Here is a 62,913-nt window from a genome sequence, read left to right as displayed (position 1 = left end):
CACTACCATACAGCTTTACATTCCTAACACATGCTGCTTGCAAAGATCCCTTAGCACATAGGGGGAGCCTTCTCAATATCAGGAGAGGCAACAGCTCCCTGAACTTCCAGCCACTCTCACAGAGCTAGCTCCAGCCCCACCTCCAGCACATAACATGTCTCCCAAATAATAAAACTCTTCCACACACTTAAGAGACTCGCCAGCAAGATCAGTCCTTTCACGCCTGACACATTGCACACATGAAATTGCAGTCCAGCTCTAACACCACCACATATCTTATGCACCCTCTGATCATAAACACTGCACAAGATGGAATTACTTCCATGCCTTTGTGCCAAATCACACATGGCTACTCTCCCTCTTTGACAGTACTGCCACCAGTCCTAGATACCATTACTTTTGTTTTACCTGCATTTAATATTAAGCCCTGGTGCCCCATACCATCTCTTCACTTCCTCTGTCTTTCCTCCGCCTCCCTTGCATTCTGTGCAATCAGCACCAAATCATCAGCATACAACTTCTCCCACGAGAGTCCACTTCTGAAGCCATATGAGAGGTCTTCAAGTACTGTACCATGATAAACAATAAGGGGCTCAAGACTGACCCCTGATGCACACCAGCATTCACGGAAAACTCACCACTCAAATCTCCATTCACCCTTACCTGGGTGTGAGCACCCACAAACATAGCCATAACCACCCTTACCAGCTACTCCTCGATCTCAAGCTTTCTCATCGCCCACCTCACTGCCTTTCTAGAGACTGTCGAAGGCCTTCTCCAAATTTAAAAAAGCACAGATCCCCTTTTTTTTTTCTTTATATTTTTCCTGAAGCTGTCGAGCAATGAATATGGCGTCAATGGTCCCTTTGCCTGGCATAAATCCAAACTGCATATCATCAATATTCACTTCTTCTCTAATCATAACTTCTAGAACTCTCTCCATTACCTGGTCCAAAAGATTTATGCCTCCGTAATTTCCTCTTTCCATGGCATCACCCTTCCCCTTGCACACATTTACAGTTACACTCTTCAGCCAATCATCTGGGACAACATTCTCATATATAATTGTATTTATCAAGTCAGTGACTAACCCCACTCCTACATCTCCTGAGGATTTCAGCATTTCAACAGTCAACCCAGACACACCTCCTGCCTTCCCCATCTGCATCCTGCCTATTGCCCTGCTCTCAGTAGCAGCATCAGTCAGAGGCCAAGGGCCAAACACTGGATCTGCTGGCTCCAAGCCTTCCCTGTCCCGGTCAAACTCTTCATTCAACAACCAGTTATAATGCAATCTCCAGGCATCCTTAACATCTTCACTGTTGACCACTACCTTTCCTTTGTCATTCTTCACACACTGCGTGCCTATGATATCCTTGTTTTCCCACTTTGTTTGATTTGCCACCTTAAATATCATATTCTTCCTTTCCACAGTACAGTATTTATGTTAACAAGTAAAAGTCTCTGAGACTCAAAACTTTACCCTGTAAACCTCTTTTCTAGCCTTACACTTGGTTGCCAAGTATTCCTTTTTGTTACCACCCCTGTCCATTCCTGGAAAAGCCTTCTTTTCTCCTCAGCTGCAGCTTCTACATCCTCATCCCACCACCAGGTTACTTTATGTCTTGGGGGGGTTCCTTGTACATCCACTCACTGAATCAGTAACTCATAGGAGATTGTTCTTGAGAGCTCTACTGTTCATTAACACTTCTGTCAGTGGCTTCCTGTTCAGCCACCATTCTACTCATCTCGCTACAAAAGGCATCCCTTACTGCTTGTTTTTTCAACTTCCATACTTTCCTCCTAGGTGCATAAGTTCTCTTTTTTTGTCACCTCTCCCTAAGCACCATGTCACACATCAGTAACTTGTGTTACTGCACACACTCTTTACCCCCTGTAACTTAACATCCCTCACTTTCCACTTTAACATCCCTCACATACCTCCTATAAGCCCTCTTGACCAGGAAATAGTCTATCTGGCTGCTATTTCCTCCAGACTTGTATGAAATCAACCTACTCTCTTTTATCCTAAATTGTGTGTTGCACATGATCATGTTCATTGCCTCTCCAAAGTCAAGAATCCTTTCCCCTTCCTCATTTCATGTACCATATGCACATCCCCCATGTAGTCCTTCATATCCTTGAGCAGCGTCACCTACATGACCATTCAGGTCCCCTGCCAAAACTATAATCTCATCATCCATACCACTTACTACATGTGTAAAGTCATCTCAGAATCTATCCTCCTCTACCCCATCCAGACCTGCATGTGGAGCATATGGCGATGTAAATGCAAATATTATCCCCCAGAACAAAATTTTCATTACTATTATCCTTTCCCCTACTTTCATTACATTCATGACATGCAGAATTCCACCCATTTCTCCTTAATCAACACACCCACACCATCATATCCATCTGCCCTACTGTTCCAAAATACCTGTAACTTGTTACAATATATATATATATATATATATATATATATATATATATATATATATATATATATATAAACAGACTTACTGCAAACATACAGAGAGGAAATCAAGTATCTTCCAGAAATTTGGTGAATACTTCATGGATAATTCAAATCTGAGACACACATTAGCCTCATTGAGATCTACTTATGTTTTGCTAGTTTTAAATAATTGTGAGACCAAAATGGGATGATAGTTTTTGCCCTCTGTGTTTTTTGTCAGTTGTGAATATCCTTCAGACAAAACAGGGAAGGAGGTGGTTGACTACTGTATAAATTTTTTTTAAATAATCTTCAGACATAATGGATTTTATTTATTTATTTTTTAATTTTTTTTTTTAGTCAAAGTATCTACAGACGTATAGTGGGAAGACATTATGGTCTCTCACTGTACACGAAAGAATTATACACACACAACTATCATGGGTACATATAAATACACACTACACACAGTTATGTATCATAAACATACATATGCACATATCATGGGTTCCTTCACACGTACAGGTACAGTATACACCTGCAATGGAAACACATATTCTTTTAATATTCCTTCCCTTATCACATACATTGCACTTGTATTCTCCCACAGTCAGGATTTGTTCCGTTTTAATTTATTTGTGGGTATAGTACTATGTTCCTAGAGATGTATGGTGTTTTAGGACACTGGCTGTATGTACATTTGTGAGCCATAATTTCTTTGCTCACGCTCCACTACATTCCATACAGAAAGGAAGTTGTAGCGAGAGTTTCACACCAATTTACTAAGGAGAGTTTGCAGCACCTCTTCCTTAGTGATTTATTCTGCACATTAAATTTGAGTATCGTTTTTAAAATTGTTGATAGAAACTATTTCAATATTAAAGCATCAAATAACATCCAGTGCAAGAGAATGTTAAGGTGTAATATGCAAAATAAATCACGTCTTCCTTAACAGTTTTTTTTGGTACATCACACCTCAGTATCCTTTTGTAAGACATTGATTCAGTCTGTGTGAATATTAAGGCAGTATGAAATACAGTACATGTAAGAGAATGGTAAGGTATGAAATGTAGAGTAAATCGCTAAGGAAGAAGTACCAAGAATCCCTCCCTGCCACCTTACATCTCATGAGTGTTCCAGTATGAAATGTTTACACTAGTCTGTGATCATTTATTATAAGGATGTACACACGGCAAGAAAAATACTGTCATCTCTCCACTTTCCCTCTCCAAGGGCTTTGAAAATCAGTCTCATCATTCTACAGCGCCTGACAATTATTTCTTTATTTGACCATAGATCAGTGTCGTCCGTGTCATTTGTATTGGATTCAAGAGACTAAATTTGAAGGATCTTGGAGGGAAAGACAGGAGAGGTAACAAGACAGAAGTTGTTGAGAGTACCATAGCATACTTAACTATTGATGTAGAGTATTATTCTTTGTATTACTGTTTGTGATATAGGACCTTTTTTTTTTTTTTTTTTTTTTTTTTCTTAAGACCATTTTAAAATTATCTCTGTCAGTTGTTGGATTTATGTCTGTGTTGAAATTGTCTCTGTTGGATGTCAGTTCTGTGTCTGAATTGATGTGGTATATTATTTTCATGGGTGTTTATTTATTGTTTGCTAGGGGTATTATGGTATTAGCTGTTATTGCCACCATATTTTGATTATTGTATTTATTTCCCTTAATGTGTATAAGAGTTCTTGCTACATTAATCCTCATCTAGAGTGTGTAGTTTCATCCATAACCCCCTTGAATCCAGGTGATGTCCTTTTAGTGTATTCTTGCATCTACCAGAATACTGTACTTCCATCAACTTAGGAAGGCATCTCATATTGAAGAAGTATTTTCTTTCAGCTTGAGAAAGACCTCTCATATTTAAGGAGCTTATAAAGCTATTGAGTGCACAATTAGCCACCCCAAGAGCCACGTCAGTGCAGATTTGAAATGCAAGTTTGTTTGGCAGAGTCTGAGCTATGACTATTCTCCTGTAATGCAAAACAGTTAAACCATCCATACAGAAGTATACATGATTGGTTTAGAGGAAGGGGTGGTATGAGTAAAGAACATCCATGTGTTTAAAAGTAAATATAATTAAAAATAAAATTTATATGTTTAAAGGCTGATACAGGGGCTGGACAACTCAAGTTTAGCTTAAATCCTGCATGCTACAACTGGGTAAATAGAGTTCGTCATGAATCAGATGCCATGGATTAAGGCTAAATCTAACTTCTGGAGTGTAAAAAAATATCTCCAAAGCTGAATAATATATATCTGGTGGTGGCAAAAATGCAACATAGAATACATCATCGGACTGAAGGAATTAAAAACTGCTTTGAACAAGAATATTTAACCAGAATTGCCTGTGATCCAAGGCCTTAATGAATCAAAAACCATTTGCCTTAATCATATATTTTTAGTAGTGGCTTCCCTTTATTTGTGAAAAAATATAGCTGTGAAATATTTGTTTATTGAGTGAAAAGAGAAGAGGTACGTTTGTAGTTTTGATAACAGGAAATCTGGCTTTTGTGTAGCAAGTATTATTATTATTATTTTTTTTTTAGAACTGGCACTTTTGAAAAACAAAAGACCATTATTATTATTATTATTATTAGTATTATTATTATTATTATTATTCCATCTATCTATCTATCTATTGCCAGACACCTCAATCCAGTTTGGGGTGGCCACAAACAAATCGCCTCCATGTCGTCCTGTCCCCTGCCATTTCACTGCCCTGCTCCCAACTCACACCCTCCTCTCTCATATACCTCTCCACCCCATTCCTCCATCTCATCCTCGGCCTCCCCCTCCCTCTTCCCCCCTCCACCTCACTCACATACACTCTCTTCGTCAGTCTTTCACCCTCCATCCTCTCCACATGGCCAAACCACCTCAGTGTGTTCCTCATAACACTTCCTATCACATCCACATCCACACCACAACACTCCTTTATATCCTCATTCGTCAGCCTGTCTCTCCATGTGACTCCACAGGCTCCTCTTAAATAACTCATTTCCACTGCTGTCACTCTTGACTTGTGTCCTTCCAATTATTATTATTATTATTATTATTTTATTATTTATTTATTTATTTATTTATTTATTTATTTATTATTATTACTTATTTTTTTAGCCATTTCCCTATGATGTCGGTATATTTTAGCTTGTTTTTGCTATCCCACAGACAGTTTTATGTAGCATAGAGAAGATCACTTGTGGTTTAATGAAGATTGTACTGAAACCTCCAGAGGTTTTATCTAAGCATAATATAATTGTCTAGTGGGATAAAAAAAATAAAAATAAAATGCAATAGACATCCTTGTAGTAAAAGGGTTTAGGACCTTGGCAGATGTGGTAGAAATATCTGTACTGTATATGTAACTCCTTGCTGAGGATATTTCTCCCATTTTCGTACTTTATCTTTCCGTGTCTTTGGATCCTACCTCACCCCATACTGTAGTGATTAGGATGATGGCGATGATGATGTCAGTGTTCTGTCCTGAACTTGTTTTATTTACAGTATTTCCATGTTGGGTATAGAAACAGCTGTTTTTTTTTTTTTTTTTTTTTTTTTTTTTTTTTTTTTTTTAAACCAAGGAATCATTCAATTAGCATATATTTTACATAGAATTTATTACATCATCAGCTAGTATTTAAAAACATGAAATCAGCAAATCAACACTAAGAATCTTCATTTAATAACTGAATATTTCCCATGAGCTGTCATGTTACATACCTAAAGATGCCGCAGGCACAAACCAGCTACACATAATACAGTTTGAGGATTCATACTATATGCATAAAAAGAAGAAGGAGAAGTGTACATTATTGCAAGTAAGGTATTTATTTTTACCCAATATTTATAGCATATATAGAGCTGTGATTAAATCTGGCACGCTGAAGGGTCTCTCCTGAGCTGTATTAAATGGTTTGGCACGAACCAGAATACTGTATTGTATATACTTTGTAATACAAAATATGCCCTTGTGCTGAAGGGGTGTATAGAGGTTGTAATGATGATGTAACCCCTTCACTGTGAGGGGTCTGCCCTGGGCTGAATTAAATACAAAGTGTACAGCCTCATACTGAAGGGATTAACATTTATTTTTTATTTATTTATTTGTTTCCTGATTACTCCTTACAAAATTATTTGTCCTCACAATTCTGATGCACCAGTTTTTGATAAAGTACCTGATAAGAGTGTTTTTGCTACAGAACATTTCTTTGGCATGAAAAAGTACTAAGCTTATAACCACCATCCACCCATTATCCAATCCCATGTTGCCCCATGAGGAGCGTAGGAGCCCGGGACTAGGCAAGTTGGTCCCGACATTTAAAATGAGCGTGACCAGCCTCACTCATCCCTACTTTCTTTGGCATGAAAAAGTACTATGCTCATAACCACCATCCACCCATTATCCAATCGTATGTTGCCCCTTGAGGAGCCTAGGAGCCCGGGGCTAGGCAAGTTGGTCCCAACATTTAAGATGAGCGTGACCAGCCTCACTCATCCTGAAGTTCATGACAGTTATAATAATAAGCTCCATCCGCTCTTGTGCACAACAATAGTATTTTTAAAACCGATTGTGGACCAGAACTCAGAAGTGTGCAAAAAAGAGTTAAGAGAGTGTACATGAGTTGTTAGCACAATAGTGGTACCTGGTACTGTGGGTATAGATAATAGAAATGGTACTTTTTAGAAAATATGAAAAACCTATAAACCTCAGAGGAATGTGAAAAGGTGAAAATTTTGTCTTTGTCTCAGGACATTTAGTGTGGAAGTAGAGGTACCAAATGTTCTGTTTAATTGAATTATTTCACCTTTTGCTTTCTTGTTTCATACTTAGTTCTTTCACTGGTACAGTTGCACTCTGGTATTTATTTTGATTAATGCCAGATCATTTTCTCATCTGTGGGAATTCCTCACCACTCACAGAGTTAACAGCTATCACCTTAATTCTCTAACACTGGTGTAGTTGCATTAGGCGTTTTATTTTGGACAGTGCCAGATAGTTTTATTTTGCCTGTTAGAGGACTAAAGAGTGAAGTACAGTATATTTATCAGTAGAGATATCTCATACCAAATCACAGTTTTTTCCAGTTTACAATTACACTCAGGCAGGGTGCACATATTTTAACAATTGTCTGTACTCCCTCACTCTAATTCTATCGCCCATGACTATAATAATTTTAATTTGGAATGCACTGTAGTTACAAGTGATGATGTTAGGGTTAAGGAGTATGGCTAGGTGTGGAAGGCTGTGAGTTGTGACCAAATGCACTGTAAGAGTCTGTTCTCTGGTAACTAAAGTACATTGGCACAGTTATGATGTGACAGTGCAGTGTTTGGCATATTTTGAATAAACCAGCCAAAGCCTATAATTGATGTTGATGTTTGGAGCATGATCACTAAAATGTCCTTTCCTCTTATAACATCCCTCAGGAGTGATTAGGTCCTTGTGATGTGTCAGACTATTGTGATGCTTCATGGAATATGTCCAAATCATTCTTTAATATATTTAATTGCTATGCATAACTATTTCCAGGTATCAGTGATGTTTATAGTGGATGTAAAATACTATTGATATTTTCCAAATGGTTATTTCAGTGTTGTATCTCTAGCTGTACTGAGGAATTGCCTCATTGATCACTGTGTGTCAGAATAGCAGTTAATGAATATGTAATGTCAGTAGTTTCTAGTATTGCCCTTTACATGGCCTTGTAGTTAGGGTCACATTTTATGCTTTTGTATAGTTGAAATAATTTGTGGACATTGATAGTTGCATAATATATTGGATATGGTAGCTTTTGTGAAGAGTAACTTTGCAAGAGGAGTATTCCTCTCATGGCAAAAATATTGTTTGTGATATGTCTTGTGATAACCTCCCGTCTGTATTCTTAATGATAATATTGTTCTTTGGGAACTGGAATCAGCAATCAAACTCTTAAAAATCAAAATTGCCCACAGTTTTTCCCTCTTACTGGTAATCAAACCTAAACCTTATTCCCCTTGTAGAAATTGTTCATATTGTAAGCATAGTAGTTACCATATGTTTTTAAAGTATTTATCCCTTTCACTAGATGTTAATATTTTATTCTTGCTGCCTCCAGATGCTTTTATTCAGCTTAAGAGAACTTTTGAACTGGAGGGATTAGAAAGTCCTAAGTGACCCCTTCGGTATAAGAGCCATTTCCATAGCTAAGAAGAATATTTATGGAGGGATCAGGAATTAGCAAAATACAGTGTAAAGAGGTCATATTAGGGTTAAAGATTCAGAGCTGCTGTTCTTTCTGGATCTCAGTGCTGTTTTGGTTACCTTTGTTTTCATAAGACACCTGCCCAAAATTATTTTACTGCACTTACTGAATTGGCACAAGGGGATGTGTACTTCCATCTCCCAGGAATGGCAGCTAAAAATTTTTATTCCACTTGAATCACATCATTGTCTTCAAAAAGGTGTATGTTGTGAGTAGGCAGTGGAGATAGTTTTTTTTTTTTTTTTTTTTTTTTACAGTAATGAACACTTAACACTTTTGTACACATAGTCAGCTTATGATTTCAGTTACTTGTTGCTCTGGAAGGTACAGTTTTCTAACTCTGAGATATTGGTACAGGTACATGGAATATTTTCTCAGTCTTTATAATTATTGGTTTTGGAATTTTATTATGTTACACAGTTCTCAACTACAGCACAGCAATGGATAAAATAAGGAAAAAAAAAAAAATGAGATGTCACAGTATGTCAATTAAGCTTGCATAAAAGTTTGGGATTTTTTACCCAAGCACCAGAAATTACATTATATAGATTGAAGAAAATGCATGCTTCCCCTGATAATAATACCCCAAGCACCATATGACAGTTTGATCAAAGCCAGGAGAATATAACAACTTCGGCAAATATTTTACATTTTTTCCCCATCAAGATAACGATGATTACAATGAAGGTTTTTGTTCATTGATGCATGTTATTATGTTGGGTGCCAATTTAGTCTTTGTCCCCTGTGCTAAGATGATGTTTTTAATGTTTTATCCCTGTTACTACTGATTGATTTTATTTGGCTTAGGAGGGACCTCAGACAGTACTGGGGTTAAAAGTAGACCCCACCAACACCTTGGATCTTAGAAATCTTCCATTAGTTGAATAAATCATTGGAAGGTAGGAAGAGTATAAGACATCATCATAGGCCCCTACTGAGGATGGTAGAATTACTGTACTCTTTACTTTGGCAAGGCCTAAAACTGCCATCTTTCTGTCCTGAATGTTGGGTGGCAACAAGATATTGATGCTAGAATCTGGTGGTAGTTGCAAAGAAGCTGCGGAATGGTTGTAGAGCCAAATTACCATCGTTTTCTGCTGCTGAGCTCCTTGAAACAAGGCAAGATTAAGGTGGAAAGAGCATGTTATGTACTGTACTGTCAGAGTCTGTGAGAAGTTTACTGATGAGCTTGGATGTACACTGGGTTGAAAATTGAGGGGGGTATTTCTGATGCTGCACCTGTAGACTGTAGACTGACATTCTTGTATAAGTATTCTTATGGTCAAAAGTTCATCTTTACATCCCTGGTGGCTGTGGGACTGGATGGTATTACATGAAATATTTTAAGTGTTACCAGTACTAAGCAAACAGTAAAAGAGGGCCAGAAGGGAGGATACTCACAGACTTTCAGAGAGGGATGAGAGGTATTGATTTTTTTTTTTTTTTTTTTTCTTTTGTGATACTGTAGCATTATGAAGCACACACACACACACACACACACACACACACACACACACACACACACACACACACACACACACACACACACACACACACACAATATGAGCAGGAATGTGAAATATAGAAGACAAGACACAATGCACAGTGCCCGCAGGGGATGGTCAATGAACTGTTGCTTATAATAGTAAATTATTATCCATGCTATGCAGAAGTATGTATTATTGTATTAAAGAACAGTATTATGTGCATTTAGAAGATGTATATTTTTGCATATGCAAAAAACTCATTGTATGCATGAGTACAGAGTGGATTACAAACACATAAGGGTAATAATAATGTAATGGTTACTGGTATATTACAGTTTTAGAAAGTCAGCTTTTTTTGCAATGGCTTTTGTACTTATGCCAGGGAGAGTTGAAAGAGGCTGAGAGATTACTATACCTTTTTTCCCTAACTTGGCCTAAAATTGCCATCCCTTCACCTTGAATACTGAGGTGTAGCAGTAGGTTAACACTAGATTATGATGCTAGTCACAAGTATATACTATGAAAAGAATGTAGAGTGACCATTTTAACTTATTTTGCTAGTAAGCTTCATGGAATAAGCTTCAAAAGGGCAAAAATCTGGGCCAAGCTAGGGTAAAAGGTGCATACCCACACATTCCCTGTGAGTCGTAATTGAGTCCGAACCAGTGTGCATAACCTTTATGGAATTTCATGTAATATTATGTTGTAAGGAATTTATATACATTTAAACGTAGTATTATTTTTGAAAATGTATGGAGATAGGGAATTCTCTTTAACCCCTTCACTACGAGATGTCTCTCTGCCGCAATGTAATATAATGCATTTCCTCTTTTTGAAAGGGTTAGATGGAATTAAAACTTATTACTGTGTATGTGAAATCTGGCTATTTTGCTGCTGGTTTTGTCTGCTTAACTACTCTCAGCCCACTTTGACTTGGCCTTTAATTGCCATCATTCCATCTTGAATGCTGAGCTGTAAAAAGAGATTAACACAAGAATATGGTGCCAGTAGCAAAAAAGTGGAACAGAAAGGATGTAGAGCCATAGTACTGTATTTTTTAATCTCTGTCTTGAATGCTGAACTGTAAGAAGGGGATAGCTCTGGAATATTGTGCAGGTCATGAAGAAGTGCCATGGAAAGTATGTAGAGTCACAGTATTGTCTAATTCTACCGTCGAGCTATGGGAAATGAACAACAAAAAAGATGAAATTCCCTGCCAAGTTAATGTGGATGTACTCCAGTGTCTTTCAGGTGTCTCATTCTGATTATTTACAAACAATACAGTATTATGTCACAGATTTGCCTGCAGTATTATGGCTGGTGGAGTTACAAAGACTGCACAGAAGTGATTTATGTTTAGTTCCTTCAATCCGATGATGTTATTTTAAAAGATATTATTCGTGCTACTTCCAGGTGATTATATTGAAGTTAAGGAGACCTCATGTGGTGAGAGTATTAATGAATGATATGTCTAACCTCTATATAATTCAGTTTCTCCAATGCTGAATAAAACTGTCTGGTAGTAATTTTTTTTTTTTTTAAGTACATCATCAGATTGGAGGGATTATGTCACTATTTTATCTTGTTAACTATTGTTTTATGTGAAGTAGTTTGAATTCAAGGTATAACTGGTGATTTTTATATTGTAAAATACCACCTGAGTTGTAAGTTAGTCTCTTGTGACTTTAATTGCCTGCACTATGATAGCCTTGTCTCAGTTCCCTATATCAATAGGTAGGTATTATGGGATTGAATGTGTCTGTGTGTGTATGTATCCATCCATCATCTAGTCCTTTTTAGCCCCATCGGGAGCATAGGGGCCCAGGACTAGGCTACACAGTTCCATCATTTAAGTCAAGGGTGAGTGTGTGTATATATATTTTTTTCTATGCATTTAGTTTTCATGCACACATTTATCACTAAGTATGCTTCTTATGGCTACACTTGGGTGGTGCAGCTGGGGTAGGTCATGATATCCTTTCACAGAGACCTATTTTATTTATTTAATTTTTTACTTTTTTAGTTTATTTTTTAAAGTTATGATGAAGAGGAGATTATTATTTTACTGGCTATAATATCACAAAGGTAAATAATTCTTTTTGGATATGTAGTTACCGTCTCCTGCAAAAATATTTTTAGTTCGTAGCTGAAGTTGTTCCAGTTACTTTAAATAAACAACCTTCATGAATGACAGGGTTGTATTGTAAGTGGCTGTGGGAGATTTTGTAGCATCTCTTCTTTTGTGACCATTTGCACATTGCACTTCAGTATCCTCTTGTATGTTATTGATGCAGACTGTCAATATTAAAACAATAGAAGTAGCTTACAGGAGAATTTTAAGGTGTAATATGCAAAATAAATCACTAAGGAAAAAAGGTGTTATGAAGCCTCCTGTGTCTCCTCAACTGCAGCTCCATGCCACACCTGATACAGCAGTGAATTATCAGGCTAACCACATTCACAGGCAGCTACTTAAGCTATCCAGAACCTCTAGCCAAAATAGTCATCCAAGAAACTTCTTTACCGCAGAATTAGGACTGTATTTTGGGTGCCATAGGAGGCTTCGTAGCATTTCTTCCATTGTGATGTACAGTATTTTGCTGATTACATCTTTTAACAGTGATGGAGAGAGGCGTATTCACATGTTGGCCCTGGTGTTACTGGGTGGCTCTGCTACCTGGTTATGCGAATGCCCCTGAACTCCCTCCTAGGTCCCTGTAAGACAGATGGTGGACTGCAGGAGGAGGGCAACTTCCAGCCTGCATTCCACTGGGTTCGCTATTCAGATGAAGCTGGGGTTGCAACTACTGCTACTACTACCACACCTTTTGATCTCGTGATATATGCCAACTCAGACCATGTTAATACTGGAAATATATAAATGAACTAAAAGAGAATATCAGGTTGTAGTAGTTGTAATAAAGTGTTAGAAAAAGGCACTGCAGAGTTTCTTATACCATGTAGGATACAGCCCAAACTGTTTTATATTGCTCTTGTATGCTGCTGTCATAATATAGTGGAAGCCTTGCAGTTAGGAAAGTGTCACCTTGATCTGTAACTTATACAGTACCTTGGTCCCTCTTGCACTTGCATATATGTACATGCTCTTCCTTGATGTTCAGATATTTTGACAATTTTGTGTGTATATGTGTGTCCCATCTGCATCACTGTATCACCCTCTTGTTAACATCACTCTTTGATTTCTGGATGCAGTTTAACCCCTTCAGTCTGATGGCGTGTTGCTCAGTTTATTCTTGCTACCTCCAGACAGTTTTATTCAGAGTAGGAAAACTGTTTTGCTTGGAGGGAGTTAACTAAGGCTGCAGCTAACTCCTATCTATCTATCTATCTATTGCCAGACGCCTCAATCCCGTTTGGGGTGGCCACAAACAAATCGCCTCCAAGTCGCCCTGTCCCCCGCCATTTCACTACCCTGCTCCCAACTCACACCCCCCTCTCTCATATACCTCTCCACCCCATCCCTCCATCTCATCCTCGGTCTCCCCCTCCCTCTTCCACCCTCCACCTCACTCACATACACTCTCTTCGTCAGTCTTTCCCCCTCCATCCTCTCCACATGGCCAAACCACCTCAGTGTGTTCCTCACAATGCTTCCTATCACATCCACATCAACACCACAACGCTCCTTTATATCCTCATTCGTCAGCCTGTCTCTCCACGTGACTCCACAAGCTCCTCTTAAATAACTCATTTCCACTGCTCTCACTCTTGACTTGTGTCCTTCCAACAACGTCCAAGCTTCACTTCCGTACGTTAGAGTTGGTATCACAATACTGTCATGTAGTAACTTTTTTACTTCCATGCTCACTTCCCTGTTTCTTATCACTGCTTTCAAGGAACCAGCAACCTTTCTTCCCTGCTGTACCCTTTCAAGCACTTCACCCTCCAAACCTCCATCCTTACTCATCACACTACCCAAATACTTAAACGTACTCACATTTTCCAATTCCTCACCATCCAACCTCGCTATACATTCACTGACTTCACCTCTCTCAAAGACCATCACTTTACTCTTCCCTACATTCACCTTTAGGTTCCGTTTCTTACACACTCTCTCAAACTCATCCACCAAGCCTTGCAGCTCCCCTTCATCTTCACTCAACAACACAGTATCATCTGCAAACAACAGTACAGGGAGTTTCCAAACACTATCCTCTCTCACCAGGGCCACTCCAACATCCACTACCCTACCTTGTACCTCTTTTATTACCCCATCCATGTACAGATTGAACAACCATGGAGACATGACACATCCCTGTTTCAAACCAACTTTCAAAGAGAAAAATTCACTTAGTTCACCATCCACACGCACTGCAGCCTTAGCACCATCATACATACTCTTCACAGCATTCAACAACTTCCCATCTACTCCATATATTCTTAACACTTTCCACAATCCTTGTCTATCCACCCTGTCATATGCTTTCTCCAAATCCATGAAAGCCACATACAACTTCTTTCCCTTCTCTAGAAACTTTTCCACTAAAGATCTAAGAATGAATATCTGATCTACACAACCTCTTCCCTTCCTAAAGCCTCCCTGTTCTTCTCCAACTAATTTCTCTGTTCTTTCTCTAACTCTGTCTATAAGTATCCTACCATACACTTTTCCTATTATACTAAGAAGACAAATGCCCCTATGATTACCACACACTTCTTTTTCCCCTTTTCCTTTGTACAAGGGAATAATTATACCTGACTTCCAATCCTCCGGGACTCTACCTTCCTCCCAGGCCAATCTGCACATCTTCCACATCCATTCTACTACTATCTCTCCCCCATGCTTCAGCATCTCACCACACACTCCATCAATTCCTGGGGCTTTCCCCGATTTAACTTTCTTCATTGCTTCCACAACCTCTATCCTACTGATTTCTACCTGTCTTCTCACCTCCCTCCTTCTCCCAGCCATTCCCCAGCCACTTATACTCGCATTACTTCCATCCTCTACATTCAACAATTCCTTAAAGTGTTCTCTCCATCTGCTCACTTTTTCTCCCTTCTCCACTAGTAATCTACCATGTTTATCTTTCACTCCCCTGCTAACTTCACTTCCACCCTGTCTTACTCTTTTTCACTTCTCTCCAGAACATTTTCTTACAGTCCCTCCACTTTACACTCAAATTCCTTCCAAATTCCTCATCCACTCTCTTCTTACTCTCTCTCTTACTAATCTCTTCACCTCTCTTCCTTTCCACATATAACTCTCTCTTCTGCCTCTCAACTTCTTCCACGCCCCTATTTCTCATCCATTCATTGTATGCTTTCTTCTTTTGTGCCACAGCCTGTTTCACCTCTTCAGTCCACCACGCTGTTCCTTGCACCCCCTCCGTCTTCTCTTCCTTCCACACACCACATCACATGCTGCACATATTTCTTCTGTAAATATCTTACACACACCTTCCACGTCTCCCATCTGCTCCAATTCATATTTGCCCAATCGTTCCTCCACTTCTCTCTTATACTCTGCCTTTTTCTCATCCTCTTGTAACCTTTCCACTCTCCTTGCAACTACTCCTTACTCTCTTCTCTTTCCCTTCTTCTATTCCTCCATCTTACTTGCATCCTAATTCTGGCCACCACCAAGTAGTGGTCAGAAAGGCCACTCCCCAACCTCTATAAACTCTTGCATCCAATATACATCTTCGCATCCTTTCATCCACACACACATAATCAATCATTGCCTTCCTTTCATTCAGTTCACCACCCACCCTTCTCATCACTCGCCATGTATACCTGTGGATCATTTTATGCCTGAAGAGGGTATTGGCTATTACCAACCCCTCCCAGCACAGATGTCCACTAACGCACTCCCATTCTCATCTATCTCAGCAGGCACACCCCACTCACCAACTATTCCATCCACCTTCACATTACCAACTTTACCATTCATATCACCGATCAAAAACACTCTCTCATTCCTTCCAAACTTTTCCATGCACACTTCCACATTTGTCCAGAACTCTTCTCTCACTCTTCTAGCACGATCTTGCGTTGGCGCATACACACACACAATCGCCCACATTTGTATTCCAACTTTCAACTTTACCCACACAATCCTTGACCCAACTGATCCATACTGTCTTATGCTCTTCTTCCATCTTTTACTCACAACTATACACACTCCTTCCTTTGCCCTCTCATTCTCATCTACTCCTGCACATATACCCCATCCATACTCCCATTCTCTCACACTTTCTCCTTTCCATTTTGTTTCAGTTATTCCACATACATCCACTTTCGCATCCTCAAGCACCTGGACAATCTCTCTCTCTTTCACCTCATCATTCGCTCCTCTTACATTCCATGTACACATTACCAAGTCAGCTAACTCCTCCAATATGAAAAATCCCTCTTTGGCTGAATATAATCATCTAAAGGTAGCAAAAATAAAATGAAAAATACTTTATCAGATTTCATGGGTTAAGAATGAATGTTATTTGTGTCTCCCCAGTGTATTAAACTCCAGGGAACCTTTATTCTCCCCATTAAGTCTGGATCAAAGCCAGTCTACTAAAAACAGTGTAGTACTCCTGACTGAAACTGTTTCTGGAATTCATTGTGGCTTTGGAGATTTCATAACATCTCTTCTGTACATGATTTATTCTGTACTTTGCACCACAGCAGCCACCTCTTTTTTTTTAAGGTATGTTTTACCTTATCTTTGTCATTATGTTTTTAAAAAATTCTTTCATGCTTGTTTAATTTGCGTTTTTACCATTCTTGGTGGTAGGTGATGCCAACCATCATCCACTCACTTGATGCAGTGTTGTCTGCTTCTTCATCTTTATTATTCTCTTTCCGTGTCTGCCCTCCTCTCTTCCTGTTTCTCCCATCTTTCCTGTCACTTTTTATTACACTTCTTTCCATTAAAGGTGTCTTTACATTCTGTGACAAGCCTAATGGTTTCCTGTAAGCCAGAAAACCATTTACAATGCTGGGTGGTAACCATATGGGCAACCATACATGCTCCCTACTTGGCAACAAGTGAGATGGTGAAGGGTTGGTACCCCTCCCCGTTTAATAGCTAACTCAGAGACAAACGGCCACCCCATACGGTATTATGGTGTCTGGCTATAGATAGATAGATAGACCTTCCCTTTTTTATTTGTTGTTTCTTCTTTCTCATTGTTTTAATGTTTTTACCTTTTCTTGTCATTCTCCTTTTCTCCATTACCATTTCTTTTCCATTGCTTGTCAGGTATCTTTGCTGTGAAATAGTGGCATGTGGTCCTTGATACCTGATTCTAAGAATCCATTATTCAGTTCAGTTCAATTCCTTTATGTCACTGATGCAACTTTGTCAATATTAAACTGATGTTAATAACATACAAGCAAATGTTAGGGTATAATATGCAAAATGAATCACTGAGGAGGAGGTACTGTGATGTCTTCTCTACAGGTAATGGCATTTTCATGTTGGACTTGCATTTCTTTTACTGTATTTGGACTTACATATTTTTACTGCATGTGGCCTAAGTTTCTTTTAATGTACAGTATTTGAGCTCAAGTTTCTTCTAGTGTATTTGAACTCAGGTTTTGTTGTATTTAGACTTAAATTTTATTTATTGTATTTGGAGATATATTTCTCTGTACAGTACTCTATTCTGAAGAGTACTTGTTTCATGTAACATCACCAAGACTGCGAGCTCGTCACCTACTGTTTTATTTTCTGAAGAATGGTAGCACAGCCCGGGTCCCCTTACACTTTGAAAGGAGTAAATATAGGGCATGTGTTACCTTATGTCATCACTACTTTCAGAGATTTAAATTAGAGAATGTAAATGGTGAATGTTGTGGAGTATACAGTAAATGAACAACAAGTGTGAATAATATGGAAAGGAGCTTAGGCATCTCATAAAGCTTTCATCGTAGATAATGATGTAGGAGTCATGGCTGCTACTAAACTTTTACTACTACTACACATTACCATACATTACCATATACAGTATTGTTTAAGAATACAAATGCCACTGGAGGGGGGATGCCTTCATGCAGTGGCACCAATATAGCAAGTTAGTGGAACTGCCCGGTTACACAAATGTCCCTAGATCTCTCCCTATCCACTGACAGAGGGAAGGTGGACAATGGGAGACAAAACAGTTTAAGCCTGCAGTCCTCCTGGTTCACATCCAAAAGAGCCATAGACAGAAACAACAGCAGCACGGATACACATGAAAAAATCTTCCCTTTTTTTTGCATAATGTAGTAAATCCTGTCGCAATGTCTGCAGGTAAGTTATAATACCTGCATAAATAGCATAATAACCTAATACACTGTAGTGTAGTGTAATGTATTATTGCACATGTGTAAAGTGTAAGCAGTATTACTCGCAATATATTAATTGCATGGATAATGTGAGCCTAGCTGGAAGCCATTAAAAATAAGGATTCTTTACTTTGAGAGGAAATGTTGACTGGTTAAAAGAAGTGACATATTTTGTACTATGGTGAAAAATAGTGATGTATGGAAAAATATACATATGTATTGTATTTTAAAGAGGAAGTGTTGACTGAATTTTAATAAGTCATGTTTGTATTTTAAGGGGAAGCAGCGATGTATGAAAAAATGTATGTATTGTGTTTTGAAAAGGAACTGTTGACTGGTGAAAAAGTGATTTATTTTGTACTGACTGATATGAGTTCATATTGTATCATGAAATGGCTGATGAAAAGAAATGGGAATAATATATACTGACACTGAATACAATGCAAAAGATGATACTGTAGCCTTTTTTGTGTGATGTACTGTATTGTAATTTGTGATACATGTAACTTGCAATGAGTGTGTATGTGCAAGTGTGTAGCAGTCTTCTCTATTAATTATGAAAGTCAAGAAGCCGAGGATCAAAGAAATGGCAGATGAATACAGGTCCAAAGTAGAGGAGCAGTTGGAATCAGTGAATTGGAATTAAATGGATCTGGACAACCTGTGGAATAGATATAGGGATTACTTAGATAGGATTGCTATAGTGGTATGTGGTGTGGCAAGAGTAACAACAATGAAGAAAGGTATAGCATGGTGGGATGCAGAAGTTAAGAGAGCAGGGGAAGAAAAGAAGAAGTGGCTAGAGTGGTTACAGAACAGGGGTTCAGCTGAAATAAGAACTGAATATACTGAGAGCAAGAAGCATGTAGAGACTAGTGAAGTGGAAAAAGGAGGAGGTAAATGATGATCTAGGAAGTAAAATGAATGCAAATTACTCTGAAAATAGGAAGTTATTCTGGAAAGAGGTGCAAAAATGTAGAAGTGACAGTGGAAAGAAATGTGAAAGTGTGAAGGGTGTATGTGGTAGATTATTAACTCATGGGGATGAAGTAAGGACCAGATGGAAAGAATATTTTGAAAGTCTGATGAATGGAAATGGAGAGAGCAGAGTGACTGTAAACATGATTGGTTTTGGGAGTGCACGGAGAAGGAATGCAGTGCTAGGAAACATGACACTCGCACAGGTGAAGAACGCTGTGAAGCGACTGAGAAATGGGAAAGCATCTTGGGTTGATGAGGTGTATGCAGAGATGATTAAATGTAGTGGAGAGAGCTGAATGAAGTGCATGTTGAAGATTTGAAAGAAGGCATGGATGAGTGAAACAGTGCCAGTAGAGTGGAAAAAGGCTGTGATTATACCCCTGTACAAAAATAAAGGTGAGCGAAGTAAGTGCAAGAATTATCACGTCATAAGTTTGTTGGTTGTTGTAGGGAAGGGATATGGAAGAATTATTATTGAGAATTTATGAGAGATGTCAGAAGGCCTAGTGAGTGTAAAAAAGGGTGGCTTTAAAAGTGGCAGAGGATGTGTGGATCAAATATTTGCAGTGAGACAGATAGTGGAGAAGGCTTGTGGGAAGGACTATAAGGTGTTTATGGCACTTATGGATCTAGAAAAACCATATGACAAAGTAAACGGAGAAGGATTGTGGAAGGTTTTGCTCATGTACAATGTAGGTGGTAAGCTGCAGGTGCCATCAAGAGTTTTTATGGTGGTAGTGAGGCATGTGTAAGGGTAAATGGGCAACTAAGTGAATGGCTCACGATCAGTGTGGATGTGCAACAAGGGTGCTTCATGTCCCCATGGTTGTTCAATATATATATGGATGGGGTGATGAGAGAAGTAGAGACAAGAGTAATGGGAGCGTTGGATGGTGTTGGTAATGAATGGTGATGAATATCTCAGATTTGATGTAAGCTGATGATGCAGTGCTACTTGCAAATACCTGACAGCTTGGTAGACTAGTGCAGAGTTTTGTAGATGTCTGTGAGCATCATACCTTGAGAGTAAATGTAGAAAAAAGTAAAATGATGGTTATTGAGAGAGAAGGTGACCCCCAGTGTGATGTTACAATGAATGGAGAGGGACTGGAATTGGTGAGAGAGGTCAAATACCTGGGTATAGTGATAGAAAAGAGAGGAAAATGTGTAAAAGAAGTGGAAAGTACAGTGACACAAGGAAGGAAAGTAGTTGGTGCTATGAAGGCATTGCTAAGAAACAGAGGCTTAAGCGCTGGAGTTGTGCGAGGCTTGCATGAAGGAGTGTTAGTGCCAACTTTAAAATATGGGTGTGAGACTATAGTATGGCATGAAAATGAATAGTCAAGAATAAGAGCAGTGGGGATGGGACTGCTGAGGAATGTATGTGGATTACAGAGACTCGACAGGATTCACGAAAGGTGCAGAGAGAGGAAGTCTGTGGACACCAGAACTGAAGAGAGTGTATTGAGATGGTATGGTCAGGTGGAGAGAATGGATGACAACAGAGCAGTGAAAAGGGTATATCTGAGCGAATCTGAAGGAGGAAGGGGGCGAGGTAGGCCAAGAAGAATGTGGAAGAATATAATGGATGAGTGTGTGAGGAAAAGAGGTATGAAAGTTGGTGAGGCTAAGGGACCGACAAGAGATTGAGCTAGCTGGATGAATCTTGTGTGATGAAGGGCATGATCAGGGAATTGGCACCCCATTTTAACATGACAGCGTTCGGATTGACTTTATCGGATATGTTTATGTAAAGCTACAGAACGTTGCGAAATTTTTTTGCCTATCAGATGGGGCCAGGATTTCATGGGCTTGAATGATGAGTGAATGGAAGCGTGGCTCATTGAACTGGGCAATCTTTGGCTGTCTGGATGCAGCTACTCACTCCTCCCTAGGGTAGGAAAGGAGGTCTGGATGATGATGGTGATTGTGATGTATTTTATCTTGTAGAAGCCAACCCAGACTTAGTCTGAACTTTATATCCCTATATACAAAGCTAGAGTCTACCAGATATGAGGCAGAAAATGGTGTATAGAATGTAGCCAAGCAGTATTTTGGTGGTGCTGACCCTTCCAGTATGTCGATGTCCTACTGTATACTTTATTTTAGCGCTTATCAGTCAGTTTTCCTCAGCATAGGAGAGACTTTTCAGACATTCATTTACCCTGTCAGTACAAGACATCTCTCCTAAGCTGTATCATCACCTGTTCATTAGCTATTGTGCTGTGAAGAAAAGACATCACCATACTGAATAGGTGAAAGTCTGCCTCATTCATAAACCTTGTGTGCCCAAGCTGTTTGACCTCATAATTTTACTGGTATATTTTTAGTGTACAAACATGTATAGATGTACTTTCATGTTTCAGTTTCCTTATGAGTCTACCCAACCTTTTGCAATAGTGAGATTGATTTGGTATGATGATACTGATGACTGTACTATTACTGTATTTGTAATGCCAGTGGTATTTCTACCAGTTGAAATATTTATGGCATTGTGAAATCATACCCATTTGAAAAGTTTTATTTATGCCGTTCTCTGTGCCAGCCAGCTTGTCCATAGAACCACACTCTCTCAGCCCCCACCAGAGACTAATGGCAGATCAGTGTGAAATTTACAAATAAACATGAACATACTATGTTACACTGATCACCATTTTATTAATAGGAAGAAAATTCTTACAGCCAACAAGAGGTGCCTCAAGAGAAGGTGTGAATCTGCATACAGGTTGGGTGGCAGGGATTATCACCTGTCATCAAATCTTGTAGACCAGTGAACAGATGTAGACCAGATTTGTCGCACAAACCTTGTGGTTCACTGTTAGGCGTATTCCAAACCCACTCAGTCTCTTAATATTTATTAGGTGAACTAAAGTTGATGATGTAAGGGACTACTGCTGTGTGGTTAAGTTTGATCACAGTTGATTGATGTTTGCTGCAAGATTTTTAATTATGTACTGTACTGGTACTATATTTTTCTAAATTCTGAAGAAGTAAAACAAGTTCTTGTTTATTAGTGGTGATCTGAGTAGTGTACTGGGTATATAAATGGTTCTTTATTATTTTTCAAAATGTTATATACAGTACTGGCCAAAAAATATTTACATTTCTTTTTTTTCTTTACAAAGAGCAGGAGTTGTGTAGAATTGACATTGCTAAGTTTGTAGCCAACTGTTTTCCTCTTTTATATTACACTGAACTCTTCATATAAAAATGCTGAGGTTTGATACTAAATACTTTGGCTGTTCCTATGATAAGGCCGTGATTTATAAAGTTATCATGTGATGGCGAATAATCAAAACAGAGTACAACCTTTTAGTAGAATGGCGAGACCTACCAATGTTAATTTGAAACCCTGTCTTGAAGAAAAAGAAGAAAATCGTGCCATATTGACCAAAGAGCTGCCTGGCTTGTCTTGATGGCTTAACCTTGTCAACCTAAGTGCATCTTTTTGTATTCCTGCTATCTCCAGACCATTCTGTTCAGTTTAAGAAGCATGCACGGTCACATAGAGGGACTGACAAATGAGAAAGTGAAGGAGTATTGTGGTGTTGACATGGACATGTTGGCAAGCATTAGAACTGTCTCGAGAAGGCTTGGCAATAATGAGAGACTGAAGGATGGGAGACTAACTTGGAGAGTACTCAGGTATGTGAGTGAAGTGGAGGGGAGGGGAAGTGGAGACTGAGGATGAAATAGAGGGATGGGCTGAAGAGTATAGTAGTGAAGAGGTTGTGAGTTGAAGAGAGGCAGCTTGATAATAGAGGACAGAATGACTTGGAGATACTGTAGTTGGTTTATGCCCACACCCTCCAAGACTAAGGTGTCTGGTTTTCGATAGATAAATAGGAAGGCTCTATGCCAGTGAAGGGGTCAAGTACAGCCATATCTAACCCTTCTTATGTAAAAAGTTCCCCCTAAGCTGAATGAAATAATCTTGGGATAGCAAGATTGGAATGAAAAAAATACACTATCAGGTTGAAGAGGCTAATAGCTTGATAGTGTACCTCTTCTTGTCATTTGCTTTTCCTCCTTTCCTGTTTCTGTTTCATTGCTTGTAATGTATCATTGGTTTGAATTAGTGTCATATGGTCCTTGATGCCTGGTGCTAGGAATATTCTATTAAAAAACATGGTAGTCATATCAGGAAGAGTAATCAGATTTAGTACACTGCTACCTCCTGGGAAGTGAACACAGGCCCAGTTCAGCAAACACTACTCATCTGATGTGAGCTGAAATAAAAATGTGGAATAGGTAGTGGCATTTAGCTGATGAAAGTATAGTCAAATACTAATGTCAGTTTGTCTCCTGTACCTCATTCTTGCTGTTAGATTCATGGATGCTTGAATGAGATTTACCATAGGTAACTAAGGTGCATATTTTCTCCCATAGGTGAATAATGGTATGCACCTGTTGGCTGCATCACATTCAAGTGCTTGTGAATCCAGCCATGAAACTGAGGCAGGAGAGGTGAATGGACTTTACCATCTGACTGTACAATATCTTCTTATGTATACTGTCCATAGCAAGCCGTGTGTAACTAAGGCTCATTTATTAAGTGGTTTTGGAGATTTCATAGCGTCTCTCCTAGTCAGTGTACTGTATTTTGCGTGTTACACCAGCTTCATCTCGTATGTCTTTGATGCAAACAATGCTGGTATTAAAGCCATACAATTAACCTCTTCTGTCCAAGAACGTATTTTTCATTTTACCCAAGGTACCACCATATGACTTTATTCAATACTGTACTGGAGGATCTCTGTTCACAGCGCTTAATGAAGGCTAAAACTCGTCCAGTTTGGAAACCCGCTGTTAAGCTGACTAAAATCGTCTAGCAAAAATAAAATGGAAGACACATCATCGGATTGAAGGGGTTACTATACAATAGAATGTTAAGGTGTAATGTGGAAAATAAACTGCTAAGGAAGAGGTGCTACAAAGTGTACTGCACCGTCTTGAAAACGACCCTAATTCCATAATGGTGGACTTGTGTCATGCTCGTGGGTCTCCTTTTTGGTCTTTATTTGTTGCATTTCTAGGAGTGTTGCATTGTGAGCACAAAATTGTTCTTCTATTGTTCTTATTTATGAGAGACAAGCAGGATGTCCTAAAATATCCACAATAAAGCTGTGACTAAATGAAATGTTTCATCCTCCACATAAAAGTGATTTACATTGATTAATAGTTTTTTAATGATTAACTGGCAGTGAAATTGTGTGGTTTGTATTATGTTATATGTGTATACTTTAAAGTTGTGTGTGTGTGTGTGTGTGTGTTTACCTGTGACAACAGAAATTTGAAAGGAATTTACAGTGGGAATAAGCCTTTTATTATTCTAACTGAAAATGAGAGAGAGAGATCTGCAAATATTTGCTCTCTGTTTCAGGCATCTGGTTATAGTGAGAGAGAAGATGGATTCACGTTACCTCGCAAGTTAACAGAGCCTAGGCAGACCTCATGACTTAGACACTGCCTTACTTATGGTGAATCCTTTGAAGGTGGGGGAGAAGGGAAGGTGTTGGGTCCATGTTGCTCTGAAAGGGAATGTAATAATGAGAGCCGTTGGAGGAAGTGTAGGAAGGAGAGAAAAGAGGGTGAAAGAGAGAAGGGATGATGAAAGTGAGGGAAAGGGGGAAGAGGAGAAGGTAGGTGTTGGGAGGAAATGAAGGAGGGAAAGAATAAAGGAGGGAGAAGAATATGAAGGTGGAAATAGAAAAAAAAAAAAAAAAACGAAATGTAAGGAGAGAGGGAAGGAAGGAGAGTAAGTGTGAAGTAGGGTATTTGTAGCTTTGACGGAAAAAGAAACAGTGAGTCAGTCAGAGAAGAACAGATAATAATCGATGATGAAGAGGAGGAGGAAGAAAGAATAAAACACTGGCCTTATGATTAAAATTTTAACCGCAAAGGGAAGTGCAAGCAAAAAAATTCTTCAGTAAATTCTCACGCACATAGCAAAGCCAGAACGTGTCCATCTCTCACTCTCTCAGTCAGGCTGATCAAACCACAGGTGTTTCAAAAATGCTCGTCAAATTTCGAGGACTTTCCTCTTCCTTGCTCTGTCTTCACATGCACAGTTTCAGTACAGGTGGCCAAGATGATTCATATGTCATGAATTTTTACAATGAGGGACACTCGCAAATCAGATTTATAGTGATGAAACTTTGAAATACTCCATAATTTTTCTGTACTTTATACCTAATGTAAGAGGAGGAGTAGGAGGAGAAGAGAAAGACGTAGAGTAGTAGTGGTAGTAGTAGTAGCAGTAGTGGTAGAAGTAGTAGTAGTAGTGGTGGTGGTGGCGGTAGTAGCAATACTGGTGGTGGTGGCGGTAGTAGCGGTATTATAGTGGTGCTGGCAGTGATAATAGTAGTACTAGTTGCAGCAGCAGCGGCAGCAGTAGTAGAAGAAGAATATTTAAAAGGACGACTTATAAACAAGAACTATCTGTACTTGGGTATGTCTTCCAAAGAAACTCAACTCACCTCCTAATCCAACTCATCCCGAATGGAAGATCATAAGAGGAAGAAGATCCAAGTAAAGACGAACGACACGCACACGACAGAGAAGAGGGAGAGGCGAGTTCGGCCCCATTATCTTCACCTACGTTAGTGATACTTTCTTCGTCTAGTGTCCCCCACAGAAGCACACCACGCTCTTTGTCTGTGCCTGGGAATGAGGGACACAGTGGGAGGAGGAGGAAAAAAGGAAGAAGAGGTCTTGTTCTTTGCCAAATATATACAAAATCGTCTAGTAAAAGGAATAGGCCTAACTGAACAAGATGAGACCTTCCTTACCCTGCCCTTCCCTTCCCCTCTTTCCCTCCTCTAATCGATTGTCTTGAATTACTACGCCTTAATTTGCCAGCCTGATTTAGTCTATCCTGCCCTACCCCACCCTGCTCTCACCTGGGATATCCCTGATGCTCTCTGCTCTCTGCCCTATTTCATTTTAATCTTCCCTGCCGTCCTACCCTGTATTGTCTTAACCTATTGTACCCTATCCTACCTTCCTCCATCCCACCCTGCCCTACCCAACCCTACTCTATCCTATCCTACCTTACCCTACCCTACCCTTCCCCCCATCCCCTACTTTTCTCTATCTTACAATACACTACCCTACCTTACCCAACTCAACCTTAACCTACCCTACCCTTCCATACCAAACCCTACTCTACTGTACCCTTCTCTACCCGAAAGAAACCTACCCTACCCTATCCTACCTTACCCAACCTCACCCTACCCCACCCCACCCTACCTTATCCTACCCTACCCTACCTTACCCTGCCCTACCCTACTCTACCCTACCTCACCTTGCCCTACCCTACTCTACCCTACCTTGCCCTTCGCTAACCTGGTATAGTGTTGTCCAGTACAAGGCCCAGGAAGCCGCCCACAAACACGGACGTCTGCAGCAGTACCGACAGGGTTTGGTCCAACATTATCAAGCCCGTCTGGATGGCGTTAGGGTGCGCCTGGAGCCACTAGGGGAAGAAAAAATGGGTTGGGTTTGTCTAGGTCAGGTTAGGTTACATTGCTTAAGGTCTAGAGGTCAAATTACTTCAGAGGCTACTTCAGGATATCTCAGGTTACACACACACACACACACACACACACACACACACACACACACACGCCTTGCCCTTAGATCGGACTATATGAGCTCTCAGCTCCCTTCCGGGAGGGTAAAAGCTGACGATCACGACCATCAAGTGATCCTGACCGACCCGGTGAATTACCCGGTGAATTACACACACACACACCTTACCTTGGGGAAACTAAGGCCAAAGAAGATGGAAAACCCGATGACGAAAATATTCCTAGATGACGACAGATCGACATATTGCAGTGTGGATATACCCACGGCTGTGATGATGGAGAACTTAATGATGAACACTCCAGCGATGACAGGGCCTGGAATGGTCACAAACACCGCCCCCATCTTGGCCAGAGCACCGCACACCATCATTATGATCCCAGCGTACTGGATCATGCGACGGCTCCCCACCTGTACAGCCATGCACGGGTAAGGGAGATATTGTGCAGAGGTAATAGACGCCATACAGGTGTTATAGTACTTTAAAAATTAGAAAAATCAATAAATAAAACGTTGTGGTACTTTAAATATAAGAAAATATAAATAAATCAGGCGTTATGATACTTTGAAATGCAAAGTTGTCGTTCTGTGTGTTACCTTGGTGATGGAAATGATCCCAATGTTGCCGGAGTAAGAGGTGGTGCCACTGCCCGTGCCCACCAAGCCTGCCAATATACACCCAAGGCCCTCCACACCGATGCCCCGGTTGATGGCGTGTTTTGGGGGCATCTTGGCTCCTGTGAGTGTGGAAATTGTTAGTTCTGAGGTATTGCAAAGCTATGTGTCTCTGCTTCTGTCTGTCTGTCTGTCTGTTTCTGTCTATCTCTCTCTATCTGTGTCTGTGTTTCTATGTTTCTCTCCCTCTCTGTCTGTTTCTGTCTGTTTGTCTGTCTGTTCGCCTCTGTCTGTCTTTGTGTCTGTCTCTATCTGTCTCTGTGTGTCTTTATCTGTATCTGTCTGTCCCTCTATCTGTGTCTGTCTGTCTGTTTCTGTCTCTCACTATGTCTCTGTTTGTCTCTCTGTCCGTGTCTGTCTGTCTGTCTCCCCCTTCTCTCTCCCCTACTCACCTACAATCCTGGCGCAGGCGTAGTAGTCCCCAATACTCTCAACGATGGATGAAAACACACAAGAGATCATCCCTACCGTCCCGGCTACACTCACGATCGGTGCTCCAATCTGGCCTGCAAGACGCATTTATCGTAATCAACACGAGATTAATTATATATCCAAGTAATTAAGAAGAAATTAATTATATATCCAAACTGTAGCTAAGAATTGTATATGTTAAAAAAATGGTGTGTTGGAATTCTATCTGTTTTGATAGTTAGGTTTGATATATAAAGAAAAAAAGTATCAGGGTAGAGTATTCTGATTTAGCACCGTCATTTTCGGGCTGGTTATATATACAGATAGGTAGATAGATGGATAGATAGACAGTTAGAGAGAGAGAGAGAGAGAGAGAGAGAGAGAGAGAGAGAGAGAGAGAGAGAGAGAGAGAGAGAGACTGATACATTTGAGATACAGGGAGACGGACAAACCACAACAATAAGGGAGTCTGAACCAGTGTGAGATAGATCAATGGACAGATAGAGACACAGACAGGTAAACAGAAAGGCAGATAAAACAGATGTAGGCCTACAGATGAATAAATGCACAGACAGCTAAAAATCATACACAAAAAAAAGATAGATAGATAGATAGATAGATACACAGACTCACCAGGGTAGGGTATTCTGAACCATTGTGTGTTGCGTATGATATCGCCAGCCTTGTCGGTTCTGGCTGGTGATCCTAAAGGCACGAGATCAAAATCCGTCAGAGCCCAGCACAGGACCCAAGATATTACCATGGCGATGAGAAGCTGCGGGGAAGGGAGGCAGGGGATGATGATGATGATGTTTATTATTATCATTATTATTACCGCTGTTATTATTACTATCACTGTTTATTATTATTACCTCCTCCAAGGAGGTTATGTTTTCACCCCTGTCCGTTTGTTTTTGTTGGTTGGTTGGTTTGTGAGCAAGATTACACAAAAACTACTGGACGGAGTTCCACGAAACTGAGTAGAAGAATGGGCCTTGGCCCAGAATAGACTAAATTAAATTTTGGTGCGGATCCCGATAAAGATGCGGCCTTGGTGGAGGTATGCGCTCTACTGAGTGCCATTCTATACTAGTAGTTACTACTACTATTATTATTATTATTATTATTATTATTATTATTATTATTATTATCTATCTATCTATTGCCAGACGCCTCAGTCCCGTTTGGGGTGGCCACAAACAAATCGCCTCCAAGTCGCCCTGTCCCCCGCCATTTCACTCCCCTGCTCCCAACTCACACCCCCCTCTCTCATATACCTCTCCACCCCATCCCTCCATCTCATCCTCGGCCTCCCCCTCCCTCTTTCCCCCTCCACCTCACTCACATACACTCTCTTCGTCAGTCTTTCACCCTCCATCCTCTCCACATGGCCAAACCACCTCAGTATGTTCCTCATAACGCTTCCTATCACATCCACATCAACACCACAACGCTCCTTTATATCCTCATTCGTCAGCCTGTCTCTCCATGTGACTCCACAGGCTCCTCTTAAATAACTCATTTCCACTGCTCTCACTCTTGACTTGTGTCCTTCCAACAACGTCCAAGCTTCACTTCCGTACGTTAGAGTTGGTATCACAATACTGTCATGTAGTAACTTTTTCACTTCCATGCTCACTTCCCTGTTTCTTATCACTGCTTTCAAAGAACCAGCAACCTTTCTTCTCTGCTGTACCCTTTCAAGCACTTCACCCTCCAAACCTCCATCCTTACTCATCACACTACCCAAGTACTTAAACGTACTCACATTTTCCAATTCCTCACCATCCAACCTCGCTGTACATTCACTGACTTCACCTCTCTCAAAGACCATCACTTTACTCTTCCCTACATTCACCTTTAGATTCCGTTTCTTACACACTCTCCCAAACTATTGCAGCTCCCCTTCGTCTTCACTCAACAACACAGTATCATCTGCAAACAACAGCACAGGAAGTTTCCAAACACTATCCTCTCTCACCAGGGCCACTCCAACATCCACTACCCTACCTTGTACCTCTTTTATTACCCCATCTATGTACAGATTGAACAACCATGGAGACATGACACATCCCTCTTTCAACCCAACTTTCAAAGAGAAAAATTCACTTAGTTCACCATCCACACGCACTGCAGCCTTCGCACCATCGTACATACTCTTCACAGCATTCAACAACTTCCCATCTACTCCATATATTCTTAACACTTTCCACAATCCTAGTCTATCCACCCTGTCATATGCTTTCTCCAAATCCATGAAAGCCGCATACAACTTCTTTCCCTTCTCTAGAAACTTTTCCACTAAAGATCTGAGAATGAATATCTGATCTACACAACCTTTTCCCTTCCTAAAGCCTCCCTGTTCTTCTCCAACTAATTCCTCTGTTCTTTCTCTAACTCTGTCAATAAGTATCCTACCATACACTTTTCCTATTATACTAAGAAGACAAATGCCCCTATGATTACCACACACTTCTTTTTCCCCTTTTCCTTTGTACAAGGGAATAATTATACCTGACTTCCAATCCTCCGGGATTCTACCTTCCTCCCAGGCCAATCTGCACATCTTCCACATCCATTCTACTACTATCTCTCCCCCATGCTTCAGCATTTCACCACACACTCCATCAATTCCTGGGGCTTTCCCCGATTTAACTTTCTTCATTGCTTCCACAACTTCTATCCTACTGATTTCTTCCTGTCTTCTCACCTCCCTCCTTCTCCCAGCCATTCCCCAGCCACTTATACTCGCATTACTTCCATCCTCCACGTTCAACAATTCCTTAAAGTGTTCTCTCCATCTGCTCACTTTTTCTCCCTTCTCCACTAGTAATCTACCATTTTTATCTTTCACTCCCCTGCTAACTTCACTTCCACCCTGTCTTACTCTTTTCATCTCTCTCCAGAACATTTTCTTACAGTCGCTCCACTTTACACTCAAATTCCTTCCAAATTCCTCATCCACTCTCTTCTTACTCTCTCTTACTAATCTTTTCACCTCTCTCTTTCTTTCCACATATAACTCTCTCTTCCGCCTCGCAACCTCTTCCACGCCCCTATTCCTCATCCATTCATTGTATGCTTTCTTCTTTTGTGCCACAGCCTGTTTCACCTCTTCAGTCCACCACGCTGTTCCTTGCACCCCCCTCCGTCTTCTCTTCCTTCCACACACCACATCACATGCTGCACATATTTCTTCTGTAAATATTCTACACACACCTTCCACGTCCCCCATCTGCTCCAATTCATATTTGCCCAATCGTTCCTCCACTTCTCTCTTATACTCTGCCTTTTTCTCATCCTCTTGTAACCTTTCCACTCTCCTAGAAACTACTCCTTCCTCTCGTCTTTCCCTTCTTCTGTTCCTCCATCTTACTTGGACTTTAATTCTGGCCACCACCAAGTAGTGGTCAGAAAGTCCACTCCCCCAACCTCTATAAACTCTTGCATCCAATATACATCTTCGCATCCTTTCATTCACACACACATAATCAATCATTGCCTTCCTTTCATTCAGTTCACCACCCACCCTTCTCATCACTCGCCATGTATACCTGTGGATCATTTTATGCCTGAAGAGGGTATTGGCTATCACCAACCCCCTCCCAGCACAAATGTCCACTAACGCACTGCCATTCTCATCTATCTCAGCAGGCACACCCCACTCACCAACTATTCCATCCACCTTCACATTCCCAACTTTACCATTCATATCACCAATCAAAAACACTCTCTCATTCCTTCCAAACTTTTCCATGCACACTTCTACATTTGTCCAGAACTCTTCTCTCACTCTTCTAGCACGATCTTGCGTTGGTGCATACACACACACAATCGCCCACATTTGTATTCCAACTTTCAACTTTACCCACACAATCCTTGATCCAACTGATCCATACTGTCTTATGCTCCTCTTCCATCTTTTACTCACAACTATACAAACTCCTTCCTTTGCCCTCTCATTCTCACCTACTCCTGCACATATACCCCATCCATACTCCCATTCTCTCACACTTTCTCCTTTCCATTTTGTTTCAGTTATTCCACATACATCCACTTTCGCATCCCCAAGCACCTGGACAATCTCTCTCTCTTTCACCTCATCATTCGCTCCCCTTACATTCCACGTTCCAATTGCAATGTCCTTTGTCCGGTCCTTGGTCGTCAACGTTTGGTCAGTCCTTGTCCTTGTCCGAGGCTTATTATTATCACGGTGATTAATTTGCTCACATAACTACCGTCATACAAACTTGCTCCATCATCATCGGAAACATCATCAGTATCATTATCTTCACCATCATCATCATCATCGTTATCATTATCATCATCATCATTGTCATTAACTTCACAGTCATCATCGTCATCATTATCATTATCATTACCATCATCAATTCATCATCATCATCACCATCACCATCACCACCACCACCACCACCCACCGAGAGCGTCTTGAATGGCTGGCAAGGTAGAGTATAAAATCCATTGGTCTTGCTATAGGCTGGACAAGGTATCTTTACGTCACGCAGGTGTTGGGAGAAGAGGGTGGCCAGAAATATTGTCCTGGGGAAATTTTAAAGGAAAGGAAGATTTGGGTACAAGGCATGACACTGTAAATAAGTAAACGAATCAGTAAATAAACAAATATTCAATCAATCTATCAATATTTGTCTGTCTGTGTATGTCTATCTATCTTGCTGTCTGTGTTTATCTATCAGTCGATCCCTCCATCTATCGATCTATCTCTACCTATCAACCCATCTATATCTCTCTCTTTGTATATCTATCTATCAACCCATCTCTATCTATCAATTTTTTTTTATCCCTCTGTCTCCTTATCCTTCTACTTTTCATATTACTCGAGAAATAATATGTATCCAAGTTTAATGCACATCCTTCCTCATTTACTTAAAATAAGAAAAAATCTAAATATAATATACTCACAATAGACTTATAGGCCAAAATCCACCCGCGTCCTTAGCTGCCATGTCAAAGAGAGAGAGACCCACCAGCGTCACGGTAGGTACCACGGTGAGGGGGGTGACGTACCGTATCAATGCACCCACCACACCTGTACCGTACACCTGTTAGCTCTAATTATACACCTTTAACACCGTAACTCATGCTGATTAGTACTCCTGACAGCTGTGCGTTACTATAGCACACAGGATCATATATTATCACTACACACCACCATGCCACACATCACCATATCTCACACCACCATACTACACATCACCACATATCACCACACCACTACACGATACCGCACACCACCACACACCACCCTAGACCTACCACACATCACCAGTCAGTTCCACAATGAGGGGATTGGTTTACTGTTATAACACACCCAACACATACCTATACCACATACCGTATGCCTATTACGTGACTTTTGAATCACCCTGTTTAACACTGACCAAAATTCCCACTTAGTAACTCTATCTCCCATGTAACCTTACTTTTGAAGCACTGTGTATAAACCAAATGGAAATTTCTCACTAAAAAAACTACAGCATTATCCCTTATCACCCATTCAACTCCAGTACCCTCCGTCAAAACACTTCCTTATATCCCCCAATACCCATCCAACACCAGTGCCCACCGTCCTTACCTGTGAATCCGATGAAAACCTGTATGAGTCCTGAGATGGTAATGCCTCCCTGTAAGTACCTCAGTTTCACCTGCCATGTCTCCGCCTCCGTCTCCAAGGTGAGGTTGGAGGGCGGATGAGACAGGGCGGGGCAGGGGGGGAAGGTGGAGTTGAGGAGGACCAAGCAGGGAACCATATAGGAGAAATTGCCACCTTGGATGATTGGCAGTCTGGGAGATAGATAGATAGATAGACAGACAGATAGATTAGATAAATGGATGGATAGATAGACACCTTGGATGACTGACAGTCTAGGGATAGATAGACAGATAGATAGACAAGTTACAGAGAGACATAGATACTGCCACCTTAGATGATTGGTAGCCTGGAGGATAGGTCATTGCTAGTGGATACATATTAGCATCTTAACCTGTCCTTTCGTTCCAGTAAGGCCTGTGGACCCTCACAAGAAGCGACGATACCTTGTTTTACTTTTCGTATCTTCTAAGGAATTCATTAACGTAGGAAAATTCTCACGTACTGAAGGGGCAATGAAGGCTTTATCTGACACCTCCGGCTCAAAATAAACAATCATATAAATAAATAAAAATCTGTCTAAAGCTGAGTAAAATCATCAATACCCCTTTTACACTAAATTGGCTTAAAAATGCCACCTCTCCATTTTGAAAACTGAATTATAGCAAGAGATTAACACTATAATACGATGCTAGTCAGTAGTCACAAAGAAATACTATGGTCTCTCTCTCTCTCTCTCTCTCTCTCTCTCTCCATCACGTTCATCCCCCCTCCCTCATCTCTCTCCACCCTTGGCTTACCTACACCTTAATCCCGTTGTATCTCTCGTTTCCTTCCTCCTAAACACCCTTCCTCTCCTAACCCTGCTATAATTCACTCACTTGCTTCTTCCTGTCCACCCTTCCTCTCCTGATTATAGTTCCCTCCCTTCCTTCCCTCTATCCTCCTCCTAACGTCTCAACGCTACACTTCAACTGTAGATAATCTTTGCAACCTCCCTCTTACCATGCAATGCATTTGCACAGATTTTTGCGTTTTCATGTATAAATTTGGTCTAAATCGTGCAAAAATTATTGTATCAATACAATAAACAATTTTAGTTTGTGGGTATTATTATTAAATTTGTAATAAAACACTTAGCACGCAAAATAAACATTCTAGTTATATTTTTGAACACCTCAGTTTTACCGATCAAAATTCAAGTACGCTGTGAGATGTACGATGATATACTTTAGTTGATAGACTTCAGGGGGATGTAGTCATTTTCCATGAATATGAGGCTAAAATTATTAAGACTAGAGAACCCTGGCTCAAAAGTGGAGTGAACCAGCTTTGTTCAGTGCACTCTGATGTCCCGCTGATCCTTCCATTGTACTTTGAAATTCTTAAAACCTTCGTACGGAAGTTTGCAGATTCTGTTCATGCTTTAAAAGTCACCACATGGGCAAGTTTCACCTCGTTTTTCACATTCACTCAAATAATTATGACTGAAAAGACAAAATAACCAAACTTTGCGAATTTTTGCTCCCAGGAGGTCCCGTCTGGTGAACGAAACATTTAGAACCTCGTCTGGCTTCTGAATCCCTGAAGACGCGATTCAGAGTAATGGTTGAAACATGGATTAACGTTTTCAAAGTGCATAGTTTGACTCCAAAGAATTTCGACCAGTGTTCTATGGAATGTCATAAAAGACTTCGTAGCACCTCCTCCTCAGTATTTTTATTTTTTTTTGCACATTATATCTTAATATTCTCTTGTATGTTATTTATATCGTACAGAATTTGCAACAGTAAGAATAGTCACGTGTAATATGCAGAATAAATAGCCAAGAAAGAAGTGCTACGGAATCTCCCAAGCCTCTTACAGTGAAAGAGCATTATTGGAACTAATGCAATGTTGTGTTTGTTGATTGTCGTGGGTGTGGGATGCTGTTGCTCGTGTTTGCGATTATTTTCATCTCCCGTCACATTACGCAAGCCTTCAGCCTGGTGCATTCTACGTCTATGGTGAGTACAAATTTCGAAAATCATATGTATAACGTATAGTTAAACTTTTAACAAATATGCTGAGAGATGCCCATTACCATCTCCGTCTCGATCACCCATATCTCGTCTCCCGTGGTACTTGCGTGTTCCTTGTATTTGGTTGCAATACTATTTCCCCCCCCCCTCCATCTCTGCTGACCACACTCTTTCTGACCTAAGTTTGGCTTCACCCTCAGTCCCCCCCCCTCCAATAATCATTCACACCGTGCATGTCGAAATTGGCTAATGAAAAATAAAAGCATCACACCTTTGTTTACATTGTGGCTGCGCGTGCACTGTGGAAGTGCGGGACCAAAGGCATGGGAAAAACGAAATGCAAGCCACACTGTTTTGTTGTAGTCTGTGTTTACGGTGAGTTGAGATTTCATAGCTGATTTAGGAATGGTAATTTTTGCCAGTTTTTAAATATAAACGCATATTTTAATCTCCCGTTTAGTTATATGAGTCACCAGTGTGTTGTAGGTATAGCCATTTTCGCGTATGGAGTGTGCTTGGTTTATTGATGCTTTAGTTACAGCAAAGAGCTATATATGGGCGAGGAGAGGAGCGGAAGAAGGATAGAGGGAGTGGGAGGGAGTGATGTAAATGGAGATACAGAATGGGGAGGCAGAGGGAGGAAGGGAGGAGATGAAGGAAGATGGAGGGGGGGAGATGAAGAATGGGTGGTGGAGGGAGGGGAGATGTTGGTGGAGGGAGAAACGGGAGGAGATGAAGGAGAGTTGAAAGGGGGGTGGGGGAGGACATAGAAGATGGTGGAGGGAGGGAGCGGAGGAGGTGGAGGATGGAGGAGGGAGGTAGTGGAAGAGATGGAGGATGTTGGAGGGAGGAAAGTGGAAGGGAGATGGCGTGGAAGGAGAGCGTTATGTGTGGACTATGCTACACATCAACAGCGAAATGATTGCACTCTCATCTCATGGAAGCATTGTTCCTTTCATTTCGATGACATTATTACCTCCGACAAAGTTGGAGGAGGTTATGTGTTCACCTATGTTTGTCTGTCCAGACGATATATTCAAAAGTTCTCAATGAATTTCAATGAAATTTTGTGGATGGGTGGGCCATGGGCCAAGAAAGAATTGATTAAGCTTTGGTGCGGATCCGGATCTGGATCCTATGTATCCCGCAAAATATCTCGAAGATTTCTCAATGAATTTCAACAAACTATTGTTGAACAGGAGCCATGGGCCTCACATAAATTTGGCCCAGACTTTCGCCCTTTTGCAGTTAATATGTCCCGGATTTTCGTCCTTTTCCAGCTTATTCCACATAGTGCCAAAAAAGGACAATGCTACGACTCTGCATCCCTTGCATGGCATTACATCGTGACTAGCATTGTATTCAAGTGTCAATATGTTGTTACAACTCTGGCCTGACGATGTAGAGGGTGGCAGTTTTAGGCCGAGTTAGAGTTAGGTAGATACGGTAGATGGTTTGACAGCCAGAGCAACGACCCAAATGTCCTTAGCGTATAACTCTTTCTTAAAATAAAAAGCACCTGAATCCCTTAGTCAGTTTAAAATTGCTAGAAACCATGCAAAAACAGTACCGGTAATTAATCTCGCTAAATCAAACCTTCTTCACAGTCAAGCATCCAAACTATAAAACAATCCTGTTGACAATAGAATATCGGTTTTGGGGTCAGCCCTTAATTCTTTCTTTAATAGCTTTAAAATGTCATCACCCATTTCCTCACTGAATACTGCAGATGGTAACAAAAATGACCCTCGTGGTAAAGCGAACATTCTTGCCGGTACATTTGCCCGAAAGTCTACCTTAGAGGAAGTCAACCAGAACGTCTCTGTACAAGTACTTGATTCTCCCGAAATTGCTCCCCTTAAGATACTGACTAGATACGTAAAATCCATTCTTGACAGTTTACCAATCAACAAAGCTCCAGGTCTAGATGGAATTCCTCCAATTGTTTTGAAAAAATGTTTTCCAGAACTTGCCCCTGTTCTAGCTAAATTATTAAGACTATGCATACGTACTTCTTCATTCCCTAATTCGTGGAAGGAAGCCAATATCTACGCAGTTCCAAAGAAAGGAAGTTCATCTGACCCCTATGATTACAGACCAATTGCTATCACATCTTTTGGTAAAGTATCTGAGATTGTAATTAATAAGCACATACCGGTAATTCAACATAATGAATCCAACAGCTTAATTAGTGATAGACAGTATGGTTTCGCTACGAAAGATCCACTGTTGAAATAATCTCCTGACTCTTACCATCCGTCAAATGTCCAATATGGAGAAACTCATGCAGTATCCCTTGATATTTCTAAAGCTTTTGATAGAGTGCGGCACTGTTCCTTGCTATCCAAACTCACTTGCTGCGGCCTATTATCTTTCGTTCCTCTTATAATTTCCTCATATCTCAGCAACAAAGATAAAAGTAGGTGATGTACTGTATATTCCAGTTAATAATAATAATATATATTGCCTGATTCCTATATTACTTTCTATCTATCTATTCTTACCGCATCTGTAATTAAAGTATTGAAATTCTCGGTGTTTCTTTTAGCATTGCCCTCAGCGGGACCTCTCATGTTAGATCACGTACTAAAACCGCGTCAGAGAAACTTAGATTATTATACAGAGTCCGTAACTTCTTCACTGACGAGCAATTAGCAATAATTTATGAGTCATGTGCGCTCTCAGCTGGAATATTGCTCATCCTTCTGGAATGGATGTGGAGAGGTTGCACTAAAACAACTAGACAGAAATCAGAAGAGAGCCGTTAGAATAATTAATAACCCTACTACTACAGATGAACTACCGACACCTCCCCTACAGGTAAGAAGGAATGTTGCCTCCCTTGCATTATTTTTCAGATACTGGTACTTTTATGGCAAATGCTCAGACGAAATTGCATCCATTGTGCCACCTCTCTATGCCTTCCTCCGCGCTACACGGGCATTTGGTAGCTCTCATGACTGGACATTTATACTGCCATATTGCAGAACTTTTGCCTGTTAGAATTTTTGTTTTAATTCTCCGAATTACATCTCTCTGGAACTCGCTTCTCCAGAGTGGTTTCCCCCCAAACTTCCACTTTCGGCTGTTCAAGTACAACTACAGATTTTTTATGAATGGAGGACACCTATAATTTGTTTTTCCCTCCTCTGTTCTGTTATTTAAAAATATATAAAAATATATAGGCATTAATGAATATGAGTAAACGAACCATACCTAGACTGCATGCCTGAGGATGACACTACCAGACAAGAATATGGTGAACAGAGACAGATAGATAGATAGATGGATGGATGGATAGATAGATAGATAGATAAATACGTAGATAATAAAAACCGAGTCTTACCTGACGCCGAATGTGGACTGGAAAAGGGTGATGATGCCGGAGACGAATATGATGGAAGAGACAAGAGCACCGCGGGCCGGATCGTCGTCGTTCATACAAAGGGCCGAGGATAGGATGAGGGGTATTGAGATGGTGCCTCCGATCATGGCTAGGTAGTGCTGGAGGATAGATAGTTGGATAGATAGAGGGATAGGTAAATGGATGGATACCGTAAATAGAAGGATAGGTAGATGAATGGATAGAGGGATTGGTAGAAGGATGGATATATACCGTAGATATAAGGATAGGTAGATAAATGAATGGATGGATAGAGGGTTTTATAGGCACATGGAAGGATAGGTAGTATTGTTCATTATTTATTGAGATTCAGTTTTCTTACCTTAACTTGGCACAGGTTTTCGTTCTGTTGCAGTTTCATTGAGTAATAGTAGAAGTTGTTGTTGTAGCCTCAGGTTCATATGAAACGTGAACCCCGGTGGACTGCAGGCTAAAATTGCCCTACTGCAGTTCTCCATCCTCCTTTCCGGAAATAGGAAGGGAATTGAGGAACGAATGTATAACCGGGCATTTGGGCCGACCAGTTATATCAGGGCCACCACATGAAGGCATCCCTCTCCATCCAGGTGAAAAAGAGTGCTGCACCTTATATCCGAACGCTTACCTGAAATCCGAACAGCACCTTCTCTTCGAACACTGACCTGGAATCCGTACAGAAGGGAGAGGAACCAGGGTGGATTGTCTTCAAGTCCATAAAGGAAATTGGAATGGGGTGGTATGGTGGGTGAAGTGTGATTGGCGGGGGTCTCTGTGGGCTTCAGTTTGTCATTCTCTCCGTCTGTCACTTCGGGAGGCTTAGGATCTTCTTCACAAGAAGACATCGTGCTGGAATAAAGATGCGCTAAAGATGTAGTATATATATATATCATCATCATCAGCCGTTTGAGTATCCTCTGCAGGACCGAGCCCATCCCGACCGAAGTGGGAAAATGTATCTCTACCAAGTGGCTTAGGCTGTCTGGTAGAGATTGTATGTAAGGTGAGAAGTGCATGAAAGTGTGATTATAGTGTTGGAGTGGCTTTGGATGTGTGTGTAGTCTGTGAACCAAGTGTAATCGGCCCGCGCAAGCCGACTGGGTGCAACCATACTTTATAGTGTGTGACACTGGTTCAACCACAGCACCCCTTGTCCGCCAAAGCAGTACGCGACCAGGAGAAGACTCCCAAAGCTTATTACCCCGGTAGGGCACGAACTCTCGTTCTCCAGTGTACGCAAATGCACACTTTACCCCAGTACCGTACTACAGAGGCTCCTGTGATCTATCTATCTATCTATATACTGTATAGTTCGCGCCTCACCAGGGTAATAAACTTTGGGAGTGTTCACTTGGCCACGTACTGCATTGGCGGACACAAGGGGTGCTGTGGTTGAAGTATGCTTGCACCCAGTCGGCTTGCTCGGGCCGATTACACTTGCTTCACAGACTACACACACATCCAAAGCCACTCCAATACTACATTTTTTTTTTTTTTTTTTTTTAATGCGAGGAAGAAGGAACCAAAGGCCGCGAGCCCGCAATGGTTGTTCCTTCCAAGAGGGAAACAAAATGTAAGAGAGAGCCAAATTCAAGATCCAATCATTTCGAGATACCTGGACACACTGCGTTTGAAAGACTGGAGATCATAGGAAGCAGGAAATACAGAGGGAGACAGTTCCAGAGTTGACTGCTGCATAAATGAAGGACTGGGAGTAACGAATAACTCTTGCCTTAGAGAGTTGAACAGAAAAGGGATGAGAGTTTGCTGCTAGACGGATGCTACGCGCCCGTCGTAGAGGTGGAGGAATGCATTCAGACAGTTCAGAGGAGCAGTGACCATTGAAGTAGCGATAGAAAAGAGATAAAGATGCACTTCTCACCCTACATACAATCTCTATCAGACAACCTAAGCCACTTGGTAGAGATACATTGGCTGTATCTTCCCGACTTCGGTCGGCATAGGGCGGTCCTGCAATGGATACTCAAACGGCTGATGATGATACTGATATATATATATATATATATATATATATATATATATATATATATATATATATATACCCGGTATATGTATAAATATACAGTATATATATATTTATATATATATATATATATATATATATATATATATATATATATAGTATATATATATATACAGTAGTATATATATATACCCGGTATATATATATATATATATATATATATATATATATATATATATATATATATGGGTAGACTGATTAATTGATTGATTGATACAGAAGTGAACAGACAGATAGACAAATAGATGGATAGAATGATTCATAGACTGATAGGTAAGTAGATAATTTGATTAATACAGGCATGGTTAAACCGACAGACATAGATGGATAGATAGATTCATAGATAGATAGCTTGATTGATGCAGAAGTGGATAAACCGACAGCCAAACAGATGGATAAATAAATATATCAATAGATAGATAGGGAGGTAGATAGGCTATACGGTACATGACGTGCATACTGATAAGTAGATATAGATAAATATGTCAGTATATACATTTTTTCTTAATCAGGAGCTGTTCCCCGGGGTTATGCTGCTTAGCCCAGATCTTCGTGGCGTGGATGGTGAGCACCACCACTTAACAACCTAATTAAAACCATAAAATCACTTATCATGAGTCACACCTACAGTATGATCGCATAACGAAAGGGATAATTTGTTTCACTCCCAATGATCGCATAACGAGTTTAGTTTTTCTATGATATTCTTAGTTAACGCGCTCAGGCTACTATAACCCCCCCCCCTCCTCGTTTTACAGCCATGAATTTGGCTGTTATCTTGTTTTCATACATTCTTGGAGTGAGCTTTTCGCGGGCTTATGGCCTTTGGTTCCTTCTTCCGTGCATAAAAATAAATAGATATTACCGTCTGAAATTACGGTACCTCATCTAGCTTGTTTTAACACCAGGGTAATGGAGCTCTTGTTAGATGGAGAATGAGAAACTGACTAGAAGAGTATGTGAGTGAGGTGGAGGGGGAGAGAGACCGATAATGGGATGGATTGGAGAGGTGTATGGGAGAGGGATGTCTGTGTTGGAGGTAGGGCAGCCAGATGGGAGAGGACAGGGCGACGTGGAGGGGATGTATTGTGTGGCCACCCCGTACGGGATTAAGGCGTCTGACAATAGATAGGCCTAGGTGGACAGAGACTTACAGAGTTAAATAGAGACATTAGACACACTGTAGATAGATTGTCGCACTGTAGATAGATTGATAGATACGATAGATAATAGTGCTTCAGCTGTCCAGTTTGGTGTAGCTAGCTCAGGCACGGATCACATGATATGGTTAAGTTCATGTTAATAGATGGAGAGAAATGGATAGATGTCTGGCTGAATGGTTAGATAGATAGACAGATAGAAAGAAAGATAGATAATAAGAAGTGAAGTGAATACATCTATCAGATCCTTAAGTTATTGAGATCACGTTCTTGCCACGCCACCTGCAAGTGTCTGGTCTGCATGATACCGGTACAGCTGTGCAGGCGAAACTGTCCATCTATATCGCTCTTTATCTATCATTTCTCAGACAGCAATTATTATCTGTCTGACAGCAGTGATCTAACAAATTATCTAACAAATGTTGTCTATCTAACAACAATTATCCGTCGAACAGCTAACTAGAGTATATTGCATTAGACTCCCATCGACTCTCAGCTGAATAAAATCGTCTGGTATCTGCTAGAAGGGAAAGCTAGAGTGTGCCGAGAGATAGTGAGATTAATCCCTGAGCTAGACCTCATTAGATCATATAGCCCTGCTAGGGTTACAGGAGAGCGCTACCCCTTCCAGCACTGCAGCCACCGGGCGGAGCGCGAACTCACAACCTCATGATTACGAGCCCAACACCCTACCACCGAGCTACCGCGCTCCCCTAGAGAGAGAGAGAGAGAGAGAGAGAGAGAATAAGTTTGCCCCCCCTCCTTGCATGACTGGACTTAACAAGGCTTCGGGGTCAGATGACTAGGAAGAGGAGGAGGAAGCAGAAGAGAGTATTCTTAGTAGTAGCGGTAGTGGAGGTAGTGTTACTGTAAGTATTAGTGTTAGTATTTTTATTATTATTATTATTATTGTTATTATTATTGTTAATATTATCATTAAGCTTCGCCATATAAATGGCGAAGCTTGTATTTTCGCCATTATTATTATTATTATTATTATTTTTCCTTGCACTTTCTTTTCTTCTATCTTGATATAACACATGAAGGTTGTAACAGCAGGCAGGAATCCCGCCACTGCAACCAAAAATATGTTTCGGCTGTATGGATTCCTCATTAGTATATCAGCTTGGAACCCCACAGCTGATCACTAATTTATATATCAGCTGAGTCGTGACCTCACAGTTCCAAGCAATGTTGTAACGTTGCGCCTGGTCGAAGTCACTTCCGGCTGACACACTTCACCAAAACGTCTTCTCACACACTGGAGATGGTGGGAATCGGTGTAGGATCCTGTTGAAGGAATGGTAGCGTGTGCAGGCGAACTGAAACTGAGCAGATTAAATCTCCGTCTATTGGCCACAGAAAGATACAACAGCGACACAGAGTGCTCAGAGTTATATGTCCCTCTCGTTCTAATGATACATGCGTTCTGCCCTAGCCGGCCGGCATCCCCTCTGGGTGTGGCGCCAAGTCAGCTAAATCAGAGGTGCTAAACCTCCAGACAACTGGGATTTATACATGAATAGAAGCATCATAACTATACCATACATTATACAAATCAATAAAATAGTATTGATTACATTAAAGTATTTCAACAGGGTAAATATTTCCCCCAAGACTTAAACATATATACAATTCATATTTCTCTATCGCCTTCCCTTTACTCCAGGTTTTGATTAACCCGAGACGTCCCGTCGACGTATGGATACATTGCAACATTTTGCATTTGCCAGTCCCGTCGACGTACTGGTTCGTCGTGCAATTGCAAGGTCCCTAATTTGCACAATTTTCAATTTTGGCGCGTGATTTTTCTTACGTATACACGGGACACCTTCCTCTATTCCTCTACAAGATGCCAAGCAGGGACAATGCCTTTACACCGCATAACCTTCCCCCCCCCATTGTCTTGGCAATTCACCTGTTACCAGTGACCTGGCCAATAAAGACATTCAGGGCCAGAGTGATTCCCCAATCGATGGCAATGTGGAAGACAAAGTTTACATAGCATTAGAGGAAGAAACAGTCAGAAGTGATGATCAGGTAATGTGGCAAAAGAAGGTCAGGAATGGTGATGAGTTAGTGAGTGAAACAATGCTTATAATGCGTATATTATTGTTTGAAAACCAATATACTCTCGTACTAATATAAATTCGTACCAAATAAATAAATAAATACCATTTATGAGTGGTGTGGAATAGTTTTCCTCCCATAGAACTCGTTTTCTTTGCAGCCAGCCTGATAGAAAAGGTAAGGAGGTACTCCTACCTGTATCAAGTATTTTAAACCTGAGGTGAGCAATTTCTCTATGAATTTTCGATGTTTCTCACCAAAAGCGGAGGTTTTAGCCAAAAAAAAAAAATAAATAAATAAAAAAATGCTCGGAACTGGGGGGTGTCGGAGGTGCGAAGTGCTCGGGACGTGATGGGTTAAAAGAAGATGTCTGATTGCGCATCCTATCCCGAGCCACACTTTACAGTGAAATGGCGTTTGTTTGTTTATCATTCCTACTGCGCTGCACATTGTTAATTATGAATAAACAACTTTATATGTAATATGCAACAATAGTGTGAAACTACAACTAGTCATGGGAAACAATATTGGCACCAGAACAAGGTACCCAAGGGTAACCCAAGTCCATGTGCCAAAAATAAATGACCTTGACCTATTTTTGAAGGCGATATGCTCATTTTTATTCTAAAAGCTGCGTATTTGAAATTGAAATATCTCAGAAACTAAATGAGATACAGCTGTTTGGTTGAAAATCCTGATAAAATTGCTTGCTGAATAATTTTGGCTTAATGTTTTGCCATTTAGCCCAGTGGAAAGTATCGAATTTAAATCTTTAGTTTTTTCATGGGGGTAGGGGGGCTCAGTGGTAGAGCGCCTGACTGGAGACCAAAGTGTTGAATTTGCGCCCCCAGGTGGCTGCCCTGCTGGAAGAGATAGCGCTCTCCCGTCACCTAGCGGGGCTGTGTGATCTATCAAGGTCTAGCTCGGGGTTTCCCCATGTAAAAAATTCCACCCCCCCCCTCAAAAAAAAAAAAAAAATCAAGTTTTTCCATTCCAACACGTTTTAGGGAAAATCACGAAAGCTTTAAAGCTGTAACTTTCCACATGTATAGCTGTGGTCCCTCTTATGATCTGAAAGCACTGTGGTTACAGTGAAGGATACAGTTAGCCAGTTATTGAGACAAACATACAATTTACACATGCGTTTTTCAACACCTCCGTCTTCAGCTCTTTTGTTGATTTTAGCCTACACAGGAAGTTGCGGTGGGGTCTTCAGATTTTGTTTATATTACACATACTTTATAGACCATATGGCGAAGCTTCCTTATTGTGGTTATACAATAAGAATAGGTAACTAATTACTGTTACCGTATTTTTCATTGCACTTTTTTTTTCCTTCGATCTTGATGATATTACACATGAAGGTATTGTACCCTAGGATAACCCAAGTTCTTGTGCCAAATATAAATGACCTTGAGCTATTTTTTAAGGTGATATACTCATTATTATTCTAACAATTGCATATTTGCAGTTGAAATATCTCAGAAACTAATTGAGATACAGCTGTTTGGATGAAAATCTTATGATAAAAATGTTTTGCTGAATAAGTGTGACTTAATGTTTTGCCATTTAGCCCAGTGGCAAGTACGTGACTCAAATCTGCTCAGTTTTTTCTTTGCAACATGTTTTAGAGAAAACCACAAAGCTTTAAAGCTGTAACTTTCCACATACAGTATATAGCTGTGGTCCCTCTTTTAGACTGAAAGGGATATGGTTACAGTTAAGCATTCAGTTAGCCAGTTATTTTAATAAAGGTAAAATTTACCCATTCGTTCTTCGACACCTTTGTCTTCAGATCCCTTGTTGATGTTGCACAATGTTATTTTAGGGTCTTCAGATCTTGTTTACATTACACATACCATATACTTATTGTGGGTACACAATAAGAATAGGTAACTAATTATTATTATTATTAGTAGTAGTAGTAGTAGTAGTAGTACCGTATGGTATTAATTATTATTACTATTATCATTATTATTATTATTATTATTATTAGTAGTAGTTGTAGTAGTACGGTTGTAGTACTACGGTAGTACTAACAGAACATCTACAAAGCATATGAAAGCAACTGACTTGAATATTTCTTTAAACACCTTCAAAGTTGATGAAAATAATCCGGGAGAGTTAGAAAGGACATCGTAGACCATAGCGGTACTCGTCTTAGCAAAACACCTTCTCACTTTCAGAGTGTAGCAGACACCCTCAGAGTTGATTAAAACAGTTTTTAGAAGTTGAACAAAAACTTTTTTTTTTTTAAACATTAACAAAGTTTCTCACGTTCAGAGTTTATCAGACGCCTTCAGAATAAAACAAAACAATCCATCGTCGATTAGCAATGACAAGTTTTAGAATGTCAAAGTTAAGAAAAAATATCCTTCATGTTAACAAAGATAACATTTAGAAATTAACAGCAGTAGCCTACTTTCACACCTTCATTGTTTATTAGACAGCCATATTAAGCCAAAAAAAAAAAAAAGAAAAAGAAAAAAGAAAAAAAAAGGAAGAGATAAAGAAAGGAAAAGTTAAAAAGTTGCTTCTGGGTTTAGCAATTAAAACTCTTAAAAAATGAGCAAAAAGTGCTCTCTCTCCTCCCGAAGTAGGAATCACCTTGAGAGTTGAATAAAAAAAAAAAAAAGCAACGGCAGATTTTTTAAAACCAGCAAAAACTTCACACGTTTAGAGCTTATCAGAGAGCTTCAGATTGGCAAAAAATAAAGAAATAAATAAATAACAGAATCAACATTTAATATTAGTAAAAAAATCCGTGTTATTTTCAAAACTTCGAGACGCTCTTATTCTTGAAATACCAGCAATAATAATAATAATAATAATAATAATAATCTATCTATCTGTCTATATACTTAGGCTGCTTCCCCCAAGGAAAGGGAGGTAGCCGAGACAGGACGACACACTCCCCATTTACTCATCCATTCAAACACATTCATTCGCATCTTAGCCCCAAAGGGGAGAACGGACAGATCCTCACCGCACCACACCGCACAAGGGTCAACTGCGCAATGCAATCAGTGGCATCCGCAGCAAGGCCCGACAGCAGAACTGGTTTACCCCTGCCACATCATAACAGACCCATCCCCTTACCCGCACCTGACCTGACTAGCTGATCAGACCAAATGCGGGAGAATATCCCCTCTGGGCTGCATTATCACTTATTCATTCACAATTTCTCTCCATTTATTTCTGTCATGCACAGCCACTCTTCCTTGCTCAACAGACATCCCTCTCGCATCCAGCGCTCTCTTCACACTGTCCATCCATCCTATTTGTGGTCTTCCTCTCAGCCTTACACCTCTCACATCAGATCTAGTTATCTTTTTCACCAATCGCTCATTATCCATTCTCTCCATATGCCCAAACTATCGCAACACCCTCTGCTCAACTCTACCAGCCATCCCCCAGACAACTCCAGTTCTCCTACGCACTTCATCATTTCGCACTCAATCCATATGCGTCACTCCACACATACTCCTCAGACACCTCATCTCCATTACATTCAAACTTTTCCTCTCTGCCACACCCATATTCCATGTTTCAGCCCCATATAACGCAGTCGGTACCACAACACCCTCATACAGCCTTCTCTTTACATCCAATCTAAGTGAACGACATCTAAACACTTTTTTCATTCCTCCCATCACCTTTCCTACTTCATTTATTCTAAACTTCACTTCTGCATCTATTCTTCCATCTACAGCAACATGTGACCCTAGATATTTAAAACACTCTACCTCCACAAGGAACTCGCCATTCAAAACTATATTCATCCCCATACCATCTACCAACCTCGTACACTTCATCACTTTACTCTTATTCTCATTTGCTTTAAATTTCCCCCTTTCACACACCCTTCCAAACTCCTCTACCAACTGTCTCAATCTCTCCTCTGAATCAGCCACCAGTGCAGTATCATCTGCAAACAGCAGCTGCTTCAGATTCCACTCTCCACCATCAACATTTACCAGACTCAGACCTCCACCTAAAACTCTCGCATTCACCTCCCTTAAAACACAATCCATGTAAATATTAAACAACCAAGGTGACATCACACATCCCTGTCGCAGCCCCACTCTCACCGGAAACCAATCACTCACAGCATTTCCCACTCTTACACACGCTCTACTATTTACATAAAAACTTTTCACCCCTTTTAGTAACCTACCATCAAGTCCATACAATCTTAAAACAGTCCACAAAGCCTCCCTATCAATTCTATCATACGCATTCTCTAAATCCATGATTGCCCAAAACACATCCTTGCCTTTTGCTTAATACTTTTCACACACTTGTCTCACAGCAAACACCTGATCCACACATCCCCTCTCTTTCCTAAAGCCACACTGCTCATCACCAATCACTCCCTCTTTACCCTCTCTAACTCTCATAATTAACACTCTACCATAAACCTTATGTACAACACTCAACAGACTTATATATACCCCTAAAGCTAGTACATTCATACTTATCACCCTTGCCTTTAGACAGCGGGACCACACAAGCACTTGCCCAGTCAGTTGGCACCATACCTTTCACAAAGCACACATTCAACAGTCTTACTAACCAGTCAACGATAGTCACTCCACCACCCTTCAGGCATTCCACAGCACACCCATCCATACCTGCAGCTTTCCTTGTTTTCATCTCCTTTACTGCCTTCTCCACTTCCTCCTTCTTGATCAAAGAATCATTCAACTCTCCCAACACATTTATTCCTTGCACCCTTCCGTCCGCTACAGTCTCAACCACCCTTTCCTCCTCTACATGTAACAACCTTTCAAAATACTCTGCCCATCTCTTCCTTACTGCATCCATCTCAGTTAACATCCTTCCATCCTCTGCTTTTACTTGTTCTTCCTTCCCAGACTCTCCCTTTCGCACCCTTTTCACCTCCTTCCAAAACATTTTCTTATTCTGTTGAATATTTTCTGTCAGCCGCCTATCCCACCTCTCATCTGCTGCCACTTTAGCATCACGCACAGCCCTTCTCGCCCTATTCCTCTTTTCCTCATACCTTTCATATGACATCTCATCCTTCCTCTGCAGCCACACTTCATATGCACGTCTCTTCTCAGCCACAGCCATACTTACTTCCTCGCACCACCATTCACTTCCTTTTCTTACACCACCACCCACACGTCTCACACCACACACCTCTTCTGCATGCCCCACCACAGCACTCTTAAACAACTGCCATTCTTCCTCCACACTGCCATTTTCCTGATCTTTCACTGCGTTCCACTCATCTTTCAATTTCTCCTGATACTCTATCTTTTTCTCTCTTTTATCCAACTCACTCACTTTCAAAACCTCCCTGCCACACCTAACCCTCCTAGCTCTCACCCATCTCTTACCTACTCTTAACTTTCCCTCCATCAGGTAGTGGTCAGACATACCTCCACCCTCCCCTCTCAGAACTCTCACATCCAGCAATCTTCCTATTACATTCCTAGACACAGCCACATAGTCCATCAAAGCTCTATCAACGACCCTTCCACCCTCCTGTCTCACCCATGTATACTTATAAATATCTTTCTTCTCAAACTGCGTATTTCCAATCACCATCTCTCGCTCAACACACATCGCTATCATTCGTTTCCCATTTTCATTTCTTCCAGGCACACCAAGCATACCAACTACACCTTCAACTGCTACATTTCCCACTCTAGCATTCAGATCTCCCATCATTACCACATTCACATTCGCTCCAAAACTCTGCAGACACTCATCAACATCATTCCAGAAAGACTCCCTCTCTTGTTCATCCCTTTCACTACCAGGCCCATATGCACTCACAATCACCCACAACTCACGTTCAAATTTCGCTTTCACCCACATCAGTCTCGATGACACCTTCTTCCATTCAATCACACACTGCTGTACTTCCGAACTCACTAACAAGGCCACACCTTCTCTTGCCCTTGCTCTATCAACACCTGACAATCTTCCATTCACACTTCCAAACATAGACTCATCCTTCCCTTTCATCTTCGTTTCACTCAAAGCTAACACATCCAACTTTCTTCTCACAAACATTCTCCCAAACTCCTCCCTTTTAGCCTCAATCGTACTACATCCACGCACATTCATAGACCCAATCTTCAGGGTACGGGGATAACTCCATCCCCCATCCCTTTCTCTGGCCTGTCTCTTTTTAGGAACTAAAAACAGAGGAGGGGGTCCCTAGTCCCCTCACCCCGCCCCTTTTAGTCGCCTTTTACGACACGCAGGGAATACGGTGGCAGTATTTTTCCTAACACAACCTGGCCGCAGAGTAGTAGTACCGTACCACCCCATAGTGCGGCCAGATTGTGTCCCCCCCGCCACACAACAACAGTAACAACAAAAACAACTAGAAAGCACCCAGAGAGCGCATACCTCCGCCAGTGCCATTGCCATTAAAAAGGACCGGCATCCGGATCCGTGGAAATATTGTGTGGAATACATACTGTATATAGGATCCGGATCCGCCCCTAAATTTAATCAGTTGTTCCTTGGCCCATGGCCCTTTCTTCCAACTTCGATAATAATAATAATAATAATAATAATAATAATAAAACTAGTAATAATATTAATACCTGGTAATGATAATAGTATTAATAATAATAATAATAATAATAATAATAGTAATAAATTTTCTAAAGTTAGCATATACCTTTTTAAAATTTACCGTAGCAAATACTCTCTCTTACCTTCAACGATCAAAGACAACTTCAAAGAGTAGTAACCAAAAGGCCACTTCCGTGAGTTTGTATAGCTGAGGTGGAGGATGTGGCACAAGTGGTGTGGTGGTGTGTGAAGCTGGTGAAGGACTGAGTGTGTGTGTGTGTGCGTGTGTGTGTGTGTGTGTGTGTGTGTGTGTGTGTGTGTGTGTGTGTGTGTGTGTGTGTGTGGTGGAGGGGGCTAGGGAGGCTGTGAGGAGAGAGAGAGAGAGCATGGGAACGGTAGTGGGAGTAGGGGGAGGGGTGGGGAAGAAAAAGGGGAGAGCAAGAATGCATAGTATATTTTAATGCAATGAGAGAGAGAGAGAGAGAGAGAGAGAGAGAGAGAGAGAGAGAGAGAGAGAGAGAGAGAGATTGGATGGTAGATCGTTGAAGTTGTTGCTGTTGTCGTCGTCATTAATTTCTTCAGCCAATAAGACCCTTTCTTAGTCTCGTCTTGGTACCCTCCAGACGAGTCCTTCAGCTTGGGAAAGATCTCTGTCATTAGAGGGGTTGAGGAAGGCCGCATCAGTCCGAAGAAAAAAAAAAAAAAAAAACAATCTCTAGAGGCCACATTCATTTGGGTGGGTCGTAGGAGCCCCGGAGATATAATACTGGCACCATTAACCCTCTCACGGTCCGGACATCTCTAGTACTCCATTCCAGGAACAGATAAATACAGGGTGGTCCATACATAACGCTTCTCTTCCACTCTACCCGGCGATTTCTTGTATGTCGCTGTTGTTAGTGTCCACCCTGCATCAGCTATTCATTCCCTACTCCGACTGCCACACCCACGCCCACACCAGCAGACTGTGCCGTCCCCCACAGCATAGAAGGTGCCGCCAAGTGAGTTTCAAGTGGTGTGGTATATAAAGCCTCATACACACCGAGATACAAAGTCGCGCAACATTGTCTCTGGACTGTCTCGCATCTGTCTCAGAAAAATCTAATTTTGTCTCGCAACAGTCGCTAGACACTGTCTCTGGGTCGCGTACACACCGAGATACTTTATCCAGCTAAAGTCGCGCGACAATGTCACTAGACTGTTGCGCGACTGTCTCAGGAAAGTCTAAATCTGTCGCTGGACAGTCGCGCGACAGTCCAGAGACAAGATTCCGGCTGTATCTTGTCTCCCACTAGATATGGGAGACAAGATACAGGTTGCTCGGTGCGGAGGGATTTGGCAATGGATGACGGAGTTTTTATTTCATTTTTTTTTTTAAGTTCGCATTTAAATATGCACGCCTCCTGCTATGAGGCATCAGTATTCACATATTTTAACATTATTTATGCATAACAGTTGTACATACATTATAAATAATTACAGAGTATATTAATACACTCTAATTTTGCAAAAAAATTATACATCATCGTTGAAAGATTATACTGTATGTATACGGGTCTGTTCTAATAATAATTATGGTATATTTACACGTTTTACATACATCGTTGAAAAATTATGGGTACGTACAGTATATGGTTCAGTCATGACAGTTCTTGGCTTTAGTGATTCCACTGTTGGTTTTGGCAATTATTCACACACACACACACACACACACACACACACACACACACACACACACACACACACACATTATATATATATATATATATATATATATATATATATATATATATATATATATATATATATATATATATATATATATATATATATATATATATATACAGTGTATACATACGTAGGTGCGGGCGCTCACCATCCACTCACTCGATGTAGTGCTGATCTCGGGTGTCTGCCCTTTCCTCTCCTCCATTCTTCTTTCCTTCCATCCACTTCTGTGTTTCTTTCCTTCATTCTTTCCTCCTCCTTCTGCCTACGGGTGACTTTACACTCCCTCTTCTGACTTTCATTCCTTCATTCTTTCCTCTTCCTTCCGCCTGTGGGTGACTCTACACTGAGTGACAAGACAAATGGTTTCCTGTACACCAGGAAACCATTTACTACGCTGGGTGGTAACCATATAACCAAATTTTGGCGCCTAGTGACTTAGTGGGTAATTACGGCGCTCCAGTCGGATTGAGCCGGTGAGGGTTTATATGTAAAGGATGGTTGGGATTTATTGCTCACGTATTGCCACTCAGGGATGAGTGAGGCTGGTCACTCTCATCTTAAATATCAGGACCGACTTGCCTAGCCCCGAGCCCCTACGCTCCTCATGGGGCAATGTAGGATTGGGTGATGAATGAATGAAATGAAATATATATACCTGTATGCTCGGTATATATATATATATATATATATATATATATATATATATATATATATATATATATATATATATATATATATATATATATATATATATATATATATATATATATATATATATATATATATATATATATATATATATATATATATACCCGGTATATATATATATATATATACCCGCTATATATATATATATATATATATATATATATATATACCCGGTATATATATATATATATATATATACCGGGTATGTACACACACACACACACACACACACACACACACACACACACACACACACACACACACAATGCATGCATATTCTGATTCTGGAAGTGAGGCATAAAGCACGCATAAGCATAATTATCAGGGCAGTACTCCTGAGGTTGATGGCAAGCTGGTGACAGGGAGAGCTGGAGCTCCCGTTTCACCAGCCCTCAGGACCTGACCATCTCCCTTTGCTGAACATTTTCAGTGCATTCATTTACACAGAGAGTAGGCCAGTATGCTCTCATAGTACCTCTACCTTCAAATGTCTACACCACACTACATGCACATAACACATCACACCTTCTATTCACTGTCTTTAGTAATGGCCGCTGCAGTGTTATATCAAATGAGGTGGTGCCTCGGATTGCCACCACCGGCAGGGTAGGGCTGGCGGCACAGGGTCCTCCCAGTCGCCATGAAGCGACTGTGCCGGCAGCGATTGTTGCTATTTCCGGGAATGCTTGTTAGCGAAGAAGTGAAAGTGCGGCCTTATTCTTCACCAACATCCGCGGCCTTATCACAAATTTAAACTCAGTTCATTTTTTCCTTCAGTCCATATCCCCTTTGGCCCTTTTCCTCACAGAATCACAAATCTCACCCTCTACCGATATATCTCCATTTTGTTTTCCCGGTTACCATCTCCTTACAAACTTCCGTAACAAGGGCGGCACCTGTTCTTATATCAAATCCCAATATGCAGTTGACACTGTTTTAAACTTCACTTCATCCTGTTTTGATTACTCATTATATAAACTAAATTGTCAAAATATTACCAAATACATTTGTGTAGTTTATCGCTCCCCCAATGCTTCTTCGGAACCCAATGTATTTGATTCCATATCCACTCAGTTGAGTAACCTTAACCTTGCCCTTAGGACCGAAATTACCATTTTGGGTGATTTTAACATACATAATGTTGAAAGGTTATTGCATTCTGCCAGGACTGACGACGCTGGTCTAGAGTGCGAGCTATTTACAGAATCGTTTAATCTCACCCAGCTGGTAAAGCAACCAACCAGAATACCTGATAATCCTGACCATAATGCCCATCTCTTGGATTTCTTCTTGACAAATAATCCAGATCAATACAGGATAGAGTTACTGTCTCCACTTGGATCCTCTGACCACAATCTCATCAAAGCCTCATTAGTTAACCCTCCCACACCTTCCCGTTCTGAACCTGTCAGGGTGACCCGATGGCACTTTGATAGGGCAAACTGGGATGGATTTAGAAATTATCTTGCTGACATTCCATGGCAGTCTTCTCTCGTGATTCCAATTCTACCCAGTCCCACATTTGCGACTTAATAGTAGCTGGTATGGATTTATTCATACCAAGTAAATAGTTCACTAAAAGATCGAACTCTCCAAAATTGTTTGATGGCAACTGTGCCAGAGCAACAGCCCAAAAGTCATTACCATATAACTCATACTTAAAATAAAAAACATCTGAATCACTCTCTCAATTTAAAATTGCTAGAAATCATGCAAAAGCTGTATTAAATCTATCTAAATCAAACTTTCTTCAAAAGGAAGCATCAAAACTACTTAACAACCCTAATGACAATAGAATATTCTGGTCAACTCTTAATTCTTTCAATAATAACTGTAACAAGTCATCTTCCATTTCCCCACTAAAATCTTCAGATGGCAACATTACAAATGACCCGCGTGGGAAAGCAGATATCTTTGCCAGTTCATTTGCCAGGAACTCTACCATAGACGTTACCAGCCAGAATGTCCCAGTATTAGAACTTGACCCTCTCGAAATTGCCCCACTTAAAATACAGACAAGATACGTAAAATCCATCCTAGACAATTTACCTACCAACAAAGCTCCAGGCCCAGATGGAATTCCGCCAATTGTATTGAAAAAGTGTTCCCCTGAACTTGCCTCAATTCTAGCTAAATTATTCAGACTATGTATACGTACTTCTTTATTCCCAAATTAATGGAAAGAAGCCAATATCTACCCAATTCCGAAGAAAGGAAGTTCGTCTGACCCCTCTGATTACAGACCAATAGCTGTCACATCTTCTCTTGGTAAGGTATTTGAAACTTTAATTAATAAGCACGTTGTTAAACATCTTGAATCCAACAAGTTAATTAGTGATAGACAATATGATTTATGCCACGAAAGATCCACCATTGACATACTCAATCTCCTAACTCATACCATCCATCAATCAATTGATCTACATGGAGAAACTCATGCAGTAGCTCTTGATATTTCTAAAGCTTTCAACAGAGTATGGCACCGTTCCCTGCTGTCCAAACTCCCTTGCTAATGACTAACGTCTTTTGTTCCTTTGATTTCATCATATCTTAGTGACAGGAAAATAAGAGTAAATGTAAATGACGTTTATTCCATTTTCCACTCAGTTAACGCCGGCGTGCCGCAGAGATAAGTTCTGGCGCCAACTCTGTTCCTGGTTCATATTAATGATCTCTTATCTGTCACCCACAATCCCATTCACTCATATGCAGATGACACAACACTACATAGTTCATTCACATTCAGACACCCATTTACAAAGTCTAATATCTCAACCTCTCAACCCAGTATACCCATCTCCATAAATCAAGATCTATCTACGATTAGTGAATGGGGATACAACAACCTTGTCCTTTTTAATGCTAATAAAACTAAATATATACAATTTACTAATAGACAGATATTGCCAGATTAGTACATTACCTTCAGTGCTACTAGTATTCCCATCTCCAAAAGTATTGAAATTCTCGGCGTCTCATTTAACAATGCCCACAGCTGGACCTCTCATGTCAGATCACTTGCTAAAACCGCCTCAAAGAAACTTGGATTATTGTACAGAGTCCTTAGCTTCTTCGCTGATGAGCAGTTGGCTATAATTTATAAGAGTCATGTGCGCTCTCAACTTGACTATTACTCACCCTTGTGGAATGGTTGTGGAGAGGTTGTATTAAAACAACTAGACAAAATTCAGAACAAAGCTGTTAGAATCATTAACAACCCTGCCATTATAAATAAACTACCTCACCTGCAAGTAAGAAGGAATGTTGCCTCCCTTGCATTATTTTACAGATTTTTTTTGGCAAATGCTCAGACGAAGTTGCGTCCATGGTGCCACCTCTCCATGCCTTCCCTCGTGCTACACGGGCATCTGGTAGCTCTCATGACTGGATTGTCACTCAGCCATATTGCAGAACTTCTGCCTATCAGAATTCTTTCATTCCCCGAACTGCATCTCTCTGGAACTCCCTTCCCCAGAGTTGTTTCCCTCCAAATTTCAACCCACAGCTGTTCAAGTCTAACTCTTACAGATATTTAATGAACAGAGGACACAAGTAATATGATGTATGGATTATTATTTTTTTATTCATTTGTTTTTTCTTCCTCCGTTCTGTTATTAAAAAAAAAAAAAATATCCGATCGAAGTAGGGAGGATTATCACAGGCAAATATTAGATATCTTTACCGTAAAACAGAAAGGATAGATCGGTGAATGAACTGCTCCTGAGTCTTTTGCGCATTTTTTTCGATGACATTTCATTCTCTTTCACACACACACACACACACACACACACACACACACACACACACACACACACACACACACACACACACACACACACACACACACACACACACACATTTACCTTACTCTAACAACCTATCCGAATACATCTCTCATTTTAGTCCATGTAAGCTACCATCCAACAAAGCACAAACTCCTTTATTGAACTTCATTCGCATTTCAGGTGGTACTGGAGGCTTTGTAACACCACTTCACTTGCGATTTATTTTGCTTATCACTTGCTAACATTTTCTGGTATGGTCTTTTGCCTAAATATCGACGTTCTCTGCACCAGTAGCTAATACGAGAAGGGAACTGAAATGCAGACTGAATCTCACAGGAGGAGGTGTTAAGAAATTTCCCTGGCCACTTAAGATATAATTTACGTACCTGGATTAAAATAAAATCCCTAGATCCGTTGCATAGCACTTCTTTGTGACTAGCATCCTATATTACCGTTAATCTACTCATCCAAATGAACATTCAAGGTTTGTGAAGGAAAATTAAGCCAAGTAAGAATAAAACGGGTGAAGCATCAGATTCTTGTGCGTGCGTTACAATTCAAGATTTAAGATGATGAGATGACAATTGCAGGTCAGGGTTAAAATTAGTGCATTCGGAAATCCGTTTGTGGCCGAATCCGTTCAGTATGAATGATCTTATCCAAACACCGGTACACCCAACTGTGTCACGTTTGAGTTTTACTGATTCTTATATTGTTTCGTGTTAGAGAGAGAGAGAGAGAGAGAGAGAGAGAGAGAGAGAGAGAGAGAGATGAATAGGCCTATTAGGGATGGGGATAGTGGGTACGGAAGGAGAGAGAGAGAGAGAGAGAGAAAGAGAGAGGAATATTAGGGATGGAGAGAGTGGGTACGGAAGGAGGGAAGGAAGAGGGAGAGAGTTGATAGGTGGGTGGGTGGGTGGATGGGTTTTAGAAGGGTCGAAACATGTGCATTCTTTCAAGTAAAATTACTATAATTATGCACAGTATATTTCTGGGCTTAGTGACCTAGCAGTTTGAGAGAGAGAGAGAGAGAGAGAGAGAGAGAGAGAGAGAGAGAGAGAGAGAGAGAGAGAGAGAGAATTAAACTTTTGTGGCACGTGCTGAAAAGCACTCGAATAGGATTTGAATGGGATGTGGAGCAGGTTGTTGTGTTAGTGGCTGTGACTAAGGAGAGAGAGAGAGAGAGAGAGAGAGAGAGAGAGAGAGAGAGAGAGAGAGAGAGAGAGAGAGAGAGAATTATGGAAGAAAATTGTAGCCACCTCTGCGAACCATTTATTACGGGAGGAAATAATGGTAGTATTGTAAATGGTGTGGGAGGCTTCGTAGCAGGTCTTCCTTAGCGTTTTTTTTTTTTCTTTTTTTTTTTAAACACGTGAGCATTCTCTTGTATTTGTGTTTTATAATCGTGTTTATACAGACGTAGATTGTAACAGCAACATAAATATGGATGTTGAAGTGTAGTGTCCGGAATTAATCACCCAGGAAGAGCTGTTGGGAAATCTCTAAGGCCACACATAGCCTACAGTATATATATTCGTGGCCAGAATTAATGGTGTTTGTTGGGTGAGGTATTAAAAGGAATGTAGCGAACTGTTCATCATCACCATTATTAGCATCATCCCATCCTCTTTTACTCTCCTAAAGATTTACCGTAAAATGGTAGCAAGATAACAGAGATACCCGGTAACACTATCTATCTACGTACAGTATCTATGTATCTACAGTACGTCTGTCTCTCACTCCATCTGTCTACCTGTCTGTCTATAAAGAAAACGCATTAGAGAAGGGAATAGCTATCAAAAAACGACGCGAGTGGGAGGAAAGCGAATTTGGTGAAAGTAAAAAAAGAACATGATAATAATAAAATGAAGTTATTACAGTTGAGAATAAGAGAAAATATGAGGAGTTATTAAATTTTCTTGCGGTTGAGGATGTAAGGAAAACGGATGTAGGGTGGAAAAGATAATAGAAATGAAGGGGATACTGAAGTTTATAGCAGTTAAGTATGAAAGAGAACAAATGAAGGGGTGATTAAAGTTTATTGTAGCCAAGGATAAAAAGAAAGCAGGTAAGTGGCGACTAATGCGGTTGAGAATGAAAACATTGGCAACGCAATGCTGTTGCAACTCTCCATCAGACCAAGCACATACCCCCACCTCCCTGCACACCTAACCAAGCGCAAAACTGCCCTCACACCCCAATCTTTTCTTTTAAAGGTGGATGTAAAGAGAACGCCTTGAGGACACATAACTTGGGCCCTTCAGATTCCTTGCACAGGTCGCATTGAAATCTCTGGATTTTTTTAAAACCTTCATTATTTTCATTAAAAAAACAACGTAAGACACTGAATTCTACCTGTCAAAAGGCACCAGTTCACTATAAGACACACAACTATGTGAAATTTCATGGCTCTATAGTGAATACTTTATGAGTTCTGGCCCGGAAATGAAATCTCTATCATACGCCCGACCGGTTGCCCTGCCACCCAACTCTACGGACGGACACTTGTTGATCCCAGTGATAATAACACCCTCCTCTGACTTCGTCAGGTAGAGGGTAAAAATGAATACAGGTAAAGGGGTTGCTGAAGCTTCTTGTAGCTAAGAATAAAGAATAAAATTGAGAGGAAGGAGTGGCTAAAATTTATTGCAGTTGAGGATAAAAAAAAAAAAAAAAAAAAAAAAGTGGGATGGAAGGGGGACTAAAAAGAAAACAGCTGAAGGGGTGACTGGTAAGAAAACTGAGATGAAGGAATGACTTAAGTTTTATCGCAGTTAAAAAGAAAACGTCGGTGAAGGGGATACTAAGGTTTATTGCAGTTGGTGGAGTCCACGTGTATGGGGTCGTCACACATGGTCAGAGCCTGATTCCAGTACAAGCCGTTTGGACACTGCTCCTCGTGAGGCGACCCGTTGTAGCACCGGTAGTACTGTAATGCGGGGAGTACAGTTAAGTGATGTAATGCCGTGAGTACAGTTTGATGATGTACTGTAATGGACCTGGATAGAGGTTCAGCTGCAACTTAAATTTCCACCACTATTTTCACCTTAACTTGGCCCATATTTCAGTTACTTCGTAGGGTATTTCACGTTGCTCAGCGGCATAATAAGTTAATGCTGCTGCACGCCATCCATTCTGTAACATTTCCCCGTGACTAGCATCATATTCTGGTGTTGACTCAAGTAGCCCAGCAATGCAATCAAGGTGACGAGATGGCAAATATAGGTCACGTTAACGATTTTGTATATGCCAGATGTTGTCCCCCTCACATACCCACAGTTTACAGACTAATGGAACTGACCCTCCCCTCTGACTGCACCTGGACATCAACTAATTTGTAGAGAGGTTACTGATTTTTGCCAGGTGAAAATAAACATAAATAGATAGGTAGATGGATAGATAGGTAAGACGAGTGTAGAGCTATGACCACCTTATCACAGTCGGCGTGTGGCAAGTAAGTGTTGTCCACCTCACACAGCCACAGTTTACAATTACTGGTGTCCACTTGGTCCTCCCAGTTACATATATTCAGATCCTCGTCAAACAGCGTACCAGGACCACACAGCTCCAGTATGGCCTGGCCGTTCACGCACACCCAGTACTGAGACGCGGAAAAGAGATCAGGAGTTAGCAGGAAGGATTAGGAGGGATTTAATTTACAGTGCGTGGGTATATCTAGGCCTGATAGAATTTTCATCATAATCCTAGGACAGATTCATTAGTACATATGGGGTTAACTTATATCAGGAAGTAGTACTTAGATTAAAACTAACATCATCAAATGTCAGGAAAATTCTGATACGTTGCAGCACATACAGGACAGACCTTGACCGTACATGACCTTACTCTGTTATCTTTATCTTTGACTGGTTCTCGAAATTCAACCATTTCATCCTTGGCTTACCCTGGACCCATCGTGCTAACTGCATCTAAATCGGATAAAGAAAATATAAGTGTATTATTTTCTTCTGGAAAACAGTAGGTCATCCTTTGGCTGACCGTCAACCCTTTCACCAAGTTTGAATGAAATCAGATCAGAACTGCCTGAGAAAGCTAGTACATTACAACTCAGTTCCTTAAATTCAAACAGTGCGGTCCCTTACTTATTTGCAGTCAGTGAGGGAGGAAGATGTTGAGGTTATTATCAGCATTGAAAATAATTAAAAAGATATTGTTACTTATACTTAAGTAAAGCCACCTGAACTTGGACCCAAGCCTGAATTATTGTTGACAAGAAAATAGACACCATGTAAATTATTTAGTAGTCTAATTTTACTAATTGACCCAGTCATGACATTTGGAGTTATTTATGACCAGACCAGCGGAAGTACATACAGATTTGCTCCGACTACCCGCTCCCCCACCCTCGCCACTGTTTTATGGGTGACAGGGGTCCAGGGCCAGGCGCCTTGATTACTATGGTACTTGATTTTAGCTTAGACTATTCTCCTGACAGGAAGGAAACTAGGATATTTTGTATTTTGTCCTCCAAATATACTATATATGTACGAAAAACTTATGTAAAAAGAAATATTTTGTCCTCTCGGAGACCATTCTTTTTATGTAAAAAAAAAAAAAAAAAAAAAAAAAAGTCCACTGTCCGCTTTTGACCAACTCAGTAATTTTTTGACCAACTCAGAAACAGATATTAAGGGAGGCCATCCCTGACTGTATGCATAACTGTAACCATATTCCTTGAAGTTAATAAGAGGGTCCACAGCTGTATCTATGTAAAGTTACAGCTGTTGTGGTTTTCTCTAAAACATGTTACAAAGAAAACACTGGGCAGATTTGAATTCGGTACGTTCCACTAGGCTAAATGGCAAACTATTCAGCCAAAATCCTCAACAAACTTTCATATTACAGGATTTTCAACCAAATAGCTGTATTTCAATTAGTTTCTGAGATATTTCTATTTCAGAGATGGAATTCCAGCACCATAAATGAGTATATGACCTTCAAAAATACATCAAGGTAATTTGGCACAAATGTTTGGATTACCGCAGGGTACCTTTCTGTATAATATCATCAAGATCTAAGAAAAAAAGTGCAAAGAAAAATAATAATAATACCGATACAATAAGCTTCGCCATATACAGGACATACTGTATATATGGCGAAGCTTAATAGTAATCCCTGTAGCCCACCTTATTGCAATCCTCATGGGGGAAAACGGAGCCGTCGGCGTGTTGGCTGCAATCAGGGCGAGGGTGGGGGCCGGGGGAGGAGGTGGGTGGGTATTTGGTGGGTGGGAACTGAGTGGGTGGGTATTGGGTGGGTGGGTATTGAGTAGGTGGATACTGGGTGGGTGGATGATTAGTTGGTGGGTACTGGGTAGGTGGATATTGGGTGGGTGGATACTTAGTGGGTGGATATTGAGTGGGTGGGTACTGTGTGGGTGGATATTGAGTGGGTGGGTACTCAGTGGATGGGATGGAGGTGGTGGTGGAGCCTGGCTGGGCGGTTAAGGCTGGGCAGTCCTGTGGGAAGAGATAAATGTAAATAGAGAAAGAGCGAGCAGGTAATTATTGGCCCATCCCTCCCGGCACACTTTTTCTCATTCTCCAAATATATGTAGCTGGTCAACTCTTGGACTGTCCTCCTCACACTGTCTTTCCCTCTGTCTTTGACCTCCACACTTTAAAACGCAGTGTAGACAAGGTTTCTTTCTAT

At 40.6% G+C, this 62,913-nt stretch overlaps 2 protein-coding genes across 2 annotated transcripts in view; both read right to left on the bottom strand.

Annotated features, from left to right (window-relative positions):
• Positions 1-24,928: 24,928 nt before the first annotated feature.
• On the bottom strand, positions 24,929-40,026 carry LOC145410640 (solute carrier family 23 member 1-like). Its single transcript, XM_080280754.1, has 13 exons — positions 39,847-40,026; positions 39,149-39,306; positions 33,767-33,975; positions 33,094-33,220; positions 32,592-32,712; positions 28,786-28,927; positions 28,134-28,247; positions 27,664-27,803; positions 27,238-27,477; positions 26,824-26,953; positions 26,074-26,139; positions 25,956-26,001; positions 24,929-25,007 (listed from the first exon to the last, which is right to left on the bottom strand). Exons 1-13 carry the CDS (start codon positions 40,024-40,026, stop codon positions 24,929-24,931), a joined length of 1,752 nt encoding a protein of 583 aa, XP_080136880.1.
• A 20,017-nt stretch (positions 40,027-60,043) lies between these two features.
• LOC145410639 (chitinase-3-like protein 1) overlaps positions 60,044-62,913 on the bottom strand; it is an 8,208-nt gene continuing 5,338 nt past the window's right edge. The window contains exons 9-11 of the mRNA XM_080280753.1: positions 62,388-62,720; positions 60,671-60,841; positions 60,044-60,169 (exon numbers count right to left, since the gene is read on the bottom strand). Coding sequence (XP_080136879.1) covers positions 60,044-60,169; positions 60,671-60,841; positions 62,388-62,720 — 630 coding nt within the window. The remainder of the gene's footprint in view (positions 60,170-60,670; positions 60,842-62,387; positions 62,721-62,913) is intronic.

This window comes from Coenobita brevimanus, chromosome 86 (genome assembly GCF_032717465.1).
Source record: "Coenobita brevimanus isolate Jiangsu-jjx chromosome 86, ASM3271746v2, whole genome shotgun sequence".
NCBI classification, from domain to species: domain Eukaryota; kingdom Metazoa; phylum Arthropoda; class Malacostraca; order Decapoda; family Coenobitidae; genus Coenobita; species Coenobita brevimanus.
The sequence above is the reverse complement of the archived record's forward strand: the minus strand, read 5'-3'. Positions and strand labels throughout refer to the sequence as shown.

Coding starts and splice junctions, on each gene's coding strand:
- LOC145410640 (XM_080280754.1), bottom strand. CDS start 40,026: ATGTCTTCTTGTGAAGAAGATCCTAAGCCTCCCGAAGTGACAGACGGA. Junction 28,928..32,591: donor AGCCATTCAAGACGCTCTCG/GTGGGTGGTGGT, acceptor CCTTCCCCGCAG/CTTCTCATCGCCATGGTAAT. Junction 26,002..26,073: donor AGAAAGTATCACTAACGTAG/GTGAAGATAATG, acceptor CTTTACTTGGAT/CTTCTTCCTCTTATGATCTT.